The sequence below is a fragment of the Carassius auratus genome, unplaced genomic scaffold, assembly GCF_003368295.1.
Source record: "Carassius auratus strain Wakin unplaced genomic scaffold, ASM336829v1 scaf_tig00022937, whole genome shotgun sequence".
NCBI classification, from domain to species: domain Eukaryota; kingdom Metazoa; phylum Chordata; class Actinopteri; order Cypriniformes; family Cyprinidae; genus Carassius; species Carassius auratus.
The window spans coordinates 1-72089 of record NW_020525229.1 but is presented as its reverse complement, the minus strand read 5'-3'; the positions used below and the strand labels follow the sequence as shown (position 1 = coordinate 72089).

Sequence of the window (72089 nt, the reverse complement as noted above, 5' to 3'; positions counted from 1 at the left end):
ACAACCAGGCTTTCACATCAGACAGACAAGATATAAAGTGCTTCAAAACCATTTGAACTCTGTTTTAAGGGCAGACAGATTTTGAATATCGTCTGCATAGCAATGAAATGACAGACCATGCGTCCTAAAAATAGAACCCAAAGGGAGCATATATAGTGAACAATGAATAGGAGCTAGAATGGAGCCCTGGGGAACACCACATGACAAAGAAGCTACCTCGGAAGAGGGTTCACCAATGTTAACTCTGAAAGTTCGATTCGAAATATAAGAGTTAAACCATTCAAGAGCATTTCCTTTTATGCCTATATTGGGGTGGGCGATATGATCAAAATTTCTTACACAGAAACAAGAGACAGCACGCGCATATAGACCCCTTTTGCGCGGACGTCACAGGTACGTCACGGCGCTAGCTGGAGGCGGCTAATACAAACCAACACAGGGTCGGCTACTCAAGGAGCTTAAAATGTTGTCTTGTTGTGTTGTTGGTTGCCAGAATCGACGGAGATCATTTTATATACATTGTTGTGATTGATTGTGACCGGAATTTAAGAACATGGTAAGAAAGAATAAATACAGAAAGTTTATAATTATTTTCCAGTCTTCAGAATTTTTATTTCTAGAAAATATTTACATCTTAATAATAATTTTACTGTAATGTCACTCTTTATTTAATCTAAGGATTTATACACCCTCAGTTTCTCTTTACTATACACGCTCGGTTTCTCTATCAAGTAAGTGTAGATGTCAGGCCACTCAATCGGAGGTAATCCTGTCAGATCGTCCATCCAACGAGTGATTGTGTACGGGTCGACCAATCTGGTTCCGCCCGTTAAAGTTAACTTTTTCAAATAATTATCGCGGTCCCGGACTGTCAGTTACCTTAAATATTCAGATAAAGCAGATATATTCAGATTTTCTCCAGCCATTGTTAAAAAAACAAGCTAAGAAAACTCGCTAGCTACCGTTTGTTCAAGTGTTGAGGGGAATCTTTCTGCCTCCAGCTAAGCCTCGCCCACACAAATACGTCACCTTGTTTACCAACTGTAAAAGGGTCTATAGCTCTGTTGTTTGTTTAAATGGCCTAAAATCAGTTGTTTTAAACTGCTTAAAAATGAATGCAAACCATTCCATTTTCATGACCACGCGCAATGCAGCATGACGTAACATGTGCTTGCTGTCATTCACGCTTCTGTCTGCATCCCTGTGTAATGCATGTAAGACTGCCGTCATTAAAATAATGAAAAAGTATTGTCATAATGTATTTTGCGGCACCACGAAATAAACAATAGAGCATAATATGAAATGGTAGACTTGTAATTTCATCCATCTGAAATATATCGCTCATCCCTATGCCTACACAGTGTTCCAAGCAAGCAAGCAGGATGGCATGGTCCAGTGTCTAAAGCAGCACTAGCCTAGGAGTACTAGCACAGCATGATCCTCAGTCACCAATTAATAAAATAGTATTTAAAACCTTCAGAAGTGTGGTCTCAGTCGAGTGGTGTTCGACTGAGAACACCTTTATTGGGCGAACTATCTAATATACATTATAAACAAACAAATGAAATTGATTGGCTGTCATCACAAGCAGTGGGACCAGACCCCTCTAGTGACCAGGTGTGATTGTGTTGATCCACAGGCGTACCTCCAGCAGGCTCAAGAGCTGGTGCTGTTGGAGACCATAGTGCTGCAGACGCTTGGTAAGTTACAGAATCTGCTAATAAATCTGTGCTTTATGAAAGCTGAAGTCCTGTGAAGATGAGTCCTGTCTAACCAGTGATTTTGTTTCAGGGTTTGAGATAACTATAGATCATCCACACACAGATGTGGTGAGATGTTCCCAGCTAGTGCGAGGTAGATGCTTTCAACTATTGCTCTTAGTCTTTCTTCATCTTTCGCTCTCTTTTTTTCTTTTTCTTGGCTCACAACTGCTTTCGACATTGATCAGAAATGTTTCTTAAGCAGCGAATCGGCACATTAGAATGATTTCTGAAGGATCACGTGACACTGGAGACTGGAGTAATGATGCTGAAAATTCAGCTTTGGACAAAATTACATTTTAAAATATTAGAGTAGGAATGTTATTTGTAATATTTCAAAATATTACTGTTTTTACTGTATTTTATAAAAGAAATGGATAACCTGATACCCTTTTAATGGAAAAAAATTGCCAAAATGAATTGCACTTTAATCCACCATTGTCTCTCTCCTTTCTACCCTCAGCGAGCAAGGACTTGGCCCAGACCTCCTATTTCATGGCTACCAACAGGTTGTTACCCTGACCCCTATTTGTTGCACTGCCATGGCACCCTATGACTTCCTATTAGGCAGGGTTCTCCTTCCTGTGTCCAACGCCCTCTCGCGCCTGGGCAGGGTGTTATGCTCTCCGGCCCGGCGCAGTGCGGTGTAATGTACGGAGGGCTTGCTGTTGGCGCAGAAGGTTGAATACACAGCCTGGAGTGTAGAGGTGCTAATAGAGTTATCTTGATTGAGAGTGCATAGGTCAATAACTCAATTGGTAGCCTGAATATCAGCTCAGAGTTCAAAGGTGTAAAGTTAGAGATTGTCACGGTAAGTACCAGAGATTGCTTTCTTTTACATGCTTCTTTTTGGTCAATTTTTTAAAATCCAATTTATTATATACATAATTGATATTTTGTTTTGTGGCTTGACAAGTATTTTGTTTTGTTGGCTTTTAAAGGAATAGCTCACAAAATGAAAATTTTCAGAAAATGTTCTCAGCCTCAGGTCATCTAAGATATAGACAGGTTTTGTTTCTTCATTTGAACAGATTTGTAGAAATGTAGCATTACATCACTTTCTCACTAATGAATCCTCGGCAGTGAATGGGTGCCGTCAGAATGAGTCCAAATAGATGATAAAAACAGCTGTTGAAAGTGAAAAGCTGTGTGTTTAAAAGAAAGAAATCTATCATTAAGGTGTTTTAACCCTAAACTGTTGCTTCCAACTGTAATAATCAATAATATTGCTTTCTCCAGTGGAAAGAAAAATCAGTTTGCAAAAAGAAACTTAATTCTAATGCTCATTATATTAGGATTAGCCATGCTTATGCAAACGATTAACTACTCTAATAATAGCGTTCATTTAAATCTGACCTTCAAATTAAAATATTTAATAATATTCACAACTGAACAGACTCTTATTTGTGTCAGCATATATATGCAGATTCATTCTCTGACAACAGGAGGCGGGACAAAGAAGTTTCCCCAGTAACGGCTGTAATTAAACAAGCGCTGCACTCACATATGCTGCTCAGGAATTACAGGCAAGATGCAATGAAAATGATATGCATAATTTTCTGAAGACAGTTGGATTCCTTCAGAAACAGAGTGATCTAAAAACACCCTGGGTTTTGATAATGTGGCGGGTGCCACAAATAAATCAATTTATGGGAAACGCATTAAAACTTACCTGCATGGACTCTTTCATTTGATCTGGGTGTCTCTCTGTTAAATGTTTTGTGGATTATTGTTTTTATCATCGATTTGGAATCTCATTCTGATGGCACCCATTTACTGCAGAGGATCCATTGGTGGGAAAGTGATGTAATGATACATCTCTCCAAATCTGTTTTGATGAAGAAACAAACCTCCACATCTTGGATGGCCTGAGAGGGGGTAAATTTTCAGGAAATTTGAGTTTCTGCATGAGCTATTCCTTTAAGCGCCATTTAATATTTACTTCATTTTAAAACCATTTTCTCCAGTATTCTAATTACTTGATTTGCTTACTTCCTCCGGCACACTATTATCACTTCAGCTTCCTTTATTGAAATCCGAACTGCGTCCTTTGTGTTAGCAACCTGAATTTTTAACCAATCAGGTGTAGTCTCATTAGCCAACCTAAAACAACTCGATTGATTGCATTGAAGTCTCATCTTCTGTTGTCACCGATTTAGTGACTAAAAGTTCATTTCAAGCCAGTAAGATGACTTTGAGCCGGTTTGGTCATTAACACAGCAGGAAGTTGAGTTGCTGTTAATGCCCACTTGCTGAGAGAGAGCAATTTCGAGAAATGAATAGGGATTCGGCATTGGTGTTGCTTACACTGATGCCACACTTTAAATGTTAATTGAGCTGACTTGTATTTTATTGATTTAATCTGTTTTATAAATTACATACAATTGTGTTTTCCAGCTGACCAGACAAAGAACATTCTTGCAAACACACACCTGACTGGATGGTCAGCTTTGACATAATCATGATCATTCTGATGAACTAAGAAGAATGGAAGTGAATTTAGGATTTTGAAGCGTTTCTCATGTCTTCTGTTTTATAATGGACTGTTTTCTCTGTGTTTTCTGTGTTGTTGTCTCTCTTGCAGTCTGCACCTGACTACCTTCTGCCTGCAGCACAAACCCACAGTGGTGGCATGTGTCTGTATTCACCTGGCCTGCAAGTGGTCCAATTGGGAGATTCCTGTCTCTTCAGATGGGAAACATTGGTGGGAATATGTAGACCCAGCTGTGACTCTGCAGCTGCTTGATGGTTAGTCTAACACAACCTTTTTACATTTTTTTCTAATCATATTATACTTACCTAAAAAAAAATAACAAATTAAGATCAATCAAAAAATTTTGATTTTTAATTTATTTTGTTTGTTTTAATAATTTGCTAGGCAAATTTATCTTTCTCGAAGGAATGCATTTTAAATTTACATTTTTGTCAAGTTATTGCTGCACCTTGATTTTTAAGTATTAATACTCTGTATATTTTGTTTGTTCTCTGTTTCTGTAGACCTGACTCACGAGTTTCTCCAGATCTTGGAAAAAACACCAAACAGATTAAAAAGAATCAGAAACTGGCGGGTATGTATAAATACTTTTGTATGCAAAAAAATTACACCAATTTAAATATCGTTATAGATTTTTGTGATTAACATTTTAATAAGAAGCAGTCAAGTAGTGGAACAATTTTAATGTTTATTTCTGTTTTCATTTTAGGCCAGTCAAGCTGCCAAGAAACCAAAACTCGACAACCAATCTTTAGACGGTTCCTTCCAGTCAACTCTGAGCCAGGACGCTTCATTGATGGGGAGCATGTGTGACTTCAAAGTGGGCATGTATTCAGAACCATCCACCTCTTTCCCATTGGATGGTGCATCACTGTCACTCAATGGCCTGTCGAACCTGCAGACCTCTGCTTTCAGCTTTCCTGCACCAATTTCCCAGAGCGCAGACGCATTTCTCGCACTCCAGGGGGCGCAGGCAAGCAAACACGGACACGCCACGGCAACTCTCGCCCCTCAGAAACTCACTCTAGAGAAATACCGTGAAAAACACTCGGCTGAATTAGAGCAAAGACGCAGACACGAAGAGGGGGAAAGTGACCAGCTTCGAAAACACGGACATTTATCGTCCGAACCGTCTACGTCAATCAGGGTGAAATATTCCCAACAGCAGGTACCGGAGCGATCATTAAAGAGTGGGTCACTAAAACGGCGCCACCCTTCCTCATTGGAAAACGGGTCTGCTAGTCAAGAAGAGCTGAAAATGAAGATCAAGGTTTCGTCTGAAAGTAGTAGTGGTAAGAGCCGTCACAGTCCTCGCTCGAGCCGCGAGAAACATCGCGAACATTCGTCGCACAAAATGGCGAGACACGAGTCGTCACACTCGCACGGTAGCCACCACCATCACCACCATTCATCCAAATCTCACCGATCTTCCAAGAGCCACTCCTCCTCTGCCTCAGTATCTGTCAATCAACCTATAGGCCACGCCCAGTTGACAAAGATTGACAGGAGGCCGGGGGAGGGGCAGAGTTCTGAGCCCAATGCTGCTTTAATAAATAACGGTCCACACATGGATTATGAAGACACTTTTAATATGCTTGATTCCCTATTAAATGCACACAACTTCTAAACTAGCGGAAAAAACGTCAAAAACGTACGATTTTCGTTATGGAGCTAATTTTATGCAAGAATCACTCATCCGTTACATGTCATAGTCTTTGATTTAATCATGTTTTATCACTGAATCAAAAAAAAAAACTACAAAGTGAAGGTTGTAACAGCGTTTTAGTGTAAACGTGTAAACTACATGTGCAAATTTACGATTTTAAAACCTCAGAGTCGTAGAGCTTGCTATAGAGACTGCGAAATGCCTCTGGCAATTTTAACCAGTTTTAGTTGGAAATACGCAATGTGATAAAGTGAATATTTGTATGTTCTTAATGCTTGATTCACAGTTTTTTTTGTTTTTCGTTTATCAACGGGATGAAAATAGAAATGTGTGACTGTTTACAAAAGGAAGGTGCAGATTATCTGTTCACTGTTATTTGTATCGATATATCTATATCTAATTATATTTCACGAATGCTCAGGTTTGGAGTTTCCTAAAGGCGAAAAATGTCAGCCAAACTTACGTAACTTCGCAAAATTATAGCTGAAATTTCGCATAAATGCCTGTACACAAAATCCATTATATCGCTTTCCATATATTGTAAATCGTACTGTAACGTTACCTGTTTTATGTTGTTACCCTCTGTTAGAAAGCTGAACCGATGACGACATCACGCCCAGGGTCCTTTGCGTAGTAACCGTTGTGTTTTAGGATTTTGAAGACCTTATGCTTGTACTTTTTTTTTGAGACTTAACAATAGTGGAAAGCAAAATGGCTTTTCAGCAAGAAGAAAGTAGGTATTTTTTCTGTTTAGTACGCAAAGCTTGAATGGTCAAGATCGCATCCCAGATTTCTCAGCTGATCTGTTCTGTTCACCGTGGTGTACGTCGAGCCTTAAAACTGTCCGATAGAGATTTTAGCAGGTTGTGTCTGTCTGTCCCATTTCTTATGATCTCAGTATTTAAGATTTAATTTCTGTTCCCGTCTTCTCCCCGCACTGGCTGCTGATTCTGACTGGTTAATAAGTGGGCATGCCATTCAAACAAACCAGCAGTCAACTTCCTATTCTCTGTTCGGTGCTCTTAAAACCGCTTTAAGAGCATCTTGAAGGTTTTGGATGTGGATTACAAGGAGAAACTCACTCTAGATGTGGCCTAGACTCCTGTTGTGGTGTTGTAACCTCCTTTCACCAGATACCAAAGGTTTGTGCCTCAGTGTTTGCCCACCGTTGGAACTGTATGGAATTTTTAGGTTTTCGTCTTTTATTTTATTTGGAATGCCACAGTTCTTTATTATAGAATTAGATCTGAGTCTGTATGGATGATGTTTTGGATTGTCTAATAAACATCCAAAAAATTGCTTAACAAAATGTGTTGTCTTATTACTGTTTTAATGGTTGTAAAGTTTCAATTAATACCTTTTTATTGTAAATTGATGTTCGTCTGTTAAGGCTCATTTTAAATATTATAATTCAAACTAAATTGCTTATCAAAAATGTGCCTTCATTTTTCTTAATATATTAAAATATGCATATTTATAACTATTTTGTTATGCATGCTTAGTCGATTAGTGATAGCCTGATTAGGCCAATATTCTAGGCTAATATAACATATTATTTTAAGTAATTCAAACTAAATTGAAAGTAAACCTGGTATCAAAACTACTGAAGTTTAATAAATGTTAAGATGTCTTGATTTTCTTGAGAGATAAAAAAAATGGATGAGTAAAAGAAAAATCACCTTGTTCACTCACTCAAAAAATCTGCAGGTTTAGTTCCTGTACACCAGCCATATGCTTACACAGCTCCCTATGAACCAGTGTTGTGAGGATCAGCATATCTGCTGGAAGATTGCAGTCCCTGTAAAACAGCAGGTTAAATCATGATGTCATATCCTGCCGGCTATCTTTGCCCCAAACCACAGACGGGGCTCAAAACTGACATGTTTAAACTGCAATATAAGCACACATGCTTTTGCTGAGGGAAGCGATCAGTAGGCTACTTCAGGGTTTTTTTTTTTTTACTCTCTTTTTTTTGCATACTGCACATTTTGGTACCTGCATAAAATATGTTTTTTTCATACATAGCGATAACACACACTACATGAATAATAGTATGGTAGTTTTCCATTTTGAAAAACCCATTCAGCAGTAATCGTAGGACTGTACTTCCTCTCCTGACCACCAGATGGTGCTCTTGAGTTATGTGTATCTAACATCCAGCAGTTCAGATATAAGTGGTCTGATCAAACCAACATGGACATCAAAATCCAACTTGTTCCCCGGCTGTGAGAGGCCAAACTGGTTTATGAAGTTTGTCAGTGTTTACGTAATAAACCAGGTGTTTTGACATGCTATCTTCTGTTGGCATCTGTTTCTAACCTCAAAATGTAATTTTCCTCATCTTACACACTTATAAATGACTCCACATTTAGGGCAAGTGCTGCCTGCCTGCTTTATAGGTAACTTGAGAAAGCTAAGAAAATTTGGGGATTTAAAGAGGTCCATAGTACTTGGAGAATGCTAACTGTTGGCCACTAGGATTTGATTGGATTGTGGAAAGTAGCAAACAAATCTTCATCTGCAACACAGCATTATATTTAAATCAAAGACAGTTGGTTTACTTAATTACGAAAAACAGTCTGATTCCTTCGTTGTCATACCACTAGTGAACTGCGCCCAGTAAAACGAGTAAAGTTTATTATAAAAACTACTATTTTTAAAATGTGTATTTCTAAATTAGCAGGTTAGTTGTTTAATAGGTAGACAATGTTTGTATATTTTGTTACGAAAACATTCCGACTTTTTAGTTTTTTTACGATAACATTCACTGGTCAGTTGCACACAAGATTAGGAATATTTATTACTTAAAACTATTACTATTAAATAAAGGGCTTGTGGCCTTTAAAGGACGTTCGTCAAATGATAACTATAACGATAGCTATATTAGCATCAATGGACGATACTGCTGTTTTTAATGCAGCAACTTTATCGTCTGGTGCTCTCTCGTTTGTTAAGGTCTGTAAATTCCACTTGTTTTTATCGTTTATTAGCTGGGAAAAGTCGTTCTAGCACAATACCTAACGCTGACAGGAACAGACTTATAATTTACACAGAAATTTTATTTTCCCACGAAAACAAACCGAAAAGATCAACAACATTTGACCCAAATAAATTCTCTCTTGACAGAGAACCGTCCCTCACACTAAAACCATTACTGATTAACAAGTAGTTCGTTTTTTTCTCACACAAAGTTTAAGGTTGTTGTTATATAAAAAGTGCTTTAAGATTCTCCTTCCCACTTCCTATTTGTGATCATCTCAAATGGTCAAAAAAAAGTAAACCGCACTCATTTCATAGGCTCTTTAAGAGAGAAAGAAATGCTCATTCGCATTTCATGTCAGTTTTAGCTTCTCCTGTGTTTCATTTCCATGCTTCCCTCACTTTTCCTTTTCTCATTTCCTTCCTTTCTACTTTCTTCCGCTCACCTTTCCTTTCTTCCTTGTGGATGAATGGAGATGGGGACAATTCATTCAGTACAACATTGAGCTGTCAAGGTCCCTTGAATGAAACAGGAATGATGTATGTGTCTGTAAAGTCACTGTATGTGAGTGTGGTAACTTGGGATAACTTACTCAGCTCTGATTATGTTCATAATACCCTTTGCAGACAGATTTTGACTGACAGCTCCATTGAAAATTAACGGTTTCTTATGTTCTTCTTAATGGAAGGCAGAGTGGTAATTTCTCTTCTTTCTCTTCTGTCAGACCGAGATGGTATTTTCGCGGTTCCTGACCTTAAGTACTCTTAAATTGTGTAACACGGCAATTTTAAACCATTTATGTCAATTCTGAAGTCTAAAAACAGTAACAAGTGACAGTACGGTGGGACTGCAGACTGTAAAAAGAAAAAAAAATATTACTCTGTCTTTGAAAATAAACGTAAATATGTCACATTCCCCTCCGCTGGAGAATTATGATAAATTTCGTACGTTAAGTCACGTGACAGAACGGCGTGTCCAGGAACACGTTGTTGTTCATCATTTTTAGCAGTTTCTCTAAAATAAGAGTCTTTATTGAGTTTAGACGGAGTTGGATCCACGGCCGTCATTTTCTCATATGTCTTGGACGGCTTCGCGCTCTCCTCTAGAGATTTGAACTTTTCAAGCGGAGCTTTGTTTAGGAATGAGGTTGGAGATAATCTTCTCACAATCTTGGTGGTTTTCTTGCCCCGGCGATGCGGAAAAAGGCGAGTTGGAGGGAGTAAATCAGATTTGTGTGAAAACGCAGCCTCTCCGTGGACGCTGATTTAATCAAAGCGTTGCTCTGGGACCTGCTGAGCTCATATTTAACCAGTATATTAGAGCCAATATGCTGATCCGAGCTCAGTTTCGCTGTTTGTCCCTGCTGAATCAACAATCGGAGATAGGTTGAAAACCATTCCGGATCTGCAGTCCAACTCCGTAATATATTTTGTCGGTACTCTGATAGGAATTAGCATGGGAACAATAGTTTCTGCCAAATTATCAAAGTTACAAAGCTACTAACACTGTTGCCTCACCCACAATTCCCATTACTGCAATGCAATATAAGACAAAAGTTCAACAAATACAATAATCAATTATATGTATAAAAAATTATGATGCTTTAAAATGCTATAGTATTTAAATTATTTGATTTATTTAGTCTCTGTGTGTGTGTTTGTGCGTTTGAAAACAATTACCTACACATTTTACTGCTTTAAATGCATGCTAATTAAAAAATAGTACAGTTCATAAGTTCGTAAAGTCATAAAAAATCATTGCAAAACAAACAATATAATTGTTACAGTACAGAGATGTGTTCTCTTTAATACAAAATCAATGTTATAATTAGTAATTACTCGGAGCGAACAAAAACAAAAAAAATAAATAAATCCTAATATTACATTTAGGCACTTTTAGTAGATGTTTTTATCCAGAGTGATGTATAAATGAGGACAATAGACGCAATCAAAACCAAAAAAACAGCAATAATAAGTGCTGTTATAAGTCTCAGTTAGCCTAACACAGTACATGTAGCAAGTTTTTAAATACGTGAAAATTAATGTAAAAAATAATATCAAAGACTTTGAATTTTGACATTTCATTTACAGAAGGTGTTGCTCATGCAAAAAAAAAAACGATACAAAAATAAAAATAGATATACTTTTTAGTAGTATTCTCTTTAATACAAAAACAATATGAGAAAATTAGTAAAATTTGTAATTATTTGGAGGATAAAATATAATTAATGCAAAATATTATCAAAAACGTTTTGAAATTTGACATTTAAATGACACAAGATGTGGTTTGTGCAATAAAAAAAATGCAAATAAAATAAATCATAAAATATTTATACCTCATTGTAGGAACAGTGTTGTTGCCTTAAATTTATGATGATTTAACAATGCTACAGTATTTAATAAAAAAAAAGTGAATAAAGTGCTAAAATGCATGTCATTGTAACACACACACACACACACCGAAAAGATGTGTACAGTATTTTTAATACAAAAATAGTTCTGTCAAATGATTAATCGCATCCAAAATGAAAGTTTTTGCTTACATAATGTGTACTGTGTATATTTATTATGTATAAATACACACACAGCCCACAGTATACCTTTTGAAAATATTTACATTAATTTACATGTATATATCCATGTCCATATCATTTATATTATATATATATTATATAAAAAAATATTTTGCTTAAATACATACATGCATATGTATTTGTTTACATATACACTGTACACACATTATGTAATCAAAAACCTATTTTGGATTTGATTAATTGTGATTAATAATTTTGACAGCACTACACAAAAACAATATTAGAAAACTAAAAAAGTTTTTAAAGGCAACGTTTTTTTGACCATTCCATTTCCACAAGGTATTACTTGCTGTGATGCCTTTCATTGATATTGAAATAAATTTATTTTTTACTGTAAATCATGGATATACTGCTTTACAGTAATAAAATAAAAAATAAGAAGAGACAAAAATAAAAAACAATGTGCTTGATTGACTGTCATAATGGACCAACAAGCTTAAGCTTTTTTTTAGTGCAAAATAGAAGTCTTAATTTATTCATTTGATTTTTGTGTAGAAATATGACCAGTAGCCTACATGTTTCTCATAAGGTCCACTCATGCAGAGTCACATACTAATAAAATGATACATAGTCAGCTGAACTAACAAAGTACAACTACACACACATATATGCAGCTTGGGTTCATAACACAAGAAATGATTCAAAAACAATCAATCACAATGACTCTTAACATGTCAGTTAACAAGTTGTTAGGCTGGAGCCGGCGGGTGAGTGATAGACCGACTGTTCCCCAGACCCTGCTGTCGTTCAGACACAGATTGGTAGTAATGGCTTGTAGAGTCTGTGGAGGGCCTGGTAATGATTTCTATTAGCTGTGTTTGCTGAGCAGATATTGGGAGAGGAGAAACATATCGGGGGGAATGCAAGGACATGGGATGGATTTCATCACATAAAACATCTGAGTTTACATCTCGCAATTCAGATTTTTTTGTTTGTTTGTTTCCACCACAGTTAGAAATGATAACTGTGAATTTTTATCTAATAATCCTGACAAAAGTCAATTGCGAGAGGAAGTCTAAGAAAAATTGCAAGACAAAAAGTACTTTTTTGTTTTTATTCTGTGGCAGAAAAAAAAAAAAAACAATTGCGATAGACACAAATTCAGAATTCTGAGAAAAAAAAGTCAGAATTGGAAGAGAAATTCATTAATTCTCTAGAGTTTACATCTCATAATTATTTATTTCACACACATATGTAAAAAAAAAAAAAACTTTTATCTTGGATGCGATTAATTGTTTGACAGCACTTTTACACACACGCACACACACACACACATAAGTCACCGCTACATACAGTTGTTTTAAATCCATTAATACCTAAAGTTTTCCTGTTGAAATAATGTCACTTCCTGCAGGGTGACGTCATTAAGGAACTGGATTTTGTATTTAAAGTGATTTTTACAAACAACATAATGAAAAGTGACATTGAGACCCTGGAAACACCTAAACAGCATTTACGCGAAATATTATAGAAAAACTTGGAATATTTATTAATCACAGTCATTTTTTCATGTTAGAGGGTAGTACAGCACCATAGGACTATCAGACCAAAGTTTTTAGAAAGATTATTGTACGTTTTTTTAAGAAAATACATTTTATTATTTTTACTTAAAAGATTAACGTTTAATTCAAGGTGCTACTTGCAGTTTTTGTAGTTACTTTCTTGTGAAAATGCTTCTACACCAGTCATTTCTCAGTCTATGCCATGAAAATGCAATTCATTCACAAAATGCTACAAATTTAAAGCTGTCAGGTGTTTGTAATGACTGTGGTGTGCAAAGTTTGGTCAAATCAGGTCATGTATTCTATAAAAATAAAAAAAAAAGGTAGTAAAACTTCCAATTTTTTTGATTGACTTCCTGTCTCATCCATAATTCAGAGACTATGACGTTTGAACTAATTATGGCTAAGAGACTGACCCATTTAGTTGATCTAGTGCTCTGTGGAGAGCCGCATCCCTCCCGCAGTGACGACTCAGGGGGTTTGAACCCCGAAACAGCTGCGATGACTCTCAAAACTAATTCTGAGTGTGTAACAACACTAAAGCGAACACTTTTAGAAGAGAAGAAGGTACTTCATGTGTGATGTGCTCCACCACAGAACATCAAGAACTCAATAATCTAGAAATCTCTAAACTTCTCCACTAGGGTTGAGGCACATCTGATACTAGGAAAGTTCACCAAATAGTAGTTTATTCACCTTCATGTTGTTCCAAACCTGTTTTTTTTCTTCTTCTGCTAAACGCAAACAAAGATATTTTGAAGAATGTTGGGAACCAAAAAGCTGGTGGTAGCCATTGACTTCCACAGTATTTTTTCCATACTATGGAAGTCAATGGCTACCCATGAACTGTTTTTATTTATAAAAAAAATACCTTTTTATTTCTAATATGTAAAATAAAATAACAATCTTTATGAACCGGTACTATAGCATTAAACTTTCTGCTGCCCCCTACAGCTCTGGATTACCCATAGTGAAATTACTTGACTGACCAGTGTGCAACACAAGTTGATGTGCTCTAGAAAATAAGGTAAGTACATCTAAAGTGGGTTTTTATTGTGAGACGTGGCTGGTCATGTAGTCTCAAAATGGCGGCCATCTTAAAGAGGTAAACCGCTGAATGTAAAATGTTTTGTTGAAGAAAACTTGAGTGCGCTAAAGTGTTGTGGATGGTTTCTAGGGTGTCGATGTGTGGTACACAGCAAAATGAGTTGTTAAAGGTAGTTTAGGTGATTTAAAAAAAGGGGCAAGTTAGCTTTGAAAGCATAAGATCCCACCCTCCTTGCAAATCACTCTCCAAAATGCATGAACACACAGGCAGACCAGTGGCTAACCAGTAACACGATGAGAGATGGCGCCGATGAGCGAGAAAACATTACAGTACATTTTCTAGATGTCCTTAAAAACAATATCGTACTTCGTAAGATATTAATACCGCATCAACATTGGGTGTGTCTGAATGGACTAATCTCAAGCGAAGAATCATACCAATTTTAGTTTGTGTGTAAACAAGATGTACCAAAGTCAACATTCCAAAGCCATCTGTCCTGTTGTCAGAAGTGGCACAAGTATATAGACGGTTTCATCGGGCGCGCGCGCCTGGACCTAAGTTAACTTCCGGTCTGTTGGCTGCAGTGCCTTGCCTTCTACAAACGCAGTTAAAGTTAAGGTGATGAGTAGACTGAAGTTCAGGTGGCTCAGGTGGTTGTGCTGCGGGGTGTGTTTCCCATACATTTATTTTATATTTGGAGACTCGCCACAATTTTAAAACTGATCGATTTTCAAAAAGGCTTCGTTGAATAAACATGAGTAACTTTACGTACTGCACTTTTATTAATAATAATTCCTTACATTTATATGTTTAAATATCAAAGCGAGGCACAGGTGTTTTTATATCGCTGTATTTCTGAAGGAAGACTTGCATGTTATATACCTGATAAAGCAGCGTGTGAGCGTACCAGCTCTGCTTTGTTTACAGCTGTTACTGGGGAAACCTCTATTTCTCGCACTTTATGTCTATGCTTTAAAACATCTCCTGCTGGCAAATAATGAATTTGCATATTCATTAAGTCCGCCTGATCCACGCAGCAAACATATTTTGTTTGTTATCAAAAAATATCTACTCTAGAGGGACTTGGCTGTTGTTATTGATTCTATTTGGAGTCTACCGGAAGTTGAGTTAGGTCCACAATACCGGCACGCGCAGTAACGTTTGTTATATTGTTGAAACCGTCTATAGAGGAAGTCAGAAATATAAGTAATATGAGGTATTTTAGTAGGCCAAAACCTCCAAAGAGTTAGCATTGTAGCAGTTCCGGCTCCTTCGTTACAAAGTCCAAATTCATCAATTTTGTGTTGATTTGTGAAGATTATGATGATGAAAAAATGTTATTTATTAGGATTTGCCTAAAATACATCCTCGCTGCCATCATAGGAGCTAATTTAGTTATCATTCTTAGTGTGAATGGTGAAGTTTTTGAACAGTTTCATAATTCACCTGGTATGTATGGCACCTCTTAAACAAATAATATAATTTGAGGCCTCATTCATATCTGTAGCACAAAAAGGGCGGGAAAACTCTGGGTTAGAGCTTTGGTTTGAACCCATACTCTAATTATGAGCAATATTAATACTGATACTCGCCTTAAAACCACCGTCAGTGAATCCCTTCACGTAATTATCCCTCTAACGCTTTAGTCTACATTCACTTGGCCATTTTGTAGTAAACAGCCGTTTATTATTGCAGTTTCATAAATCAATAAAAAAAAATCATATTCTCTTTCCCTCTCACAGAAACCTTCTCAGCACCTCTGAGCTGTCAAAAACGTCCTTTCCGCCCCTAATACGTTCTGTGGCGAGAAATAATTGAAGTGTGAATTTAAAATGCGTCATGTAAAAGAAAAACAGCCGGAGCCTTATCCATTAAGCATCCGCAGGTAGCGTGAATCACAAACGGCCTTATTTTCATGTCTAATCCCCACTGATAGGACTGATTGTGTTTTTGGTCATTATCTAGAAAACGCCACGCACACCGTGCGACAAACATCTGAGCATGTAAAATAAACAGAGACCACCACCAGTGTTGTAAGGAAACGGCAGTCATCCTGTTGTAAATATAATCACATTGGCGAATGACACCCATTAGGCAGTTTTTAGACATGTCGAAGTATTTTTTTATTTCTTGTTGCGTCCACTGGTGTCCGCAACACTGATACTTCACCAACCTTGTGCTGGATGTCATTAGAAACTCATTTAGGGAGAACTGGCCTCCAAATTTCCATGTTTGTGTGTGCGTGTGAGAGATAATGTGCTTAGCACAGCAAATTTCGCCTGTTTTTTGGTTAACTAATGAGTTCTCCTCTGCATGGGAGTTTAAGGAAGATTAATGGTTTACACAGGGAACGAGGTATCGGAAGAACAAATTACGTGCGAATCTCCTTTCCCCTCCCCTAAAAAAAACCTCATCCCAAACACCAGAGGCTGCACACCTGCCGTTCCTGTCTTCCCAAAAACAAACGTCCATTCTTTTAAATGCTTTTTGTTCCTGGTCCTTTTCTCAATCGCTTGTTTTATGTATTAGCTTGGCGCCTATAGGGATGTTCAATGCTCTCTGCAGTGATTACTGTAATTAATTGGATGGAGGGGAATATTCTCCTGCCATGCTGTTCTGGGATCAGTTCTAAACGTTGTCTGATTATCAGAGAGGTTTGGGATTGGTCAATCAAGGCTGTTTCTGGATCAGTTATATACTGTATATAATATACGGTTGCAAAATATACATATACCAGTAAATAACACTAAGATTTATATTCGAAATTATGATTTAGTGCTAAATTACACATTGCATCTATAATAAAAGATTAACATTACTTCCATTAATATATTTAAAAATAAATGAATAAAATATATATTGTATTTATTAAAATAATACAAATGATTACTATTTAGGGGTTATTTTATATGAATTCTCATGGCATGAGATGAAGAAAAAAAAACGCAAAATGTAGTTTTGAAATTCATTAATTCATTTACAGCATTGCCGCTACGTCATTAGCTGACCTCACTAATCGACTTGTTGACCATTGCATTGCATGTCTATTCCAATTTCATTTAAACTTGTCATTCATTTCAATGCTACATTTCCAGGTAATAGCTACTAATAGTAGATAAGAACCTACTGCAGAATTTAGCTCTGCATAACTTGATCTTTAGTCAGTAGCTAAAGGGCAAATTCTTGATCCACAGAGAAAAGTTTGAGACTTTGCCAAGATACTCCGTGTTCCCTTAGAAACAGACACCATCTCTCAGATCTGCACACTTCATCTTTACATATCACAGTCTTTCATAACAGTTTCTATGTTACTAGCCATCTTATTTTTCAACACAGAAGCAAGCTATTAACTTACATGTGTGAGACTTTTGATCTATCAGTAAATAACTAGAATTAATAAATAAATTAAAACTGTAAAGTTAATTTGCACTAAAACCCAGTATGATCATGACGATAAATGTAAAATTACATAAAAACCAGCATAATTGACCATTTTTGTGTAGCAAAAGTAATTGGACAGGGCTGACGGAATCTATGGAATGCATCTTGCTAACTTTTATTTTGTGTTATTTGTGAATTGTGAGATATGAACACATACTTTTATTCCTTGCCATTCTGAGTTTATTTCTTAGCACTTCTGAGTATATCTCACAATTCTGAAAAGTAGAATTAGTTTATATAGCTCATAATTTCAACTTTATTGTAATTCGGAGTTTATATCCCACAATTCTAAATTTGTATTTTGCAGTTCTGAATTCTTAGTTTATATCTCGTAATTCTCAGTTTATATACAAGTCAGAAAAAAGTAGAATTCTAAATTCATATCTGTTTATATTGTTATATAGTATATATTTTAATAGTTAATATTGTAATTCTGAGTTTAGTATATCACAATTCTGAATTTATATTTCGCAATTCTGAAAAACATCAGAATTCTGAGGTCATATCTTTTCAACTGAGTTTATATAATTCTGAAAAAAGGTAATTATAAAAAAAAAAGGTAGAATTCTGACAGCTCATAATTCAGTTTATCGTAATTCTGAGTTTCTTACAATTCCAAGAAAAGTCAGAATTCTGAGAATTCAAGTTCATATCTCACAATTCTAAATTCGTATTTCGCAATGCTGAAAAGCATCAGAATTCTGAGTTTATCTCACAATTATACGTTTCTTAAATTTTTTTTTTAAGTCAGAACTCTTAGTCTCAGCTACCTTTTTTATTTTTATTTCATTGGACCAATAGGAAACCTCACACGTTTGAGCTCAAAAATGTCTGCAGCCACTTGTGTTAAAAAGTTGAATACTTGACTGACATCCGCACCTAGCACCATAAAACGACACTATAAGCACGTTCAAGGACGTGAACGGGACCGATCAGTCACCATCTGACGTAAAAGCGGCTTCTCACACATCCTTTGACGGACATTAGCAGCTCTCCTACCCCTGAGCGCTTTCTGTTCAACGTCACCTAGTTTATTACCTTCTTCCATGTTATTGTTTAGTCTGCTTTTCTCCCTCGTCGTGTTCGCCCGACAAGAAACACAAAAAGTCATTTGAATTCGGCCTCCCTCAGATATCCCCTGGAGCCGTCAGCATGCGCGCCTTCATTTGATGTCCACTCAATATCTCTCAGTCTCAGCGTTATTAAAGTTGTTGTGTTGCTGCTGGTCTTTTGTTCTCATCGGTAATAAAGTCGCGCAGGCGTGCCGGTGGTTGCGTAGGTCCGTGGCCGCAGGTGTGAACTTTGATTTCTTTGACAGGCACCGAAGTAATGACCATAACTCACTGGGGCCGTAGCATATTGACAGCAGCGCCTTATTACAGTGAGACATCAGACACGTCAACACTTTTGAGTGACCCAAGCACTCTTTCAAAGTCAGCTCGGTCCTGTCCTTCATAGTTGTACTTGTGTACGACTGGTTTTGAAATACTTGAAAGTACCAAGAGCCACATCGTCTAAAAAGCTACTTTTGATGACTGTCTTCAATGGTGAGAAAACCATTGAAGGTTTTGATGTAGGGTTTTAATGAAACATGTACAGTTGCGAAAGTATTCATACCTCTTCATTTTTTTTCACATTTTGTTATGAAGCAGCCTCATGTTTAAACTGCTTTAAATTATTTTATTTTTTTTTCACATCAATCTATAATCCAATCACCATAATGACAAAGCAAAATAAGAACTGTCACAACTTAGTACATTTATTAAAAAAATAAAAAACTGAAATCAGTACATTGCATAAGTATTCATACCCTTAACTCTATACTTTGCATCTCAGCATTTAGCAATTATCTGCCATCCTTCTCCTCTCATGCTCTGTCAGGTTGGATTGGGGCATATTTTCAGGTTTCTCCAGAAATATTTGATTGGGTTCAGGCTCAGGCTGTGGCTGGGCCACTCGAGGACATTCACAGAGTTGTCTATAAGCCACTCTTGCTATGTTTTTAGGGTCATTGTCCTGCTGGAAGGTAAACCTGGGTTTTCATTAAGGCTATCTCTATATTTTGGAGCATTAAGCTTTTCTTCTACTATTCTCTGCTGCTGAGAAACCGTCCCACAGCATGAGGCTGCTACCAACACTTTACTTTTGGGATGCTACTCTGCAGGTGATGAACAGCTGGTTTCCTTCAAACATGATGCTTAGAATTGAGGTTCATCAGAGCAGATAATCATATTTCTCACAGTCTGAGGGTCCTTTAGGTGCTTTTTTTGTAAATGCCAAGTGTGTTTTTTCATGTGTCTTCACTGAAGAGAGGATTGGGTTTGGCCACACCACCATAAAGCTCAGATCGGTGGAGTGTTGCAGAGATGTCTGTCCTTCTGTAGGTTTCTCCTGTCTCCAAATATGATCATGGAGCTCAACTAGAGTGACCACCAGCTTCTTGGTCAAGACTCAATCCAAAGCTCTTCTCCATCAGTAGCTCAGTTTGGCCAGGAGGCCAGCTCTCGGAAGAGTCCTGGTTTTTTTTAAACTTCTTCCATTAAGGGTAACAGAGACGACATGCTTCTGTGAACCTTCAATGAAGCAAAATTATTTTCTGAACTGTTCTCCAGATGTGTGGCTTGATGCAAACCTGTTTCTGAGCTCCATAGGCAGTTATTTTGATCTCAGGGCTTAGTTTTTGGTCTGCTATGCATTTTCAGCTGTTAGACCTTTTATTAAGAAGTGTGTGCCTTTCCAAATCAAACCCATTCAATTGAATTTACCACAGGTTAACTTCACTTGAAGTGTAATAATATCTACAAGAAATATGAACGCTCCTGAGCTAAATTTTAACCGTCCCAGATAAGGGTATGAATACTTGTGCAATGTAATGTTTTTTTGTAATAAATTTACAAAGTTCTGTTCTGCTTTTGCTTGGTCATTAAGGTGTATGGAGTGCAGACTGAGTAATTTAAAGCAGTTTAACACAAGGCTGCAACATAACAAAACGTAAAAAAAAATTAAGGGTTATGAATACTTTAGCTGTATATATATAAGTATTTAGTTATTTACATCAAAATAAAATGTAAATGCTAAAAAATCGGTAAAGATAAAGCACAAATGTACTGTATTAATACGAAAGAATTTTCCATATTGATTTTCAGAGGCGTTTTACCTGTATTTATAATGTTGTGCTGCATTGTGTTGCTTCAGGGTTAATGGAAATGTCCGTAAAATTAATAATATTGTCCTGGCAGAAAATTACTGCTACATTTAATTTAACAATTTTTTTATTACAGTGTATGTATAAAATATATATTTTGACTAAATATAGTGACTAAACAGATATGTTGGGGGATTACTATATATATTTTAAATAATTTATATACATACATTATTAAAATAAATTACATAGTTATATAAATTATATTGTATGGAACTTTTTTTATAACCTTTTGGGTTCAATCATGGAAAAAAAAATTAAATGCCAACTTGATTTAAACATATGATGTTGTGCTATTTTAATGTATTTAGTTAAACTGGATTGCAAGTGGCTTGTCAATACGCTATTTTTTATTTTTGCACTGAATTACTGCATACTATCTTGCTTGGTGTTGTAGTTTGCCATACATCTTGTATTATAACAAATAAGAGTAGAGATCAAACACACTTTTCATTGTTGTTGTCATTATGATTCTTTTTTTTTCTATGCCAGAGCTGCGTTTCCACCCTCATCATCACTGAAGTGTAAATTTAGGCGTGCGTTTGTTAAGGTTTCAGACGTCAGAGGCTACGTTTCCTCTGAAGCTGGAGTAAAGAGCGAACCAAACAGAAAAAGATCAAACCAAGGATTCAAAGGACCGGAAATCGAGAGAATCACTCGTGATTGGCCGCTCATGCTTGTGTGTCCTTGTTATTCTGAGTCCAGTCCATTCAGGACTGCTCGGCCACTCACAAAACAGAGATGTGAGAGACTAAACGCAGACGACCGTGTTTATATAAACTGTGGCAGACAGAAAAAACGTTGTTGGTTGTGCCTCATTAACTCGTACGCTCGAGCGTATCTCACACCTGAGCCAAATTAGACTCGTAGGGGCCGGACGAGTCACAGAACATCATGATTATCCAAACAGGTACTTTCATAACCCAACTGATGCGTCATAAAATAAATGTTACGTCTACAGAAAGTCACACGTTGAATATTCAACTTCCCAAAGAATATCACACTAACTATCATGTTTCCTTCGACTTTGGACTGTTAATCATATCCTGAAACGCATCTAATGTTTGCAAGTTCTCCATAAAACATTCAAATGCTCCCAAAAAATGGGACTGGTTTTCAGCTGTAAACGAACGTTTCGTTCCCTTCATTCTCTGGTTTGTGCGCGAGTGATTCGGTCAGAGCTAACGACGCTGACGGCGGAGGAGTGAGTGTTCGGGAGACGGGTTTAAAGCGGCTGATCTGTCTGGCAGCATCACTGTGAACAGACAGTGGAATTGTAAAAATGCCCTCATCTCCTTGGCAATATGCATCACTCAAGTCTGTTGCCGTGGAGACAGGAGTATTGCCCCCCCCCAGCCTTTATTGAGTTTACTCCGGAGAGACAGATTAAAATAACACAAAGTTTAGCTGCAACGCAATTTCTTTCCTGCGACACCCTTAAGGATTGCAATCTCCTTCCACAACTGAACACATGCGACCCAACACACTAACAGAGAGGTATTTGACATGCATACCTACATAATCAGGATCTGACCAATATATATATATATATATAGTGTGTGTGTGTGTGTATATGTTTGTATATATTATAATTAAAAATGTTTAAATGATGAAAAAGTATGCGATACCCACACATATTAACTAAATCCTTTCTTTCTTTCTTTTTTAGGGTTTTCTATTTGAGCCATTGTTGTTGTTTTTTAAACAAAACATTTTATATGAATAATTGAAAAACATTTTTATATTATATAGCATGATATATGATATAAAATAATTGTAATATATTAGAAAATAATATTAAATCATTTCAGTTTCACTAAATGTATATGCACTTACATATGCGTACATATCACAATATATAGTTAAACATTTGAAATAAAGCTGCAAACTGGAATATGTATTTAAATACAAATTCTGAGTATGTAGGTGTATATATCGCTAATTCTACATATTTATGTAAATATCAATGCGTATAATCCTCAATATTTAAAATACATGAACTTTTTTTAAAAAACTTGATGAATAAAACACATTTATATACTTGTAAAATTGTATGTGTATTTTACTTAAATTATATAAATTTTAATATATAGTTGTAATTTCACTCTATGTACCTATTGCTTGATATGTAGAAATCAGAATAGTTTTAAAGGACAGCTTTGATGACAGATTACAATTGTTACTATTTTATGTACGTAAAGAGAGAGCCTTTATTTTAATCATTTAATGGGCCTTTTTTTTTCTCCAGTTGAATTCGATCAAATAGTAAACACTATCAAGATAGTATAAAACGACCTCTCGAATCGAATGTGCATGCAACAAACATCCCTGTGTCTTGTACGTGTGTATTCAGCAGAGTAAGAATAACCTACCCTGCATCTCGTGCCAATCTGCCTCTCAGTGTCTCTCGTGTAGGAGAGATAAGCTTTATCACGCTCTATAGACACTGGTGAAAGTGAACATCCTGTCCTGCCTGACTGCTGCTCCACACAGCCTCCTATCTCTGCACTGACCCAAAAAAACCTGCAGATACTGGAAACATCTCACGCCAACACGTCCTGCGGCGCTCGCGTTCAACCTGCAACACATAGTTCACCATCCAGAGTTAGAATAAAACCAACTCTTTTTGTTCAAATGCAGAGCATGAGGACCGAATGTGAAACGTTTATTTACTGACTTTATTTAATTTATGGTCGAACACATCGAAGATCGATGTTATTTTTCTCTTGCTGAGAGCAGTGATTATAAACAGCTAGCCAATCGGCTAAATTACAATCCTCAAAAACGGCAGATGTTGGTAAATAACGCCTCTGACATGGAAAAGGCAGGCGGGTCATCTCCAAGCCAACAGCTCTGGATCGGTGTTTTTTAATAGTTGCAGACGGAGCGGCTCATTTCTTGACGAAGACTCGTGTGATGTCAGAGGCCAGTCTGGAGGCGGCTTGGTCTCGTTTCATCCAACTTCTGTCTTTGGCTTGCTCTGCGGTCCTCTGCGAAAACACACCCGCCACAGATTCACCATCAAATGCTACAAATGTGTTTGCGTATTCAAAGTAAATGCTGGATATAAATGTAAAAAGTAAATAATGGCAATTAAATTGGGACTTTATTTTAAACACTGTATATTAAACTTAATTAAATAATAGTTTAAAAAAATATATAAAATAAAAAGCATACATTTAATGATTAAAACAATAAAACAACCTTTTAATTATAATAATGTTGTAATCAATTAATAACAATAAAATACAAAATAAATATACTTTATTATTATTGTTATATTTATATAAATAAAACAAAATTGAAAATGCTTTTAAAATGTTTCAAATAATTAAAATAAAACATTTTAAACATTAATAAATATAAAACTATATAGTAGTGCTGTCAAATGATAAATCGCAATTAATCGCATCCAAAATAAGTTTTTGTTTACATAATATGTGTACTGTGTACATTTATTATGTAAATGACATAATATTATGTAAATATAAAGACACATATACTGTATAGGTTTAGAAAGTATTTACATGCATTTACATGTATATATTTATATCATTTAATTTATGTATAAATATTTAATATACAAACATAATATATTATTCTTCAATGTATACATGCATGTGTGTGTATTTACATATACAAACATAATAAATAAACACAGCACACACTCATATATTACGTAAACAAAAACTGTTATTTTGGATGCGATAAATTGTGATTAATCATTTGACAGCACTAATATATAGTAAATATTATTATTATTGTTGTTTAAAAAAAATGTTTAAAATATTTGTATAAATAAATACATAAATATTTTATGAATTTTTTTATTTAACTTAATGTTTTTATTTTAAAATAGTTACCTAAACATAAATATATTAAAAAAGTATTAAATCAATTCCAAATATGCATTGGTGTGTGTGTGTGGATGAAATACTGTAGCATCCGATGGCAGACGGTACACAGGGTTTGAAGGTTCTGGAGGGAACACGGTCCTCCTCCTCTGTACACGGGGTTAATGTGGTCCACCTGCCAGAACTGTCCTTCAACGGGACATTGAATCATTTCATTCAGCTGCAACATGCAAACACAGACAATGTCAAACAAATCAAACAGATCTTCAAGTATTTCACTCATGACCGACACAATACAGATTTATCTGAGTACAGATTAGAAATATATATTATGTCTAAGTTTGCAATAACCGATATGCAGAACCCATTTTATTTAATGATCTGCTTCTTTTTAAAACATAAACTTGTATGATAATAACTAAACAAAAACAACACTATTAGTTATTAACAATATTTAATCAAAAATATTGTTCATTTTTCATAAAAATACTGATATCAAAAATGTGTATTTGCATCAATTACAAATATTGTTGAAACCATTAATACAAATAATGTTATTACTAATTATTTATAAATAAAAAAATGAACTTAAAATTGTTTTAATCATCAATAATATATCAATAATTTCTGGTTTGGGCTATATGATATAGGCTATCTGACTATTAAAACTTTAATTGACTCTGTTGTTTCCTGTTGAACGCAATATTAAAGAATCAAAACACCTGATAATGGATGAATACAGTATGAGTCTATCTTATCAAGAACACAGCACCCAGAGAGAGAGTCTTGAGAGCGTCTTAACAGTGTTGTTGCTGTTTGTAGATCCCTTTTATTCCTGTTGTTTTATTGAACCGCTACATGAAAGCGCTCAGAATAGCCCGCTGGGAAACTCTATATAATTCCCTTTATTCCAGCAGACCGCCGCGATGAAGGACTCCAGGTGTTGAGGATTAAAGCTGGAGAGGAAATCACGAGTGGACGATCAGCGCTGGGAACACGAGGCCCAAGCGCTGGCATTTCAATCCTCTCCTTCCCCCTCAACCGAGCCGGACGATAATTACCCTGACTCTCAAGGGTCGCGACACGGACGATAACCTCGCGCTACGAGAGCGGGGCACCTCGGGCGTCGATAAACCAGCAAGTACGTGACAAAACACATGGAAGCGGTGAACGTGAAAGGCGTCTCCGTAACAATGATTTGCGTGTACGTACGACAGCGGGCTTGTTTGTACGTCGAGGGCACTCGGAGCTTAAAGCGTGTTATCGATCAGGCCGCTGCCGCTCGGGGCTCTAACAGAAAAGCTGAAGAAAAATCAAACCTGCACCTCGTAGCAATGCACTGTGGGAAAAATCAATGGCAATCTGACAAGACTAGGCGTTGTGTTAACATTGGATGCTCTGGGGAGGAAAGGACGGCTGTGTGTGTGTGATGATAACTCTACAGAGAGAGGCAGAGAGCAGGGCCCGAGGCCGCTAAGCTCTTATTGCTTCTGCAAGCTAAACAGGCCATCTTTATTTATCTTTCTCTGTAAGCAATATTTTTTCAATAAAATGCAGCGTCTGCCGAGTTACTCGCGAATGTTTGGGGATAATTCCGGGCTAATGTGCTTTTGGAAGAGACTAATGCGCGCCTTTTCCCAAACTCTGGCCAACTTCCCAGACGAAATTAGTCCTGGTGCTGCGTACACCTCGCGCAGTTTCTGAGCTCGAGCTACGAGGAGCACAGTCGACTGCTTCTGAGGAAACTCAGAGAGGACTTTCTAAAGAAGAAATAAGAAAAAAGATCTAGGAAGAGTAGATGCTGCTGCTGCTTATGATGATATCTGTTATTATTAACAATAATAATGAATAATTAAGCAATAAAGATTTCCTACAAATATTATATTTACTATCATTAATGAAAATATTTGATGATATTTGAAGGATAATATTATTTTGTGACATTATGTTGGTTTCAAAAAATATACTAATATTGCATATTTGATTTTGAAGCATTACATTTTGAAGACATTTCAACTTGCGTGTTGAAAAAAATGCTTTTATAATTATTGTTATTAAAAATGATAACAATAATAATAATTTTTTAACAACAGTGGTTGATTGTGATTTCACTTTTTTAACGTTAGTTAGTTTGTATTGTTGCTGTTTGAGGGTAAACAATATCTGCAAAGTTGTAGCGCTGAGAGTTCAATGCCAACGGAGATATCATCTTTTAAAATTCTGTCAGTTTAATGCCTACAAAAATGGCTGATAAGGGACTACAACGAGCTTCTTCCTGGGTCTGTTAGGTCACAAACCCAGATAAACCCCGCCCCCTAGAACACGCAACAAAGGGGGTCGAGATGATGTTGTGCTGCTTTAGAGAAGAGGAAGAGAAAACTAGTGGTGCACGTAAAAATCTGTTCATCTATAAAACATGATTCTGTCTTTTAATGATTCTAATTGATTCATAAGTTTCAAAACCAATGTTTAAAAGCAACGGGTCTCAATCCTGTTCCTCGCGTCTCCCTGCTCTGCATCTCTCTCTCTCTCTCTCTCTCTCTCTCATTCATACACTTATTTTTCACAAAGCAATGAGAAGCGTTATACATGGACGCATGTATGGTGGCTGTGCTGTATTAAAGCTTTAATCAGGATAAACCCGTATATTAAAAGCTAACAGAAGCAATACCATTTACAAACAACTGCGTATCTAAAAGTATGAGACAACAACAAACAAACATACCATTAAGAGCCGTGCTTGCACAGGTTCTGCGAAATCCTTTTCATTAATATTCTTTGCGTCTCAATCGAGCTCAAATCGAAAAGCAGTATAGACAATGTCATTGTTTACAATACAAACGAAGCACATTCTGAGCTTGAGAGGGGCGGGATGTTCAGACGCACTTGAGGCAGTTTAGCCAATCACAACACATTGAGCCAGCTGACCAATCACAGCCCATCGCATATTTCTGAGGGAGGGGCTTCATAATAATAGGAAATAAATCGAGCCGTTTGTCAGAGAAGGGACAGATCGGTGGGGAATAAAGGTCAATTATGTGAAAAATTATACGTTTAAAAAAAAAAACGAAGTATTTTGAGGCATCTTGGTTTTTTAAATTAGTAAAAATATTATTTGTAGCATATTTATTATTATTATTACTGACTATTTCTTATTGTTAACAACAACAGCGGCCACTATTTTTAACACTGACAAATAACAACATGCCATAAATATTGTTAATAATAATATTTTTTGTGGCATATTTATGCAAGCATGACATTTCTTATAATAAATTTCATTTTAAAAATACTAATTTAGTAATAAATAACACTGGCAGTCTGCAATTGTTTTTATTATATAGTTCACAAAAGGTTTATAATAAAAAATGTAGAGTGCAGTGTCTTTAATTTTTTGTTATATTTATGGTAGTCTTGACATCTAATATCTGGGAGAGTGCTTTGACTGCTTTAATTAAGGTACAAAAACTGAAACTGTATGGTGCATTGCATTTAAGTAAAGAAAAAAAAAGGAATTAAGAATATGCACACTGAAGAGTTTGAGCAATTTTAGCATGTAATGGATGGATGGAAAGAAAGAAATATGGCCAAATATGCAGATGAGGCTCCTAGAAATGAGCCCAACCTGTTTGAGAGGGAGCTGTGCAAGCCGGTGTTGTCCAGGATCTCCTTGCGGTGTGTGCGGGGCGTCCCGGACCTGCACGTACAGCTGGTGGGCGTCGAGACCACAGTGCTGACACACACCCAGCACACGGGCACATGTAGCCCTGATTGGAGCGCAGCTGGAAGTCCTCCATACAGGCAGGGCTGCAGAAGCCTCCTGCCCAGCCGCGGTGCTCCCCGCTGGGCTTCTGGCAGGACAGACACAGGGGGGGTCCCGGCCGAGTCCACGGCCTGCAGGTAACCGGCTGTAGTGTTTGTCTGAACACACACCGAGCTCACTGCTTCTCTGCAGACACAAACACACATTAGCAAGTAGATTTGCACACTTTCTGAAGAAATATATAAATGTTGCTGGTCTGTAAAAAACACTTGTTGCTATATCTTTAAAAGGTTTTCTGGATGGTTGTCACACACATATATATATATATATATATATATATTAGTGCTGTCAAAATTAGCGCGTTAACGCATTCGATTAATTTGAAATATTTAACGTGTTAAAAAAAAATAACGCAATTAACGCGGTTGCAGTTTTTTTTTATTTCCAGTTGTGGCCTATGTGTGTTCAACGTGCAAAGAAATATGGATAAGACCAAGGAAGGACTTTTAGATGGAAAGTTTCAGTATAAAACTCTGCCGGATTACTCTTCAGTCTGCCACAAGAAACATTACTCTTCATTCAGTCTGCCACAAGAAACAGCAACATTAAAATCATGAACTCAAATGTCATTGTTTAAAAAAAAAAAAAACAATGACTGTAACAGTGCGTAAATCAGACCTTTCTGTACCGCTAACGTTAATAAGCTTAAACGAAAATAACGAAATAATTGTGTAGCGGCGTATTTTTTGTACACAGTGCCGCGAACTGTCAATCACTCCTGTACGCGTGCATCGCTGTCCTCCTCGCAGCTGCAGCAACTTGCGCTCTCTCTCTTCATCAAGCTTTAAAACAAAAAGGGGACAAAAAGATCATATTGTCTTTGTGCATAGGCTATAGATTAATTAGATAAATTAATATCTAAATTTGTGCCTAGCCGTCTACGGTATTTTTTTAGAACTTAGAAAAAAGATGCTGCAGCCAATGAGCAGCCAGCGGGGGCTGCAGGACGACTCAACCTCCGCAGACAGTTTTTAATGTTTATCAGACAATAAATACTCAAGATTTTGCTTTAGTATAACTCACAACGAGTTTCACACACCTTCTCCGGCCACGTTGAGTTGTTGACACTTAACAGTGGGAAAAGCGACACATGCGCTATTCACTTGTATAACTTAAGGGTGAATGGGTAATGTAGTTTCTGCTCTGGGTGGGATGAATTAGGAAGCTTGCATTGTGAAGGGCGCTCTGAAAATCGGCAGTGCAGGTAAAAGATTAAAACCTCTATTAAAACAGATGTCCAAATGAGCGTACCGGTACGCTACAAGCACGTTCTGGGCGCACGGATAGGTGGCGGTACGCTCAAGAGCTATATTTGGAAGTGGCGGTACTGAGTACCGGTGTGTACCGGCCCACTTAAAGCACTGGCAATGACTATACTTTGGAATTTTTTTGCAGTCCACTTAGAATTCAACATGGAAATCATTTTTGTTTTTTATTGGCATTGATTGTTTTGAAATTCAAATGGTACTTACATGCCTGTGTTTTTATTTCTGTAATAAATATGGCTTTCAAGCCAACAGTTAATTTGGAGGATATTGATGGTTTATTGCAGGTATGTTGTTTACATGAGAAAATCTGTGTTACAAGTTAAACAAAAATTCCAATAAACAATCATATTTTGAATTTAAATAGTTTCTTTGTCTTGAGTTTACATTAATTATTTACATTTTACATTTACATATTCAAAAAGTTTCAGTCTTTTAATTGCGATTAATCGCGATTAATTTTAAAAAATTGTGCAATTAATTAGTTAATTTTTTTTTAATTGATTGACAGCACTAATATATATATATATATATATATATATATATATATATATATATATATATATATAGAGAGAGAGAGAGAGAGAGAGAGAGAGACTTATAAACCTATACACACACACACTGTGAATATGAATGTTGTGTCTAATCGTCTAATCTCTTTATGAGAAACTTGAGATCGGTTTACCGATAGATCTGCACTTTTAGAATTATTTAGTTCGCAAAAAAAGCCACAAATAAAAATTATGCATTATTTAAGAATAATACAATTTCATTTTCAAATCAACAGTTTTCAGAAACAATGTAATTTGTGACTATATTCCAAAAAAGCATAAATATGGAACATTATTATTATGACTACTACTAAAACTATTATAAGTATATCATCTGCATATGTGTACATTTTTTTATTTTTATTTAGAAGATATATCTTTTTAATAATAAATATTTTAATACGTACCAATATTGTGACTAATTATATTGTAAAAAACTAAATAAATATGGCACATGAAAACAATGTTAATAATAAGGATTATTAATATTTTTAACAATATGAAATATTAAAAATGCATGAAATATTAATTAGTAATATTTATTAATATTAGCATAAAACTATATATTATTTTTAAATTACATAAATGTGGCAATACTAATAATAACAATACAAAATATTAATTTTTTATTGGTAGTAGTTAGTAGTAGTAATATATGTAACGTACAATTCCAATAAGCATGAATAAATCAATGCAAAAATTGAGAAAAAAAACCCCTGCAAAAATGTGTCAATAAAATATATTATTATATCATTATATCATGTATTGTTTGTTCCAAAAACATAAATAAAACAATACAAAAATGCATTAAAAAGGCATACAATTATTTATATTGGCAAAAAACGTGGCAAAAAAATAATAAAAATAAATAAATAAATATATAAATAAATAAATATAAATATGATGAGTGTGTGTGTGTGTGTATATATATATATATATATATATATATATATATATATATAATTACTATTATTATTATTATCCAAATGTACTTCCCCAAAGAAAAAAAAAAAAGTTTTTTGTTTTTTAAATAATACATATATTTTTTTAATATTGATACATAAAAAAACTGTTCTTAGTTACTTATCCTGAAAAAAAAGAAAGAAAGAAAAAAGAAAATCTTATCACCAGTGTAACGTCTGCTAACATTAGACTGTGGCTCCATCAAGGTAACAACTTCTTTCACTAACCAGTTTAAATGATGAGACTAGTCTTGATCACACCGATGAGTCTAAACTTCACCAGGAACGACTTTCTCTCTAGTCCTCAACGGTTCTCACTCTCTCTCTCCCTCTCTCTCTTCTCGGTTTGTTCCTCTTTTCTCTCCATCACCTAAAAATATCCGGCCCCAGACAGCGCTCAGTACGTCGCAATTTCTTCCTCCCGCGGTTTCCATGGCGACGCCGCAGCACTCGCGTGTGTGTGGATTAAGCCCTTATCCTCTGCACTAAGCATTCTCTCACACACACTCACACACACTCATATCGCAGCTTTACAAGGTTAACCGTTCGCTGCTACACACATAATTACATGCCGAAAGGCACTTTCAAAGTAAATTGTCACTCACTGTGCAATATATATTTATATATATATATATATATATATTTGCAGGAGTGATGCAAATTCATAAATATGTATCTGTCAGCGACAGTCTCCACCCTGACCGCGGGAGCAAAGCCAAGTGAAAAACATATATGTATTCATTTCCATTTGTGGATTAGCTACACCTGCGGCAGCACCCGTCACGGTTTGAGATCTCATCGCGCGACAGCCAGGTCTGATGACTTCCTCACACAGCCGCAGAGTACGAGAGTCAACGGCTGTCACATCGGATCAAACGGCCTCGGTGTGTCTGACGGCGCTCGCGCGAGTCTGTTGATGACTTCATCAGCCGTTCGCCGCGGCGTTCGCTCGTTCTCGCGGTTGAGAGGTTCACACGTGTGACCACTTCCCCAAAACCCATTCTACTGTAAGAGTCTGTGCTTGAAACACTCACTAGTTGATGAGCGGGTGATGCTATGTGGCTGCTGAAGTGTTTGGAGTAGTTTCTACTATGATGTTCTTGATGGTGGACGTCGTCTAATTAATAGTTACGATAAGCAGAACGTAAACAACAAATAAAACCAATCGTAATTCGTCACTTTCTATCGTTAAAAATAAGCAAGTGGCACAAATTACTAACATTTTTATCATTATGCAGATTGAGTTGTTTCAAAAAGCACAAGTAAAGTGACAAAACAAGCTGTCTTTTGTATCTATTTGTTATCGTTGTGCTTTACCTAGATTTTTGCAATATGACAACTATTATTTTTAAAAACTAGATTTGTATAACAATAATTTTAATAACAGTTATGGGTGGTCAGACCTGTTGCTGGGGCCAGTAGGTTTGGATGAGGATTGTCTTTTCCGAACGATGTTGTCCTTTTTGATGATGCGGAGAGCTCCGCCCTCTTTCTGGGCCACAGCGATGGAGGTCTGAGCTACATCCTGTCTGGAGAGAGAGAGAGACAGAGAGAGAGAGACTGTGAGGAACACTGAGTGCCAGAAAGGGAACATCATGGTGGCATGAAGAGGGCAGTACAGTACCTGCTACCAGAAAACACACAAACAGCCGATGTTTGTGTAACAGAACAGCAAACTGATGCTTGTAATGCGTCGGAAAAGCCTTGAATAAAACTTGAACTAATTAAAAACTACCTAACCAATAATCTCACAGTATTCATAGCCTCGGGGTGAAACTTTTGCTGAAATAAACTAATAGAAATAGCAGAAATAGACAAAAAAAATAAGAATATATGTTAATATATATATATATATATAAAACCCAGTCCAAAAACCAGTAAAAAGGGTCAATTTCTCAAAATTTTGATATAAAATACTGAATAAACAAGCTTTATTTGACCGAGATACAACTGAAAACTGAAAATCTGGAATCTGAGGGAAATGCAGAGAAATTCACCTTTACAGTTGTGCAAGTTCTTAGCAATGCATATTACTAATCAAAAATTAAGTTTTGATATATTTATGATAGGAAATTCATAAAATATCTTCATGGAACAAGATCTTTACTTAATATCTAATGATTTTTGGCAATAAAAGAAAATTTTTGCTACAAATATACCCCAGGGACTTGAGACTGGTTTTGTGCTCCAGGGTCACAAATAACATTTAATACATAAATATACACTACTTTTCAATAGTTTACGTCAATGAAATTTATTTTGAAAGAAATTCATATTTTTCTTCAGCAAGGGTGCATTAAATTAGTGACAATTTTTACATAAGATTATTATTATTATTTTTTTTAATAAAAGCCGTTCTTTTAAACGTTCTTATTATCAAAAACACATACTTTTTTTTTTTTGTTTAATGGTTTCTACAAAAATATTATTATCAGCATATTCTGGAGGACTGATGGGGAATGAAGCTGAAAATTCAGCTCTGCATCACAGGAATACATTACATTTTAAAACATTCAAATATAAAACTGCTATTTTAAGTTGCATTATTTCAGTGTTTTTTTTTTTTTTTTTGATCAAATAAGTGCAACCTTAGTAAAACCTTAGTAAAACTTCTTTCAAAACAAAAAATATACACCAACCCCAAACTTTTGAACAGTAGCGTATACATTTCAGAAATAGATTATAAATACAAAAATGTGAAAATAAACTACAAACTTAAATACAAATGTAACATAAAATGTATATCTAATTAAAAGTTAAACTACATAAAATATCTAATTAAAATAAAATAAAGGTCCCATGACTTTTAAGTTTAACATTTTCAGTGTGGGTGGGAAAACAGACAAACAAAACCACACTTAATTTGATTGACACCCACATCTGAGTCTATGAGATTCAGATCCGCCCACACGTCCCAGTGCTCTCCAGCTTTAATGGTGTGTGTGTGTGTGTGTGTGTTTCTTGCCTGGAGGGGCTGCTGTGCCGGCGCTGGGATTGAGTGAGCTCCTCTAGCAGCAGGACGGGGCTGTGAAACACTCTTCCACTCTTCCTCAGCATCCTATGCCTCATCACAGTCAGAGAGATCCACTCGCGCAAGAATCGCACAACCTGACAGACACACACACACACAGATGCGTTTCAAGAAATCTGATGAAACAGTACTTGAATATCCCGTCACACACACACACACACACACACACACACACACACCTGTCTCCTGATCTCGCTGTGATTGAATTCAGGTGGCCGTTCCTCCCAGTTCTGCAGTCTGATATCTGAGGGAATGACGTTACAGTGAAGCGGGAGGCTTCTTCTTCCTGAAGAGAAACACACACCAAACCATATATATATATATATATATATATATATATATATACATACATACATACTGAATATTTACAATATATTTAATATTTTAGTGACAATATCAAATTAACCAGCACCAGCATTAAATTTTAAGTATTTTTATTTGACGGTTTCCTCAAGATTGTACGGTTGGACTGGTTTCAGGCTCCGCGCTTGTGTAGATATTGTTTTTGAAATTTGATTCATTTCTGTGAATCGGTTCCTTTAAACTGCCAGGTTCATTGAATTTGTTCAAAGTTTCTGTCATCGCTCAGAAGTGTTCATAGAAATAACTGGGGTGTAATCTGACCACTATAATAAATATATATAAAAATAAGGTTTGATGCAAATATTTAATCTGGAGTAAGTCAACAGTAGTCATCAACTAAATTCTCGACTAACAACTATAGATAAAACTGATTAAAAGGGCAGAAAAGAAAAACATATGTCTATTTTAATTGTTTTATTTTATATATTTATCAAGTTATTTTACTCATATATATATATATATATATATATATATATATATATATATATATGTATATATATATATATATTATTATTATAAAAATATATAATATTATAAAAAAATATATATATAACATATCACATTCACAACTAATGAAAATCCATAAAAAAATTATTTATTATATATAAACTTTCTTATATTTTTAAATAATTCAAATATATAAAATATTTAATACAATTAAAACAAATTAATGTGAAAAACACAAAATATCTAAATTTATTATAAACATTTATTTTAAACAGAGGACGAGAGTGGAATACATTTTTAATTTTGCAAATATATATATAAATATATAAGTAATTGTATATATTTTTTACTTATCTTACATTAATTTGTTTTTATTTAAAATTTTTATTGTATATATATATATATTAGGGGTGTAATAGTACGTGTATTCGTACCATACCGTTTCGGTACAGGGCTTTCGGTACGGTGCACGTGTGTACCGAATGACCGAATGCAATATTTTGTGTGCGGAACAAAAGTACATTTTCGTGTTTCCAACGAACATATTAAGTGGTGGAAGTCTCCGCGTTCAGCGCAAATCCCGCCCTGCAGCTGATTCTAGGCAATATGCCAGTGTGTCACCGGCCTAAGGTTTTGAAAAAAAATCACGCGAGTGTGAACATCACTACAACTAGGAAAAAACGATTGCAATTCAAACGCAGCTCCCGTCGGCATTTAAACAGACCTTTGCTCTTAATTCAGATCGGTCCAACACTATAACGAAATCTGACCAGGTCTAAAAACTGAAACTGTTGATGCTGCACTTTACACTTTGGAGAAGTTATATTTTTTAAATATGAGCAGGCCTACAAGCTGGGATTGGTAATGCTGCACTTTAATCATAGTTATTTATTTATATTTTTCATTATATTTTATTATATGATATTGGTTTGAGACTGAGAGTATTTTATTTAGTGGAGAACTTTGCAGCAGTACTTTATTTCTTATTCTTTTTTTATTTTATATATATTTGATTAAAAAGTATTTAAAAAATTGTAAACAAATTGTTAAAAAATTTTTATAGTAATAAACAACCTGCAGGTTAATGTTTGCATTTCTTTCCCTTACTGTACCGAAAATGAACCGAACCGTGACTTTAAAACCGAGGTACGTACCGAACTGTGATTTTTGCGTACCGTTACTCCCCTAATATATATATGTGTGTGTGTGTGTAAAATTTAATTAAATGAAATTAAGAACCATCTAACCAATAATGTCATGATTCGCATTCATAGTTACTATATTTATTAAATATAAACTGTATTATGTTTTTTCATTATCTAAAAATAAACACAAAATGTATAAAATTATTAAACAATACAATTATCACTATATTATCATTATATGATATACAGTAGATCGATTTAGCGATATATAGTGAATAGTGCCTGAAACACTATAAAATAACTCGAATGCCTGTGCCAAACACAATGTTTACATAACAATGATTAGTAAAAATAAAAACGTATAAATCGGTGCAGTCAGAGAATCTAAAAAGGTAACAATACTGTTGTCACTTTAACTGAGAAATATGAATATGAAGAGCGACCCAAAGGTCGTCCCTCAAGGTCATGATGACAGCGAGCCGTGTTCACGCGAGCGGAGAGGCGTTCGTTAAACGAGAGCGGCCCTTTCAGTCCACCAGCTGGACCGCCGTCCCACAACGACTGTCCACAGGGAGACAAAAGATTACATTTCCAGCCCACGGCACGCATCTTTTCCAGCTCTACCTCTGTCTTCCTGCTCAACTCCACCATTCATCACTGCTCGGCTGAGATGGCCTGAGGAAAAGCTCTTATTAAAAACCAACCCCGATAATATTTCTCAATCAAAGTCAATTAGAGGCCTCCTGCTTATATCTGCTTCCATTTAATACAGTTGCAGAGAACTGTAAGAATCTGCCCTCAGATTAACACTGGAAGCTCTGCCCATCAAACCGTGTGTTCAAGATCGATCCAGGGAATATTTAGGGCCATTTCTATATCAGAGCTACTGATGCAGATCCGGCTTGGTTTGGTATAAAAGAAACCCCGAGGGATTTGAAGAATTACTTGTAATCCCATTGGGTAGAAAAAAAAACTGACAAAATGTACTGTATTGTACTGTATTTTCCAGAATAAGTCAAATTTCTTTTAAACTAAAATGTTTAGCTATAATGCTTGTAAAGGTTTCATTTTATTTGTGGGTATTTTACATTATATCTGAATGTAATAATAACATTATCTGATTTTATTTCTTTTTTTTTTCTCTCTCTCTCTCTCTCTCTCTCTCTCTCAACAATGCAGTTTTACACCAGCATGAACTATTTTCCAGAAATACCATATGTCATCATGATCCAGCAGAGGTGTTATGAATTTATGTAAAATTATAATACTTCTGTAATGTCATGTAATCTAATCTAATTTCACAATGTAATTTCCAGCTATTACTGCAATTTAAGTGAATTAAAAAATAAATAAAAGTTAAATATATTTTTAAATAATACAAAATATCACTGCTAAATTATTCAGAAAATATACATTGAATTTAAAAATATGTATTTAAAAAAGAATATAACATATTTAATACTTACTAAATTATACACATAAATAAAATATAAATGTAATTATTTAAACGTCTAATATTGTAAAAATATAATATATGTATTTAATATTTTATATAAAATATTACATATTTTAAAATGACATTTATATTACATTTATATGTATAATTTACATATAGTTCTATATAATTATAATATGTATATTACTTACAATACTACATATAAAATTAAAAATTATTTTTTATAAAAAAAAAAACCCAAATTTTAAAACAATATACTATTATAATACACAATACTAGATTTATATATAAAAATGCATTTCATTCTATAAAGGACATACAAATATTATTTCAAATATTTTAATTCAAAATGATAATAATAAAAAAAAATATTCAGGGTCAGTGAAATCATCATATAAATATATTTGCTCAACTAAGGAAAAAATAAAATAAAACTGTACTTTTATTAAAATTATGTAACAAACAATGTACTAATTCACATTCACAGCTATTGAAAATAACTGATGATAAGGCGAAAAAATATAAAACATATATTTATTAAATATAAACAGTCTTTTTAATATTGTAAAAAAGAAATTAGTATAAAATAAAAACTAAATATAAAATAATTTTAAGCATAATAAAATTACACACACACATACGAATAAATTATATATATAGGACTGGCAAGTTAACCCTTTATCGCATTAATTATATAATTAGTCAATTATTTTATTGTGCATTTATGCTGTTTTTGTATTATTATTTTGAAAGTCCATTGCTCAATGCAACGAGCTCGTAATCACGACTTCATAAATGGTAAATAGCAAGTTTCCGATAGCACATAAAGACAGCAGAGAAGTGCTTGCTCAGCACAGTGGAGTACATCATTTTGATAACTTTGTGGTTTATTATTTTGAGTTATATGGTAACACACGTCCCTCTCACAATATGTTGCTTTACAGATCTATTGCTTTTGCTGCTCAGAAATATTCACGCAATCATGCAGCACGCATCAGAAGATCTGCACTCAATCTTAGCGCTCACACTCACTGATCTATTTATAACTTATATCGTATCATTGAAAGTAGTTTTAAAAGTATTTCATGCGAGAATGTAGTTGTTTTAAACTCAAATATGCAGTTTATTTATAAAGACAGCGCCTATTTAAGAATGTGTTTTGCTGATTTTCAGACACAAGCCCCATGCGATCATTTTGATATGTGCTGCTGCCTCTTTATTGGTTCAAGATAAAATATAACTCATTTAGGTTAAATCTAATCTTTGGTCTTTATTCAATTAATCTATTAATATCTTACATATTCAAGCAAGATCCTTTTTATTCCTGTTTCTGTAAAAGTATCACACAGCTCCGGGTATGCACATACAGCGATGATAAGTTTGTCTACCATTGTTGATTTTCCCTTCGCTCGCAACGACGTAATCAAGTCACTACTAGAGCAAGCTCCTGATTGGTTAACACGGCGCAAAATTTCGCCAAAGTTCAGATTTTTCAACTCGTGACGCCGCAGGTTGTCTATTCGCGTCTTTGCATTAACTTAACATTGAAATCACTTGCGCCAGACACTCTATTCACGTCTGGTGTGAACGCACCATGAGAGAGAGAGAGAGAGAGAGAGAGAGAGAGAGAATGAGAAAGAGAGAAAGAGAGAGAGATTTTTTTGCAGTGCTTTAAAGGGGATAATTTTAGATCAACTATTGGTTCAAACTCTGAATTCAACCCCAAGCAGTCATTTTTTGTCAGTAAAAGAACTGAATCGAACACTAGATTAGATTCACTGAAACACACGATTCATTAGAATTGATTCACAGAAACAAGGTGCCATTTTGATGGCAAGATACCCTATTAAAACTCACAATGCTCAGGAAATGTCAAGAGTCAAATAAAATGCTTTAATCGCAAAATTCCTGCTGTTCGGCAACAAAAATCATCGTAATAATAACATGAATGTAGAATATACTGCAGTTGCTTGGGTTTCTAAAGCCGCGTTCACACAAAGCACGATAACTATAAAGATTTCGTTCTAAAAATCTTTCTCAGTGTCAAAGAATAGCAGAGTCCACACCACAGCTATAACGATGATGGCACAGAGAATCAATATCGTTGGAATCATTTTCAGAAAAACATTTTTTTCCAGTGGATGAACGATAAAAACATTGACAGCTAATCAGAATCAATCAGATGAGCAGCAGATGAGCGTGTGCTTACAGGTGGGGACTCTAATTTCTTTATAGATATCTTAATAGTTAAGTTACACTGTACACAGAACTTCAGTCGTACACGAAAAGAGAGTCATCCGACTCCCCTTGAATGTGGATGTCTTTAGCTATCAGAGAGAGAGAGAGAGAGAGATGATGGGAAAGCCGGAGTGACTAATAGGAGGAGAAAAAGAGAGCAGGGCAATGAGAGGACGAGAGGAGCGGAGATCATTATGCTCCTGATAAAGGTCAGGTGACGCGAGTGCTAAAGAACACTGGGATGCAGGAGGTGCGCCGTGACCTCAAACGATCCCGCCGTTCGGAGAAATCGGATTCGTCCGGATTTCGTCCCACAGAGCTGTTCTACATTCATTTGGGTCAGGCTCGCTGCAAAGACGCCCCACGAGGCTTAGTTACCAGAACCCTACTGCGGTCTAAAATAGCCGAGCCGTCACCGGCTGGCCAATCACAACGTGTTATTAAAGAGCCATTATGCTTACTGTGTGCTGCTGGGGAGCTGGGATTCTGTGCGTGTGTCGTAGAGGTGGGCGTTAAGACAAACCCTGCAGTGTCTGAAAATTGCACTCTTTATAAGAAAGGTGAACGCTCGTCGATTGTCTGGCTTTGAAATGGCCTGTTATTATCCATATTTCACGCAGACGTGCTCTTAGCTGCGCTGACGCAACTGTGAAATTGTTCTTAGAAGGTAATTTTGATCATCGAGGGCTGATGTTGTCTCTTAAAGAACGCAATGGGAGATATTTCGCAAAAGGTGCAAGCTGCTCTTCGCTTCTTTTCGGATTCAATGACACCGAAATTTCACGTCTTGTTACTTGTAACTTTATAAAAAATCTGTCTTGGAGTTTATGTATAATTATATTACTTGAATAATCTCCAGCTTTTATTGCATTTTTTAAAAATAATAATGTTTTTAAATAATAGAAAATATTAAATAATAACTGCTAAATTACACATAAATAAATATATATATATATATATATATATATATATATATACATACACAAATGTATTTATAAAAAAAAGTAAGCATTTTAAAAATAATATAAAAGACAATATACAAATATAACTATTAATATATTTTAAATATATTTCGAATAATATAAAATATTAAATCATAACGGTTTCATTACACAAAAATTATAGATAAAATTAGATTGTATTTTTTTAAGTAATAATTTTTTACATAATATAAAAGATTCATAAATATACAACTAAAATTATGAATATAATTTAAATATATTTTTTAAATAATAAAATGTATTACAAGAAAAAATCCTGAGAGTTTATGTACAATTGGTGGGGAAATATCCCGTAAATGTCTCATAAATAATTACTTTCGTAGTATGGAAATAAATTCCTGAAAGTGGCGGCAGTGTGTTTGGAACAGACCTGGATCACCGCTGGAGAGAGTTTGTGAGCTGAACTTATTCTTTCGTTGCGTTTCTTGAGATTCATCCATGTGTGTTTCTGCCACATCAGGACTGTCCTGTAGGTTTGGACGTGTGTGTGTGGAGTTTGAGGGGTGCTGGGGGTGGCTGATTCGTTTTCTTAATCTGAATCGGAGATGCAGATGGTAGTGAGCGATGAGGAGGATGAGGGGTGATCGGGTAGAGATGAAGATGTGCTGGGAGCTGACAGAGAGAGAGAGAGAGAGAGAGAGACATAGAGGATGAGTTGCATCTATAGAGTCAACCTTGTTCCACTGTTTCAAACCATACATCAGTTCTGTTTTAGCTTGATTGTCACATTTTAAAACTAAACTAAAATGTAATAATATTAAATAAACTTCATGCAAAATAATTATAATATAAGAATTAAATATAAACATACACAAATACACATATATAATGCAAAAATACATGCATACACATAAAAATAATCAAACAATAAAATAAAATAAAATTCAAGAAATAAATGCCTACTAGTAAAAAACATTTCTTGCATCTCTTTTATCTCATCAAATACATCCTCATTGTCCAAGCATCTTCAAAAGCCTTACATCTGTATTTAATAATACACGTTGAAATCAATTTAATATTATTATTTGTATTATTATAATTAAAAATATATACAACAATTTAGCTTTTTAATATTTTAATAAAATGATACTGTTATATAATAAAATATAACATTTTATTATATAAAAATACAGTATAGAATTACTGTTATTTTATTATTTTTAATTAAAATATATATACTCAAACATCCAATGTATTGAGTTTTAATGTTTCATTACTATAATGTAATTGTAATTAAATTAAATTGTGTGTTTTTTAAATATACTATTATATAATCGAATTTCCAATTTATACAGTATTTATTATACACAATTGTGCATTTTTTGTGTTTTAATGAATTACTATTACATTTAATTATTTTTAATTTAAAATATATACTATTTATCAAACATCCGATGTATTGAGTCTTAATGTTTTTGAATTATAATTTAACTGTAATTAAATAAAATTGTGTTTTTAATAGAAACACTTTTTATAAAATATCCGATTTATTATATATAAATACATTAATGTATTTAAATACATTAATGTCTATTGTTTATTTTTTTAATGAATTATTAATTATTATTATTATTAATTAATGTTATTTATTTTTATTAAAAATATACTATTATACTATTTATCAAATATTCAATTTTATTATTTATAAATACAATATATAGCACTACGTTTCGAGTTTCATTGCTTTCAATGAATTATTATAGTTTAATTTTAATGTTTATTTTTTATTAAAATATATTTGATTAGATTAAACAGATTATTATATATATATATATATATATATATATATATATATATATATATATATATATATATATATTCTCAAGTATTTTTTAAGTTTTCTTTGTATTAAACACAATATTAATCTTATCTAAAGCAGGCCGGTCACCTTTAGGAGCTCATTGTAGCTGCATAAAAAAAGAGCGACCAGGACATCATTTGCAATTTTTCTCTTTTTGCAAGCATCAAAAACAGCACAGGAGTGAGTAAATGATCCAATTTTCCTGTCATTTCTTGGACAGGTCTTTAATGTGGGCCTCTGGCCGGGCTCTCACAGCCACAGAGGGCCGTCACAGTTCTCCGCAGTCGTCTGAACACGCGTCGAGCTCACCGAGCGAGGAACAGATGCTGTCTGTTTTGCGTTTGACTGATTTCCTTCCCTCAGACCAGCAGTTTCACATCTCTCTGCCATATGGCGCCACGGGACACGGCGGGGGGGAAAACATACGTCTACATTTAAAGCCTCCCTTGTGCCCTTCCGTCTCAGAAAAGCATCTTTACGATGTGGAGGTGCTGAAATGCATTATCTGTCTCATAGCTGTTGTCTCACCGTCTCCCCGAGGGAGCCGATCATCAAAAACGTGACAGGACGCTCTCTCTGTAATGACCAAGTTTATTTGGATCCGCGAGGCTGTGGAGGAGTTTGATAATTGCGATTGTCTCCCTTCGAGGGCCGCTAATGAATTTCCACACCTCTGATTCGCTCGTTCGTTTTCCCTTTTCGGATTCTGGCGTTCTTCTTTTTCACACCATCCCCTCCGAGCTTTGCATTACCCTTTCTTTCTTTCTTTTTTCGCCCTCTCCTTCTCACTCTCGCTGAAAGGTCTCGTATGGATCTTCTAAAATGTCAGCTGAATTTGTGAGAAGCCGAATAAAAGCTCCACTGCTGTGCTGTCTCTTAACGAGCCGGCTTGCCGAAAGAAAGCCAGACACTAGCAGAAAACAACTCCCGCTGCGTATCTGAACCCTCATCACTGTCTGGAGTAGCTATGCGGTGCCACCTTTGTGGCCGCTGATGTGTAGCGGTCCAGGATGGATGGCTAAAAAAACTAGCCGCTTTCATTCGGATGAACTGAAAACTGAAAGGTTCAAACCGGGAATAATATGTAGATCATGCACTGGTTTCAAAACATGAAATTGGATGCTATGAGTTTGTGTAAAACGGGCACCTTCGTGACCGCAGATCTGTTAAAAGCAAGGGCAAATGGGTAAAATTGCCATGTTCGGAAACGCTCGCTTTTTTTTAAAGAAAGGTAAAAAAGGGTTACAGAAGTTCGAAATGAATACAATGGTGCATGATGGGATTTTTCAGGACAATTTTTTTTTCTGCAAATTTGCAACACTCGTGATCAACTGGGCCAAACAAACGGTCATGAAATAATAATAATAATAAAATATATATATATATAATTTAAAATATATTAAATATCAAATATAATTAATTTATACTACAATATATACATTTATATTTAGTCATTTAGCAGACACTTTTATCCAAAGTGACTTACAAATGAGGACAGTGGAAGCAATCAAAATCAACAAGAGAGAAATGATATGCAAAGGCTATAACAAGTCTCAGTTAGGTTAATGCAGTACATGTAGAAAGGTTTTTGCTTTTAAATCATATAATAAAAAAAACTGATAGAATACAAAAAGTATAGAGCAAGCTAGTGTTAGAGGCATTTTTGCTTTTGTTAATTATATAATAAATAAAAAGAAAACAGATAGAATACAAAAAGATTACAGAAATTAGTGTTAGTTTTCGAAACAAGCTGTAAATGAATAGAGTGCAAGTCTAAAAGGGATGCTTTTTTAGAATAAAGAGTGCTACAGTTAGACGGTTAAATAAAGGTGGAAGAAATGTGTTTTTAAGCCGATTCTTGAAGATGGCTAAGGACTCAGCTGCTCGGATTGAGTTGGGCAGGTCATTCCACCTCACCATGTGCCTCTTTGGGATGGCACAATCAAGCAATGTTTACTTGCAGAACACAAGCTTCTAGAGGGCACACAATGCGAGCAGCTATTGGTAGCCAGAGCAAATTGATGAACAGAGGTGTGACGTGCATTCTTCTCGGCTCATTAAAGATGAATATTTTTGCTGCGTTCTGGATTAATTGTAAAGGTTTGGTTGAACTGGCTGGAAGACCTGCCAAGAGGGCATTGCAATAGTCCAGCCTGGACAGAACAAGAGCTTGAACAAGGAGTTGTGCAGCATGTTCAGAAAGAAAGGGCTTGATCTTCTTGATGTTGAATAAAGCAAATCTGCAGGATCGGACAGTTTTAACAATGTGGTCTAAGAAAGTCAGCTGATCATCAATCATAACTCCAAGGCTTCTAGCTGTTTATGAAGGAGTTATGGATGGTGAAATTGTGATGAAACATTGGGTTTGCTTGAACCAGAAGCAGTTATGGCTTGGCAAGGTTGAGTTGAAGGTGATGGTCCATCATCCAGGAAGAAATGTCTGTTAGACAAGCTGAGATGTGAGCAGCTACCGTCGGATCATCAGGATGGAATGAGAGGTAGAGTTGAGTGTCATCAGCATAGCAGTGGTATGAAAAGTCATGTTTCTGAATGACAGAATGATGCCATGTAGACAAAGAAGAGAAGTGGTCCTAGAACGGAGCCCTGAGGCACCATATATGTATTTTGTTTCTGCAAAATTTTGATTGCACATCTAGAAAAGTACATGAAAAATGGCTTCATCCCAATCCAACATAGTCTAAAAATCAACAATAATAATAATAATAATAGTAAACACTTATATTTACTTTTTTTTTTTGTCTGTACATTTACAAGTGCTAGAAAAATAATAAGTTGACTTAAAGAAAAATAATTTTTTATACAAACTAATTTTAAGTAAAACATACAAATAAACAAACAAAAAGATTAAATAAATACAAGCAGATAACACATTTTTGTTAATTTATGATTGTGGATCAATAAAAATATAGGACAAACTGCTAAACACTCTCTAAAAAAAACTAAATAAAGTATATATATATATATATATATATATATATATATATATATATATATATATATATATATATTAAAATCAAAATCAAAAACAAAAAATGTTGAAAGTTTAAACTAATCATGATGTTTATGATATATCAACATAATGATTATCATCATCATAATAACAGCATCTATGACCATGGATTTATACATATCTTGGACAAATAGGTAAATGCTTTGTGTTGAAAAAAGTTCCTCTTTTCTGTAAATTTTTTTTTTTTTTTGAAAGGCTGTTGTTGTAAACAAGAATGTATTCTTAAGTGACTTGCCTTGTTAAATAAAGGTTAAATTGAAGAAAGAAAAAACTGTAATGCATGATGGGAGTTTCCGGAGGACTAAAGTGAGGTTTTGAAAGCATAAACACCTTGCGTTGTGTAAATATGCTTTATTTGTCCATGACAGCGTTTCAATAAAAATTCTTGGTGTCTGATTTTGTAAGTCTGGAAGCTGCCTGGTTTCTCTCCAAAGTGAAGTCTTGACACATCGTTGCTGTGGTTTTCACTCATGCTTTGATGGGTGAGTGTCGAGTTGATGGAGACACAGCGCCGCATGTTTGTTTTATGCTTATGCTTAAATTAATCAGATATTTACTGCAAGTTTCTGATCTACAGTCATGTGTTCGTTTTCTGTGTCTGCAAGCAACTGCTGCATTTTAGCAGTTATTTAACAATTATTATTGTTCTGTTTGTGTGTGTATATGTAGAGTATATATATAGTCTACATATACACACACAATCAAAACAATAATAATTGTATATATAATAAATATATATATACACACATACATATACATATACACACACACACTGTATAGTTTATATATATATATATATATATATATATATATATATATGTACATATACATAAACAATTATATTATTGTATTAATAAATTATAATAATATGTAATATTATATAGATATATATTATTAAAATAATATTTTGTATATACTATATTTTCTTTAATAATATCCAATTATAGATCCAATCATATTATTGCAAATGCCTAACATAAATGAAAATAAACAAATTATATAGATTGATAGATAAATTGTCTCGTTTAGGTGAACTACTCCTTTAAAGAACAAAGAAAACACATACGTTGTGTTTTGAGTGCATGCGTGTACAGATTGTGGCTTTCATGCGTGTCAGAGCGGCGGGCGAACACAAACACACAGATGTACAGTACGTGTGTAATAAGACAGCAGCATCTGGCCTGCTATGTGCTTATATCTTTGTGTTTGACTTTGCATCACCAGGCTGTTGTCAGAAGACAGGCTGACGAACTGATCGATGGCATTGGACTTGATGGCGAAAACAAAGCTTACGAAGATTTCACAAAGTTTTCCAGCGGTGACGCTGAAGGAAAGCAGCATTCTTGATTTGACAGGTGCCAAAATCCATTCCGCCTCACTGTGGCCGTGATAATGAGTCATTTTCAATCTGATCTATTTCTGTCGTTCAGCGCGCACACCTCCTTTTTTCGCTTTAGAACGTTTCTGCCTGTTGTTCTTTCACATTTGGATTCTGTTGTAAGTTCAGCAAGAGAGGGAGGAAGGCTTCGACATCGCTTTACTGAGGATCAGTGCCCTGGATCAGCTGTGCCTTTATAAAGCCCGTCAAATACAGAGGGGTCCAAAAGTCCCAGACCAAACTGAAAATCTGGGGTTCAAAATCTAATTTAGACCTGGAAGTAAAAAGCGTTTTAGGATTTGACTGCAACTGCCACTAACACAAAAGACAAACCAAATGCTAAGACACCCTGTTAAAATTGTGTTTCATAAAAAAAAGTTATATTTAAATAATATACATAAAAAATATTTAATGAAATTTTTTTCATTGTGGTAATAAAATAAAATGTATAAATAATAATATTTATTTATTTATATATTTTAGGATTAACACAAAAAAAATGCTAGGACATTCTTTAATTGGTAAAATAATTTAACTTAAATATTATAGTGACAAATATAAGCTTAAAAATGACATACATGTGTATATATATACATACAATTAACTGTGAATAATTGCATCTAAAATAAAAGTTTTTGTTTGCATAATCTGTGCATATTTATTGTGTAAATATAAATACACACAAATGCATGTATATATTTCAGAAAAATGTTGAATATGTTGGCATGTAAAAACGTAAATATCAAAATATATACTTTATGTATGTGTATTTATATATACATAACAAACAAAACTTTTATTTTGTATGTGATTAATCGCGATTAATCATTTGACACCACTAATATATACAGTATATATATATACATACAGTACAGACCAAAAGTTTGGACACACCTTCTCATTCAAAGAATTTTCTATATTTTCATGACTATGAAAATTGTAGATTCACACTGAAGGCATCATAACTATGAATTAACACATGTGGAATTATATATGGAATTATATGCATAACAAAAAAGTGTGAAACAACTGAAAATATGTCATATTCTAGGTTCTTCAAAGTAGCCACCTTTTGCTTTGATTACTGCTTTGCACACTCTTGACATTCTCTTGATGTAGAGGTAGTCACCTGAAATGGTCTTCAACAGTCTTGAAGGAGTTCCCCGAGAGATGCTTAGCACTTGTTGGCTCTTTTGCCTTCTGTCTGAGGTCCAGCTCACCTCTAAACCATCTCGATTGGGTTCAGGTCCGGTGACTGTGGAGGCCAGGTCATCTGGAGCAGCACCCCATCACTCTACTTCTTGGTCAAATAGCCCTTGATGCCTTCAGTGTGACTCTACAATTTTCATAGTCATGAAAATAAAGAAAACTCTTTGAATGAGAAGGTGTGTCTAAACTTTTGGTGTGTAATGTATATACACACAATGTATTAAATATATTGGGTGATGACGGAATAAATGACTGGTCATATACAGCATTCGTGTTGAACAAGAGTGAATGATTTGTCCAGAGTTCAGAGTTTCTCTCTCTCTCATCGTTGTTGTTGTTGTAATGTCTGGGAAGACAGAATGCGCATCCATCAACAAAAACATATATTAGCGGAACCCTGTTTGTTTTACATGTTATTTATAGAAAACCATATTACAGGTGCTTTGTCAGATTTAAGTTGAACCGAGTTCCCAGCACGCGCCGAACCTTGTGTGGTGAACCGAACGGTTCCTAAGTTTTTTTCAGTGAACCGTGCCACCCCTATTGTTTATGTATTGATGTCCTCATTGAGACGGCAGATGCTAAAATTACTGCGAGCGTCATGCGCTTCAGTCTATGTAGTAAACAAACTCGCACATCTCTACCATTTATTAATTCACACACAGGATTCATATTTCAACCAACTTTTGCGTCTTAACATTTACAGATACTGGTCCATATGGAGATTTGACTTTGACAAATTCTGTGACTGTCCATATTAAAATGTAAGTTTCATTTTCATGGCTGGATTTTGAGATTCCTTCCGCTTTTTTTGCTTCGCGGAAATCATAGCGATGTATACGTCAAGAACCAGGTTGACCGGGTACTCGGTACTACCGGTACTTAAAGAAACCTGGTTCTGTCACATTTACAAATTTTTTGTACCGAATTGGTACCGAAGTACCGGGTCTTTTGACAACACTAATACACAGTATAAAATATATTTCCTTAAAATAGTACAAAATTTAGTTTAGAAAATATTTACATTTATTTTATATATATATATATATATATATATATATATATATATATATATATATATATATATATATATATATATATATATATGTATATATATATATATACACACACATTTATTTATTATTCTAGTGCTACTGTCATTAACACAAATTGTTAAAATAGTTTAACTTCTCATTAAAACTATTATGCTACAAGCTTAAAAAACAAAAAAAATATAGAAATATTATGCATTTAATATTTTTTTTATTAAAATTCATTAATTTTTTAATAAAAATTAATGTACATTTTTCATGTACAAAATATATAATAATATATATTAATATATTATTAATATAAAAATCTAAATTAATTATTTAATTTTATTATTTTACATATTAAAAATGCAAACTAGAAGTCACCACTGATTTCAGACTTTTATACCTCATTATATAAAAAAAACAAAATGTGCCATAAGTGTGACAATATCAGGATTTTGCTAAGCTGTTTTAAATAGATTTAGCATATTGTGATTGCCAAGGGTGTTGTTAAATGCTTGCTTAGTTTTCCTGAGCAGTTTTGAGTTAAATCAAGTTAAATAATGGCTCAATCTGAATTTTAACAGTACCTCAACAAGCCACATGATTTCAAGCCGATTCATGCGTGTGTGTAGATTTCACCTTTCTGTTCCTTTTCGTGGACTTTCACACCTCTCGAAGTGTAGTAGCAATCCGCTGTTGGAGAATGAACATGCCGAACAGTTCCACTTCTAAATGTGGTGCTGAGCCTGCAGTCCCGCCGAGAGCCTTCGGGGGGCGCACAAGGATGACAGGGGGCTCTTCTTACCCCCATGTCGTGACAAGGGCCTAACCTACCTAAAACACTTTACCTGCTGAGAAAAGTCCTCCCCCTGGTCGGCCTTCAAATCAGAGCTCTGGATTTCCGGGGTTCGAACAGGCTCCGCCCCCTTAAGTAACTGAGCGAGAAGAGCACCGTCGGAGGGTGAATCCCCAGTTCGTTTTCTCTTCTTTTCTTTGTTCACAGAGGGGGAAAAAAATGATCGGATGTCGTGCTGCTTGTTCCTTTCAAACTGTCAGATGGAAAGGAAAAGAACACTTTTTGTGACACACAAAGTGTTTGAGGCTAAGAAACTTCATCTCATGACAGCAAAGTGATGAAACCAAAGACACTTCAAAGAGAAAAGCACTTTGTGAGGTTCAGGTTTCCATGAAAGATGGGAAGCCTTGTCATGTTTAGGTATGTCAAAAGTACCAGTTCTGTCACTAGCAATGATAAATCAATTAAGAGTTAGTTATAAAAAAGACATAGTAATTCATTTGCTGTAATTAAACAACACATTTTACTGTTGATCGATGCTGTTTTAGTGTAATTGTCAATTTGCATGTATATATTAGAATTTTTGCATAGAGCATATTAGGGATGTTCCGAATATTCAGCAACCAAAATTATTTGGCTGAAAATAGCCAAAAAAGCTCTTTCGGTGTTCGGCGGAAAGCAAATAAATAGTCCCGAAGAACGTGACATGACGCAATCAAATAGAAGCGTGCACTAATGTCGGCTGGGTGGAAGCATTAAAAACTGTCTGAGAAAGATGCTAAAATCATTACAACACCGTTTAGCACTGCATGGCCTAAAACAATAAGTAAATAAACTGCAGAACGTTATGTTTTCAAATACACAAACAAATTGAAAGCAGTGCTATCTGCTTGTTAGCCAAAGTTCAAAGTCCAAAGTGTTACTCATCAGTTGCTCTGTAACATTTTTATGAATTTTTACAAGGCATGTGACAATGTGATTCGTGCGACAAACGTCTTCACAAATTTGTAATATGAATAATTTCTAAATCTGCTGTTGTCAACAAAAAAAGCACTAAGGACTTCCTACAGGTTTCCTTCAAAATAAAAGCTAAAAAAAGCAATAACTCCAACATTTATAAATGTTAGTATTGTAATTTTACTGTAACTGTTGTAAAATACAATAAAAAAAATCAGACAATAACGATAAAAATAAGTACAACGGTTCTGAATATTTTTTTATGAATATTTATAGTGATCTATAATATTTTCAAATGTTTTAAAAGAAGTATCTTCTGCTTAGCAAGGCTGCAGTTATCTGTCCAGTAAAAAATACATGCCTGATTCAAGGGGGTCTCTAAAATGGCCAAAAAATATAAATGTATAAATGTATAAATTTTTAAGATAATTTGTGCTTTGTTTGTATAAAGTTTGCTAGAATGTAAAAAAAAATGTCACTGTTAAGTAAATATTTTAAAATCATTGTTTTGTAATTATTTTTTCTTTGAAAAGCAGTAAAAACAGTAAAATACACATGGGGGAAGAATAAACAGAAAACTGTGTTCCGTATTTGGTATTCGGCTGTGTGATGACTGTGTGATGTATAAATGGATCTGGGGTTGAGGTGTTACAAAGTAAGATATACTTAAATTAGGTATGCACAATAATATAGAAATTTTATCGGAATTGGCCGATAAACCCATCGGTTCATTTTAATGTATTTTTATTTTTTGCTAATATGTCTTCCCCTTAAGACTAATACCTCACATATGCTCAGAGTGTGATAGTGATAAAATCAGATCAGCAGTATGTTAATTCTTGAAGCAAACTTTTGTCTGAAGGATGATTTGATTCACATTTTGGATTGCCTCATTTAATCTGTGAATGCATGTACACAACGATGTGTCCAGTGTGTAAGAGTCAACACTTTCTAGCAGTGCAGCAGTGGCAGCCTCCCCTGGGTCCTAACGCCTTACCAGATTTATTTACTTAGGGGGTGCTGTTAGCCTCTTTATAGTAAAATAAACAAATGACATCAAGATAATTGTGTTTCTGAATAAATAAAGCCATTTAAATGTTATAAAATCATTCTGTTTTGAGTCAAAAGCTATACCTTGGATATACATGATTAAAATCACAAACATGACACTTGTAAAGTAAATAACTTGATACATACAGATTTATTCAGAAACACTTAATATTTTTCCAAATGGATTATGAAATCTTAACTAAAATGAGCTCTAAAAGATTTTTTATAGCTCTTTTAAATGTACAAATAAAATGTCAATCTTTCAACTGCATCTTCTGAGGCAAAAAACAGCAGGGATTGATTTTATTACAGTCATTATCAAGGCTTTCAAAGTATTCTCATTAAATAAAGAATTTTAATAATGTTTATTACTTCTAACAAATACGTTTTTGCTCAGAACTAACCAAAATTTACAATTATTTGTTAATAATTTCCGCACAGGAGAGACAAAAAGGGAAATATATCGGTATTGGCTATCGGCTTAAATGATTTGAAAAATATCGGCATATCGGATATCGGCAAAATCTAATATGGTGCATCCCTAGTTTAAATAATAAGATAATGTGTTTACAAAGTTGTGTAAAGTATTACAAATAATAGTATGGTGTTTACAAGGTTGAGGTTGTGACATTTTATATAGAACAATGGCATACATCATATAGTATGACAGTAATATTTCATTTAATCGAAAAATGTAGTTATTGAGGTTGACACTTGAGGGTGTTACAACAAGGTTGCGTGGGGAATGAAGAATAACAGTATGATGTAACAAGATTGAGGTGTTATGAGGTCCTTTGAAACATTAATGTTGAATGATGATGAAGTGTTTGAGATGCTACACGGTACGTTTACAAGGATGAGGTTTTCTAAGGTTCTGTGAAATGTTATGAACAACAGTGTTTGAGAAGTATGAACAATCAATTCAATGTTTAAAAAGTACTAGTGTGATGAGGCTGTGAAGTTGACATCAGGGTGTTACAGAGTTGTGTGGCATACGAACGTATGTTAATTGTACTGCTTTAAGTGTAAACACTACAGAACTGTATGATATATTCAAAGTTTAGGAGCATTACAATTTCAGCGTTACGAGTTTGTAACGTACTACATATAGAAATGTTACAATGTTAGCGAGTTGGAGGTTTCAGAAGGTTATGTGAAACAAAGTAACTTGTAATGAGTTAAATTCTGTTATGATGTTAAGTGTTAACAATGAATGAATGACAGAGACCTTTTTAAAATTTTCAGTGTTACAGGGTTGTGAGACATTCAGTACGGAGGTATGTTAAAATGATTATGAGGTTGACTGTTACATGGTCTTATGAAGAGGAATGTTACTATGTTTATAAAGTGAAGATGTTACAAGGTTGTTTGAAGCATTTTCAAAACAGTGATTTTGAGCTTGAGGATTACGAGGTTGTGAGACATACTATATAAAGGAATGTTAAAATTATGACGAGGTTGACTGTTGCGAAGTTATGTGATATATTTATGTAAATTAATGTTACAATGTTTACAAGGTGGAGATGTTACATGGTTGTTTGAAGCATTTTCAACGTATTCCTGAACGGTGGAATTATACGTTAACAATTATACATTAACAATTATAAGTTAACGCAGTGGAGATGTTACAAGACTTTTGATTACAGTGTTGGGGTGTTACAAGCTTGCATGAAGCGTAAAGACGAACAGAGTGGATGTCAGAAGAAATATGAGTAAAGACTGAGTTTTGCAGATCTGTGGTTGTTCAGAGAGCATTAATGCACTCAAGTCGAAACTTACTGTGAATGTGACACATCCAGAGTTGTCAGTTGGCAACTTTTAGTGCGTTTCAAGTACGTTTCTGGCATTATCATCTTCCTACCATCATCTGACAGCTGTAAAACACAGGTGAAGCGGTGTACAACACCTTTCTCTTTCTGCCTCGCTCAACTTCAGAAATTTTCGCACCCGTGTTAATTTTAGCTTCCTGCCTAACTTCCCATCTCTCGCTCTGGGTGCGAGGAGCGTGTCAGGTGTGAGAACGTCGGTGCGTATGCGATCACACCTGCTGGTGCGAGGCCCCCTCTTCCCCCATAAGATTCATAAGCACCAATTAACGGCAGGACAGATAAAAAAGAAAAAAAGCCGAAGAAAATCTTCACAGTGTCTGGGATCAAACGTCTGGCCAGAGAGCAGCAAAACAAGAAAGTGAGAGAGAGATGGAGGAAAAGAGGGGGCTGGGGGCCAAAAAGAAGAGGAAATTGACAAAACAAGCTCTCATTAAAACAGTGAGACATCTGTGAAGACACCGTGTCGGCAACCAGCCGCGCTCTTTAGGGTGCAAAGTGTTTTCAGCATGCCGCTGTGTGAACAGGCACAAGAGGAACGGATCATGGTAAAAAGATGAATCAACAGCTCTGATGAGATGTCTGTTAGATGACAAAAATGGATTTGTCAAGTGATGCAATGCAAGTTTTGGGCCGATACCATTCAGAAGTGCACCGAAGTCTGAGATGAATTTTTTAGACCTGGATCTTCGAGTCAGTGAGCTGATTTTGAGAACCGGACCAGTATGATTTTTAAAAGTCTGGTTTTGTGAAATGGACCAAATGATACAATGTATAAATACATCTGAATTTAAATAAATCATAGTTTTTATGTCCATACCGAACAGAAATACAGAATTCACCTAATATTTCTAGATAATTCCATGTTTTTTTTTTATAATTGAATAAATATTTTAAAATTAACAGAATATATAATAAATATTTATGTGTAAAATGTTTAATATTAAAATTACAATTTTTATCTTATAAAACCACTCAAAATATTTACTTTATAAACCAGACTTTGAAATGAAGGAATTACTGAATTACGTGATACCAGTTCACAAAATGAGTCTGAATAATACTTTACAAAACCTGACTGATCAAGTTCTCCAACTCAACTCACTTGTGACTTCGTTTGACCCAGTTCACAAAACAAGTCTGAATAATTCATTTACAAACCGAATTGATCAGGTTCTCAAACTCAATTCACATTTACTGAAAGAAAAATAACTTAATTGTTTCATCCAGTTCACAAAATGAGTCTGAATAATTAATTTAGAAACTGAATTGGTCAGGTTCAAAATGACTGAATCAGCTGATCCAGTTCACAAAATCAGTCTGAATGATTCATTTATAAACCAAATTGATCAGGTTCTCAAACTACTTTTTGCCAAAAGAAAAACGACTGAATCAGCTGATCCAGTTCACAAAAATTAGTTTGATTGATTTGATTACAAACATACTGGGCTGTGTTTCCAAAAAGCATTGTAAGCCTAAATTGATCATAGCTCCATTGGTATCAATGGGTCTACGATGTACTTAGGCTTACGATGCTGAAATATTGCACACCAGTCGTATAGACTATTTTTGTCCATTTCCAATGGCACAATATTCAGTTTCTCAAAATTTGCTCATCAGAATAAAGAAACTCCTTTAGATTTTTAGCAACGACAGTGAGTAAATGATGTCAACATTGACATTTTTGCATGAAAATGGTTTTTAATATAACTTTTAAACGAATGGTTTATGTACACACACTCACCTGATTGACAGCAAGACTCTGACCTATTCTTTTGCCATAAGAATGAACCAGTGCCCTACTGAGGGAATGTGTTAAAGCAAAGAATGAACTCTACCCAGGGAATCAACACGCTCTCCTTCACCTCCTTTAGTACTGTCAAGCCCTTTCATTCGTTTCTTTTTCCCTTTCACACAAACACTTTCTGGCCTTCTCTCTCATTCAGCTCACACACACACAAACATCCACCTCTCTTTCTCTCTCTGAATGGGTCGGTGTGTGTGTGTTGGGACGGCGGTGTGACAGGCTTTGCTGCTGGCTGATTTAATGAACAGGGTTGAGGTGCAGACATACTTTTGCTTTCACAAGAATCTCAGCGCACACACACACCTTGGCCTCGATGACAGCCTCGGTACACGCCTGCAGCATACTGAGATGATGAGCAAAGACCAGAAACTTCAGCTGTTCGGTCTCCAACATCATCTTTATATAGTCCTTCACAGCTCCGGCCTGAGAGAGATGGGAAGAAAACAGAGAAAAATCATATCGTGATCCATCCTGGAAAATGTCGTTTAGGAATTCTAACAAGAAAACAATTCTAACATTCTAAAAACACAAACATTCTAATACTGTACCAAATGAATTATAAAACACAAAGTTTCAGATCTAATGTCTAAATATTACACACATGAAATAGTTTCTGAACGAATGCTACATTTGATATAAATGGTCACAAACAACGTTATATATGCTTAAAAAAACATATTTATATACACTGCTTTTCAAAAGTTTGGGAGCGGTATTTTATTTTTGTAAATAGATTTTTTATTTTTATTTTTGAAAGTCTCTTCTGCTCACCAAGGCTGCAGTTATTTAATCAAAAATACTATAAAAACAGTAATATTGTGGAACCATTATTACAATTTAGAATTCCTATTTTCAATTTCAAAGGATTTTAAAATGTAATTTATTCCGGTGATGCAAAGCTGAATTTTCAGCATCATTACTCCAGCCTTCAGTGTCACATGATCCTTCAGAAATCACTGTAATAGGCTGATTTGCTTCTCATTTTATTATTAATGTTGAAAACCGTTGTGCTGCCTAATATTTGTATGTAAACTAATAAATTTTATTCTTCGATACATAGAAAGTTAAAAGCATTTATTCGAAAAACATTACAAATGCTTTTACTTTTGACCAATTCAATGTACCTTTGCAGAATGTATTAATTTCTTTAAAGAACTGGATATTTTATTTATAATATTATTATAATTTTTTACTATTTATTTATTAATTTTAGTTTAGAACTTGATCTTTTGGCCATTTAGCTCCTTGGCAACGTTTAGCTACTAGAGCTTTCTTCTGTAAAAATCTAGTCTATAAATGTACTTCCTAATAAAACACCAGTATCTTTTATTATAGTGCTGCTGCTGGGCTTAATAACTGCAATCTGTCACGAGTGCTGCTGCGATTTTACTACATTTAACAGTGTTGTTTTGCCACTTTAATCTCAAATCGCCTTTCATCCAGTGAGACCTGCTTTTCCTTCTTCAAAAAAAGCACGAAACTCCTCAAAATCCCTAAACTGCGAGAGGAACTCGTCAGCTAATGCCCATTATGGTTAGCGCAGTTGTTAAACGAACAGTGTACGAGTCATTTGCCGGAAGCCAGTCCTCTTTTCCTGAGTTTCAAAGCTGCTCTCGGGTTTCTCATTACTGAAGTTTTGCCTTTTTAATATCGCCTAATTGGCGCCCGAAACTGTCTGTGAAGGAGCGTGGAGGCTTTCTTTCTGTTGTTTTTTCCAGCCTCGAGTGTATGCGTGTGCGCGGTGGCTCCGGTTCACTCATTTTCGCTTGGCAAAAACAGCGATTTCAAAAAGCGACACCATTCCTGACACCGCACATTTCTGCCCTGAGAGAGAGTGGATATCGTCTCAGTGGCAAACAATAAATGAAAGAGCAGAGCGGACAAGAGCAGCGGGGATCAGAACACACGGGTTTGACAAATTAAAAACACACACACTGCTTTCACACTCGCGCTGGTTTGATACACACACGCTGGAAAGCTTCATTCAAGACACACGCTGTGCTCAGGAGGACGGTATAAAGCGGTCGTAGCTTAAATCGTTCGAGGAGAAAGAACGTCGGAATGAATAGACGTGCTTTTTTTAACGACAAACCTGTGCAATGTCGCTCTATTTTCTCTCTGAACCGTGATGTTAAAGTTGGTGAGAGTGATGCAAAAAGCCACAGAAGCCGCGGCAGGTCTCGTCTGGAGCTCATAAAAACACCTTGTTAAGCGCGAGATCCGCGAGGAAAGATGTCGGCCGATCAGAAAGGTCAGAGTTAAGGTCGCAGGACGGCGGGAGCTGGTTCCCATGGCAATGCGGCGGTGGTTTGATGTGGAGAACAGAAGGGCCGGTTGCCATGGTGGTCGTTAGCGGCGGTTTCACGCTGTCCCTCATCGTTAGAGCTCGCTGCAGATGGCTGTTACTCTGATGGCATTCGGAGAGAGAGATAAAGCTTAAATGAGGGCTGGCTGACTTCTCTTGCACTCCGATGCTAGGGTGGATCTAGTACTGTAAGGTTTGGGTTTATTGGAAGGGTTGTTGAGGTTTCAGAAGAGTTTAGGCGTATGATTTTTGCCTTATTAATGAAATAAAAAGAGACAATGCTTTGAGGGACATGAGGCACATTTAGAGACTAGAATTTTCACCAAGCAAACACCCAGAACACCCGAGAAACATGTTTAAAACATGAACCTAGAAGACCTTAAAAACAGCCTGGCAACTGTGGTGTCAACTTACTTGAGATAATGTAGTTATAAATGTGGTTATATCAATGAACAATATAGCCAGGTTTCCTTCAAAATTAAAATAATTTTAGTTCAATATATATATATATATATATATATATATATATATATATATATATTTATATATATATATATATATGAAATTTGCTTCAGTCTCAAACTAGTACACTGAAAAGAATATTTGAGACCCAAAGGAGCACGGAACTTATATACATCCCAGTGAAAAAAAAAAGGAAAAATACACAGAAATTCCCACAGCCTCAAGATCTACAGCCATTTTAGACAATTAGGGCGACGTGAAATGAGAAATAAACATCTTGAGGATTTTGCGCACACTCTTTACCTTGGCAACGGCGGCCTGCTTATACATGTGTGTGATGAGACTCATCACCTCCAAAAACTGATTCGCACTCTCAGAGCTCATCAGTTTATCCCACTGCTCAAAACTAGCACTCGCTTCCTGCGAGAAAGAGAGAAAGTGAATCCAGAAAGGGCAGCACAATTAATGATATCGTAAACTGTCCTACTTTCCCTGTGTTTGGCAAAATGCAGCAAGAAAAACAGAAAATAAAGCGAGATGAAGTGTGAACGAAAGAAAGTCAGGGGTAGAGGGAGCGAGAGGAACGAGACACAATTCCCTGAAGTTGCAGAACGACTCCTTGGGTCATGTGACCTGCCCAATTATAGCGCTACAGTGACAGCAGCAGTGGAAGATGGAAACACACCGTACCGGCGCTATAAATCTCCTGCGGGCACACACACACACACACACACACAGAGTCCTGCTCTGCCCCTAAAACAAATGCAGATCCTCTCTGTCTCCCTTCACACAAAGGCGCCTACTCTACCCGAGAGGTGCTGCCGGGGTTTGGACATCAGACTGACAGGAAGTCAAGAAGTGAATGAAGGAAACGAAGCGGGAGAAAGACACACAACCATTATTCAGCCCAGAGCTCCTTTATATACTTTACAGTGTATAACATAACACTGATAATGAGGAGACAAATGTAAAGAGAGTGAGGGGAGGTGAGGTGAGGTGAGATGGAAGGATGGATGGACACATGGATGGATGGATGGATGGAAGGACGGATGGACTAACAGACACATGGATGGATGGATGGATGGAAGGACGGATAGACTAACAGACACATGGATGGATGGATGGATGGACGGATGGACTGACAGACACATGGATGGATGGATGGAAGGACGGATGGGCTGACAGACACATGGATGGATGGATGGATGGAAGGACGGATGGACTGACAGACACATGGATGGATGGATGGATGGATGGAAGGACGGATGGACTGACAGACACATGGATGGATGGATGGATGGAAGGACAGATGGATGGACTGACAGACACATGGATAGATGGAAGGACGGATGGACTGACAGACACATGGATGGATGGAAGGAAGGATGGACTGACAGACACATGGATGGATGGATGGATGGATGGAAGGACAGATGGATGGATGGACTGACAGACACATGGATGGATGGAAGGAAGGATGGACTGACAGACACATGGATGGATGGATGGAAAGTCGGATGGACTGACAGACACATGGATGGATGGATGGATGGATGGATGGATGGATGGATGGATGGATGGACGGATGGATGGAAGGACGGATGGACTGACAGAGACATGGATGGATGGATGGAAGGACAGATGGATGGATGGACTGACAGACACATGGATGATGGATGGAAGAACAGATGGACTGACAGACACATGGATGGATGGAGGGATGGACTGACAGACACATGGATGGATGGATGGATGGATGGATAGAAGGATGGATGGACTGACAGACACATGGATGGATGGATGGATAGAAGGACGGATGGACTGACAGACACATGGATGGATGGATGGATGGATGGAAGGACGGATGGACTGACAGACACATGGATGTATGGATGGATGGATGGATGGATGGAAGGACGGATGGACTGAAAGACACATGGATGGATGGATGGATGGACTGACAGACACATGGATGGATGAAAAAAACGCATGGACGGATGGACTGACAGACACATGGAGTGATGGATGGATGGAAGGACAGATGGATGGATGGACTGACAGACACGTGGATGGATGGGTGGAAGGATGGATGGACAGACAGACACATAGATGGATGGATGGATGGATGGACTGACAGACACATGGATGGATGGATGGATGGAAGGACGGATGGGCTGACAGACACATGGATGGATGGATGGATGGATGGAAGGACGGATGGACTGACAGACACATGGATGTATGGATGGATGGATGGAAGGACGGATGGACTGACAGACACATGGATGTATGGATGGATGGATGGATGGATGGAAGGACGGATGGACTGAAAGACACATGGATGGATGGATGGATGGATGGACTGACAGACACATGGATGGATGAAAAAACGCATGGACGGATGGACTGACAGACACATGGAGTGATGGATGGATGGAAGGACAGATGGATGGATGGACTGACAGACACGTGGATGGATGGGTGGAAGGATGGATGGACAGACAGACACATAGATGGATGGATGGATGGATGGAGGGATGGACTGACAGACACATGGATGGATGGATGGATGGATGGATGGAAGGACGGATGGACATGCACATAGATAAGTAGACAGAGATAGACAGACAGATAAATAGATGGATAAATGGATGGATAGAGACTGTATGGATCAATAAATAGATAGACTAGACAGAGACAGATACTGTACATAGACAAACAGATACTATGTAGCAACAGACTGATAGATAGTATAGATTAATATATTTTTGTAGTGTAAATATTAATATTAACATAAAAAACATTAATTTTTCACATTTTCAAAAAGCTGTATTATATTATAAACCTAAAATTGTGGAAGAAATCATTTAAAACAAATTATTTATACGCTTGTTGTCATTATTTGTGCTTGTTTAACATCTAGACGAACTGAAAACCAACCGAACTTCAACACACAGAACAACAAACGCCTTTCCTAACCAAAACAACCAGAAACAAACGGTGGTTTGTAAATAACCTCACGCTAGCTTTGCCGAACGTCTAGCGCGTATGTAAATATAAACGTGTAAACTAGGCAGTAAGGGTCAGACAGCGAGTCGCGGGTTTGCTCTGTCCAACCATTCGTTAAAACACAGGTCGTTAATTTTAAAAGTGATCTGATGAGATTTGGGTTATAGTGAAAGAACATCTGTCCCCTGGACTGCTTTGTGTAAACTAGTTAGACAGAGACTGTGTGTGTGTGTGCGTGTGTGCTGACAGCAGATGATTTATGAGGTCCTACAGCAGGTGAGCTGCTCTTTGTGTTTCTGAAATCTGACACACACACACACACACACACACACACTCAAAACTTGCTGTACAAGCACTCCTGCCCACACACACTCATTACTCTGAGAGAGAGACAGTCAGAGAGACAGACAGATGAAATAATCGCAAGGAAAACGAGAGCCTGCTGGAGATTTAGAGGGAAAAAAATGGCTTTATCGTCAGCCAGACTGAAGGATTGTCACACACTGCTGTCCTGGTCCACACAAAGTTCACATGAAAATGAAATAACGTGAGGAACAAGCACCTTTGAGGTTTTTTATTTTTTTTGACGACAAGGCAGCAATTATAAGCCGAGTCTCGCTAAACGCGACGGAGGGGAACAGAATGTGATGATTACTAACGTCCATTCCTCTCTGAATAACATGCTGGCAGCTCGCTCGCCTGCCAAAGGAGGGAAAAAAAGATGTGGAAATAAAAGAGAGTGATCAGAGACAAGTGAGATGAAATGATAATTTGTGTTAATCGGATACTATTGCCTAGCAACAGGCACGGGTGGTTGTACTGGGGTAAATCACTATATTTAACTGCTTTTGTTCTGTTAGTTCAGAACAAGTGATGGGAAAAAATGTAAAGAGGAGAGAAGAAAGAAAATACAGAAAAAATGATTTGGAGAGAATGATATCGATGACATTTTATTACATAAGAACCTGCTAATTGTGCTTTTCTTTTTTTTTCTTTTTTTTTTATGAAACCAATGATTTTTTCGTTTAATTACTAGTCAGATTAATTTAATACATTGAATATATTTTCTCATGCAAGCTTTTTTTTTTTAATTAATGTATTAATTGGATTACTAGTAAAAGTAATGTACACGTAAACAATTCAAAAATGTATATTTTACATTTATATTTTAAGTATTTTAAAAAGTTACACAATTATTATTTATTTTTTAGTCCGTTTCTTTCAAATGTTTTTCCTTCTACTTTTAGATTTAAGGTATTATTCATTTAATTACTTTTAAAATTATTTTATACTTTTGGGGGGGATTCAGAAAATAGATGATATAAGAATGATAAAAATTTTTTTCTTTTTTATTCAAAAACTATACAATTTATAAACTTATTTTAAAATATTTGCTTTTTAATTTAGTTTAAAATTATGTTATTCCAATTATTTTTTAGATGTATATGTAAATATGTAAACATAATATTCATTTACACGAATATGAAATTAAAATAATGGATAGTACAGTATAAAAATATTATATAAATTATTTATAAAAATATAATTTTTTTATAATTTAAATGTTTGCTCAGATAAATATTTTTTGTTTTAAGGTATTATTAATTTAATTACTAGTAAAATGTGTTTATAAATATATATATAAAAAAAATCAATAAATAAATTAGAAAGTCTTATTTTCAAGTAATTGTTTTTTTTTTTTTATTCAAGCGTTTTTCACTTACAGTATTGTAAAATTAATGTATTAATGTAAATAATTTTGTAATCATTATTGTTTCTATTTATTTTGCTTGATGCAAGTAATAAATAAAATAATACTAATAAATAAAGTATAGCATTATTTGCAGTGTACTGACCACGATAACTGTATTCTTTTATATTCTATAACTGTGAAGCTGCTTGAAAATGTTCACTGCATACCTTGGCAGCATCTTTGGGAAGGTCGAAGGGGATTCGTTGGCGTATTTTGAGTGGTAGTTGAGTCAGCACCTGATTCTTGAGTCTGCGTATCATAATCTCGCTCAGACGCTGGTGTAACTTGTCCAAATGAGACGCGCCACGACAGTCCCACTGCCACCTAGCCCCGAAAAACCAGCACACAAAAACAGACACAAAAATTCTACTCATTAATAACACACACTTGTGCTGTAGATCCACCTAATTTCACCAACATCCTCAGGTATTATCACTGAAATGAGACCTTTTCTATCTTAAATGTGTGTGTGCAAGTTTAAATTATGAATGTTTTATATTTACTGCCACATATACGAACGATTGACAGGAATTTGTGTGTGCGCTCCTGAGTCTACTCCTCGGTAGATTAATTTGTACCCTTGTGTGGATCGCTGTCGTTTCGTTTCTCCGCTGTAGATTTGATAAGAAGAAGGGAGGAACAAAACTCCTCTCAGATGTTCTGAACACCACTCATCTTCATGACACAACTCAAATCTGAGCTTCACATTAATGCTGCCGCTTCACACACACATAAACAAATTAGTTCTGCACCAAACCCTAGTCAGATGTCTACCTAGACAGCATTTTAAAGGATTACTATATACAGATGTAAAATATATATTTAACAGAGAAAATAATCCCAGAATTCACTGTGATGAGCTTAGTGGGGCGAAAATAAGATGGTGGAAAGGCAAATTCCATGAAATACTGAAAATATAAATGGAAATGCTTTAGTATAATTAAAATGTTATCAACTCACGTAATATTTGTAGGTGCTTCAACATGGGAAAGGCGTAGGGCAAAAACGCAAAGATAATGGAAAATTCTATTTAAAATATAATAAAACTATAAATATAACTAGTATTTATGAATGATTTGTACGAAGATTCATTCTGGTCTTAAGAATGGTTTTGGGAGTGAACTGAAAAGACATTCAGTGTACTCGTAAAAATGGTTTCATCAACATTTTGAACAAATTCGCTGTTCATAAGAATGTTTTTGCGAACAATTTGTATGGTTTTGTTCTACTTGTAAGATTTTTTTGGCAAACAATTTGCACGATTTCGTTCTACTTGTAAGATTTTTTTGGCAAACAATTTGCTGAACAATTAGCTTTGCTAAGAAAATTTTTATTTTGTAAACAATGTGCAGAGAAATTTATTCTGCTTATAAGAACGCTTTTGCGAACAATTTGCACAATTTTGTTCTGTTTTTTGTTTCTGAAATTTGATTTGCTAATATGAATAGTTTTTGCAAACAATTTTCATGAAAACTAGCACTGCTCATAAGAATGGTTTTCCGAGTATTATGCACAAATTCCTTCTGCTTTGTTATGAATGATTTTGCGAATAATTTAAAGAGAAATTTTAAGTCCTCGTGAGAATGGTTTGATAAACATTGTCGTGCAGATTCATTCTGTTTGTAATAAAGTTTTACAAATATTTTTTACAAATATATGTTCGTAAGAATGTTTTTGCAAAAGATTTGCAGAAAAATTCACTCTGCTCCTAAGAAGAAATTTGCAAACAATTTGCTAAACAATTTAGCTATACTCATAAGAATAGTTTTACAAATAAAATTAATTTTTTGTTGTATTTTTTATATTTTATTTGACAAATTCACTGAACATGAGAATAATTTTGCGAAGGATTTGCAGAAACTTGATGTTGTTTTACAAACATTATTCACAAGTTCATTCTACTCGTAAGAATGGCTTCACAAACATTTTCATAAAATTATTCTGCTTGTTAGAATGGTTTTACAAACAAAACATGAGTGTTTTTGGTCAAACTTCTCTTTATCAAAATTCTCTAAAATGACAACCAAAGTTTTAATCAATAAAAGTTGCTTGAGGAATAAATAATAATGATAAAATGGTAATGGTAAATTAAAACATTATTGCAAACCAATTAGTCTTAGGGCCCTATTGTAACGATCTAAACGCAAAGTCTAAAGCGCACGGCACAGGTGCACTCAGGGCATGTCCAAATCCACTTTTGCTATTTTAACAACGGAAACACTTTTTTTTTTTTTTGGAATTCCTATTCTCTTAATGAGTAATGGGCCTAACATTCAATAGACCAATCAGAGTGTCATCTCCCATTCCCTTTAAGAGTGAGATGCGCTCGCTATTTACATGGCGGAATTTGTTGCCGAAAAAGCTGAACGCTTCTCAAGCGAAGAAACTGATCTGCTTGTGCGCGAAGTTAAAGCGCACGTGCAGATCATCTACGGGACAAGCAGAAATCCACCAAAGCTTCCCGAGGTGAAAGCATGGGATGAAGTAGAATTTCATTCATCATTATAAGTAATATAAATAATAGTAATAGGCTGAATTGCAAATAGGTAGGCTAATTCTTATACACACGCAATGACTATACATCATTAGATTTTTATATTTATGTAGCCTACACAACAATGTTCTTTTACACTGTAATCCTTTTGTTTTTAATATTTGGCATGTTTGTGTGATGCATCCCTGTGTGTAATAAGCAAAGTCAGCGCGCACTGTGGACCCGCCCAGAGGCGCATTTTCTACCAACCCGCTCTTTAAATAACAAAAGCATATTGCACCATTGACTTTAGACTTTAGACCAGGTTTGAGTTGGTCTATGTCGCAGTCTATTTTCAGCTCCTTAAAATAGCAATGCGCCAGCAATCCCTGAACATACCTCTTGTTTAGACCAGCACGCCCATTGGCTCACAAATGGGCGCAAATGCATTTGCTAATTAAACGACATGGTGCTTAACGGGAAAATGCGGACGGTGACGGACTGAAACTAGCAAACACACTTGCGCTGCGCCTTGCGTCGCATTTCGCCGGGTGTATGATAGGGCCCTTAGTCTTTTAATAATGTCATTTGGTTGTACCTTAACTGCTTTTCCCTTTTTAGTCACACTTGAATGCTGTATTGTACATTAAAAAAGAAGGTTTTTACTTGTAGTGTGCATTGCAGTATTTTTTGCCTTGTCGCTCCAGGTTCCAAACCTCCGTGGATAAAAAGCATCGATTTGCATGAAGAGCTGAAAGAGAGACCAAGAGATCAAAATATCAATCAATGCGACATCATAAACGTCATGCACTGAACTAACTTTACAATAGTAACATCCAATGGGATCAAATAACTTTAAAAAGAAGGACATTTTTATAGTTCTGACCTTGGGCCTTTGCAATCATGAGTTTATTGAAAATCGGTCAGCAGATTTCTGTTTATAGCTGGTGCGAACAAATACTCTGCTGATTAAAGTGGGTATTAAGTTCATAAAATGCAAATGTGTTTCATCTAAGAGTAAGTCTCATAGTGCACATTACGCTCAGTTAGTATAAACCTAACAGCGATTATCTTGATGAATTAAGAAAACACTTGTCTTTCATAAGAAGACCAGATAGAAGTATCAAAGGAATTAGAAGAGCAATGGAGGTCAAAACTCCCATAATATACACACTAGAGAGGTTTTTGTGTACACAGTGACGTACATTTTGGCAATGCTTTTGTCCAGTGAAATTTTAACAGCAGCTCTTGCAATGTACCAAGAAGTGTACAGAATGTAACATCCTTTAAAACGAGGCCTCTGGTGTTTCCTGAATAATGTATTGGTCAATTAACTGGCCATCAGTGACGGGTAGATCAGCAATAAAAACTAGTTGGAGTAAACACAATATTAAATATAACAAGAATAAAACAGGCTGTGAGGAGTGGAACTGCAGTGTGTAAAATGGGGTTCATTCATAAAACACGAGCAGAATGAATTTAATATCTAACATTTGGAAAACCATTCATATTGAAGTAAATGTAACACTTTGCATAAAACATGGTTTTTATGAACCATTTACTCAGAAATTTGGTCTGTTCATTTTTTTTTTTTTACAGATTTGTTCTGCTCATATAAATAATGGTTTTACAAATTATTTGTACATGGAATTCATTCAGTTTATAATGGTTTTGAGAATGATTTGCACAAACAATTTTGCTTGTGATGGTTTTGTTGATGATTTAAATATGAATGTGTACTGTTTGTGAATAATTTGCATTATTGCATCATTTTTTAAGAACGGTTCAAACTCATTCTGCTTCTAAGCAGTTTTGTGAACAATTCGAAGATGGTTTTAGGAACAGTTTGCACATTCTCTCTGCTTGTAAAAGTGATTTTGTAAATAATTTGGAAATTAATTTCATAATGGTTGTGAAAATGTGCCCAAACATTAGTTCTGTCGTTAAGAATGACTTAACAGACAATTTGCAAAGAAATTAGTTCAGCTCGTTAGAAACAGTTTGCAAATTCTCTCTCCCTGTAAGAGTGATTTTGTAACTGATTTACAAATTGAATTTGTAATATTCATAATGGTTTTGTTAATATTTGCGCAAAGATTAGTTCTGTTCTTAAGAATTACTTTGCGAACAATTTGCAATAAAATTTTATCGTCTCGCAAGAAAAGTTTTACGACCAATTTACACAATTTTGTTCATAACACTGGTGTTTTTTTTCCAAATGATTTGCTAAGAAATTGGTAAGAATTGTTTGGCAAACAATGTACAAATTTATTTTTCTTGTAAGAATTAATTAATACAGCAGCCTGATTCTTGCATTTCTAAAACCGGCAGAGTTACAGATTGTGACATGAAAGCAAAGACCCAGACAATGTAAAAAATAAGAAGAGAGACAGGAACACAGCGAGACTGTGTGAGGATATGGGTGTTTTTTTGAAACTACAAATATTACTGGCACACCTCTGGAAAGAGTAATAACAGCAGAGATGAGCGTTGTGCTTTTGAGACCTGTGAAAAAGAGAGCTCTCTTTTCCTTCTCATTCAGAGCTGTGGCTCTAAAATCCCCTCATTTTTACTCACATCACCCTTGCCATTGATAGTCCGCCTCAACAGAGGTCACTGGGTTAAATAAACACCCACGCCGGAGTAATATCCAGGTAAACTGAACAAGAGGGGACTAAACCACATCAAATGGGCTAAAATATCCGTCACTGGATCGCTACATCATATAAAAGGATAAATGTTGAAAATGATCTCTTGTTTGATTGATTCATTTAATTTTGCTGCGAGCGGGTCATTAGACCAGCAAGATACTAACTGCGTGACAAATTCCAAGCTGTCACTTTACAAAAGAAATGAGAATGACTATAAATGTTTATTCCTAACGTGAACTAATGTGCCGAGCAGGAACAAGACCTTCATCTAGTAATCGGATAATTTTACAGTGAGTACAATAGTCAAATAAATGATTTTAATAACCTAGTGATAATATACAGGGGGAGACTTATCAAAACTTTTAGTTTATGATATTATCGTACTTGCAATTTTGGGTGACATGAGCGATGACTGGAGGATGGGAAATATGTCAGCTAATGACAAGATCTCCTCCTGGTTTAGCTCAAACAAAACCATGCTGCATATTACCAAATGGCTTAATAAATCAAAGCAAATGACAAACAGATTTGGAGGAAACCGTACCTCCTCTGGTCTGCCCAGCGCCGGGGTGCCAGTTAGAAGGATGGCACGCTTGGCACTCTGAATGATTGGCACCAGTATTTTACTACGAGCTGAGTTGCGAGATTTCAGGTAGTGGGATTCATCCACCAGGACGACGGTGAATCGTTGCTTGTTCAGGGCCTCCAGCAGGGGGCGTGTGTCCATTGTGAGCGGCCCGTAGCCCAGTATGGTCACTTTAATAGTGCTGATGCTCCTACAAAACAACAACAAATGCAAATGTGCAACAACTTTCTCAATAAATTTACTTGGCCTTATTTTTTGTTTGAGTCAATGCTAAAGTTCATGTAAAAAAACATCAAAATGTAAATTTTCCACAACAAAAAACAACATTTCTGCGATGAACGTGGAAAAATACAATACTGAAGTAATAGTTCACCCAAAAATGAAAATGGTAATTTACTCACGAAACTTCCATGGTATTTTTTTTCCACAGTAGTCAGTGGCTACTGGCAACTGTTTGTTCCACAGAATTTTTCACAATATCTTATTTTGTGTTCAGCAGAAAAAGAGAAACCGCAGACTGCGGATGCGCACTGGTTGATCTAGCCTGAAAAATAAGCCTTTTATAATGCTATATGAGTAAAAGTAAAAACATTTATGATGCAGTTGTTGTCAGATTTCAAATGTGAAATTTAATCCTAAATTTAGAGAACAGTTTTGGAGAATTTGATTGTAACAATGTACAAACTTCACATCATCGGGAAGAAGGAGGAGGGAACCGGCGGACAATCAAATAAGATTTAATAATCAAACTAAACACAAAACAGCGCGGCAGCCCCTCACAGCCGACAGCCATGCACAAACAAAACCAAATCACAAACTACAATCCAGGCCTGGTCCTCTTTCATCCGTCACTGTCGGGAGACGAGAGTCGAGAGACTCCTGTTTTATATCCTTCCATCTCCTCCGTGGGACTCGAGAACGGTGGGTCGAGCAGGTGTCGCCATTTCCAATCACTCCACCGGCCTCGCTTCGTTCCATGGCTCTCGGCCCCGCCCCACTCGTCAAATAGATTTTTCCCCATTCAAAGACATAGCAGTTGCACTTGCACGCCCGAGAGGTGTTTCAAAGATGGCCGCCGAGTGACATGACTTGCCTTAAAAGGACTTTGGATTAAATCAAGTCCCATCCCCTTCAAATTTGAATGCACTACTTACTATCATTACTTTTTTGTATAAAACAAATATAATTTTGGCTCATGACTTACAAGTGTACAAACCTGTCCAAAACAGAACCGTGTACACTTAAAAACATTTATAATAGTTTATATTGTTAGTGTTTTTCATTGGAGCCACAAGACCGTAAAAGCATTTTTAGAATTTTATACGCCAGAATTCACTTTTATAAAGAATACAAACACAACACAACAAAGACAAGCTCAGCTAAAGTATTGCAGGGAATTTCACGCAACATGACATTTTTGAAAATCTAGATTGAAAATGCACCAAAATACCATCGGAATGAGGTGTAAAGGCTTTAACGCCAACAACAAATGTCGAAAACAACTATAAACTATTACAGAGTTAGTTGCACATGTCATTTAACGTTACATTTTGACTAAAACAAAACTATTTATTTAATCACGAGTCGACGTGCAAACTTACAAATCCATCACAAAAGAAACTGTCTAAACTTAAACAGTGTATTTATTGGAGCCACAAGGTGGTAAAATCATTTAATAATTTTTAGGTTTTACCGAATTCATTTTCATACACACTATACCAAACCACGAGCTAAGCTAAGCTAAGTTAAACTTTCCGCGCAAGAAACAAAAACTATTTTTGGTCACACAACTTCCATGTCGTTGAAATTGAAATAGTTGAAAATGCATCAAAATTCGACTGAAATGAAGTATAGAGGCTGTCGACAGATGTCGAAAATAACATGAAACCATTAAAGATTTAGTTGCACTTAGCATTTAACATTTTAAATTTTTCATCACATGATTTTTTAAATGCAATTTTTAATCACGAGATACAAACTTACAAATCCATCATAACAGAAACGGTGTACACTGTAGATACATTTTCAACAGATTATAATATTAGCTTTTTCCATTGGAGCCATAAGGTTGTCAAAGCATTTCACATTTTTTCTTCACCTCATAGTCTCCCGTTATAGACTGTGTAAAGATGCCAGCCGTACAGTACACTGAAAGGAAATGATGTTTGTTCCTGCTTTGCACTATGAGCCATTAGAGTTAAAATATCATTCCCCATGCTGACATGCCTTCATCAGGCTCGGAGGGAGATGTTGCCAAGGCAACAACTTTACAGGTCGACTCAACCCCGGGCCAGAATTCTCAGTAAACAGAGCAATTTGTGAGCCTCTTTTTAGAAGCATCAATAACAGGCAAAAAGACAACATGACCCTCTGACTGCATGGGCTGTACAATCAATCCCAGCATCCTCTGTGGAAGGGCAGCTCTCATAAGCTCTCTCCCACTCCTAAGATAGAGCTAAAGTATTCTTCGTGCGAGATTCGTAGCCATAAAAGGTGAGCTAATTTAGGATTTGTTTAATATTTCTCGGGGATGTGATTTGATTTCATACTCCTGCCGTGTAATTTGTATTGTGGTATAATTTTGTAGTCCGTGAACGGGAGATTTTACTTCAGTTTTGTATTTCTACAGGCTGAAAATCTGCAAGAACGGTTTTCATAACTTTCTAAAGCTACTCATAAAAGTGTGACACAAAGAGGGGTGGGAAAAAACATTAATAAATCAAGAGATTTCTTCCTAACTCTTCCAGAGGCTTCTGCAAAGTCATACTCAGTCATAAATTTCATGAATCAATTTTGCCACTATGATTAAACTCACACACAGTCTGAAAGAATCAATCTTTCATTTTGAGCCAAAATTCCTCGGCCACCAGTGGCAGACGTCCTCCAGTACGGTCCACTGGATCGCAATAATATCCACCAACCAATGTCCCTCTTTTTTGGGACTGCAAAACAAACTTAAACGATCGATTACTAAGATGCCTATTTCGGTGTGTGTCAGAATGTAGCTACAATTTACACGTCATAACACTTTCTACGCTTGAACAACATTCAGATGTTTATGTGACGTTTAATATTTAGATTACATGGTTATATTTAAGATATTTAGTGGATGTTTGGACATAAATATGACGGG

At 35.5% G+C, this 72089-nt stretch overlaps 1 protein-coding gene and 1 pseudogene across 2 annotated transcripts in view; one reads left to right on the top strand and one right to left on the bottom strand.

Annotated features, from left to right (window-relative positions):
• Positions 1-7229, top strand: part of LOC113077638 (cyclin-T2-like) — an 11312-nt gene extending 4083 nt beyond the window's left edge. The window contains exons 4-9 of one of the 2 annotated variants that reach the window (XM_026249952.1): positions 1640-1700; positions 1792-1854; positions 2224-2269; positions 4345-4508; positions 4758-4828; positions 4964-7229. In XM_026249952.1, the coding sequence (XP_026105737.1) occupies positions 1640-1700; positions 1792-1854; positions 2224-2269; positions 4345-4508; positions 4758-4828; positions 4964-5881 (1323 nt within the window). In that variant the 3' untranslated portion in view covers positions 5882-7229. Of the gene's footprint in view, positions 1-1639; positions 1701-1791; positions 1855-2223; positions 2572-4344; positions 4509-4757; positions 4829-4963 lie in introns of those variants that run through there. The other variant, XR_003281372.1, reaches the window with a different exon arrangement.
• A 15695-nt stretch (positions 7230-22924) lies between these two features.
• LOC113077644 (DNA annealing helicase and endonuclease ZRANB3-like) lies at positions 22925-69146 on the bottom strand (annotated as a pseudogene).
• Between the last annotated feature and the right edge of the window lie 2943 nt (positions 69147-72089).